Source organism: Schistocerca cancellata, chromosome 2 (genome assembly GCF_023864275.1).
Source record: "Schistocerca cancellata isolate TAMUIC-IGC-003103 chromosome 2, iqSchCanc2.1, whole genome shotgun sequence".
Taxonomy (NCBI): Eukaryota; Metazoa; Arthropoda; class Insecta; order Orthoptera; family Acrididae; genus Schistocerca; species Schistocerca cancellata.
Genome location: NC_064627.1, coordinates 177,195,559 through 177,267,647, shown reverse-complemented (window position 1 = coordinate 177,267,647; position 72,089 = coordinate 177,195,559).

Sequence of the window (72,089 nt, the reverse complement as noted above, 5' to 3'; positions counted from 1 at the left end):
ACCGACCACGTAATAAAATTCGCCGACACGGAAGTTCTGGCTGTAGAGAAGCACTATCACACGCGCTTGTTCAGAGAAGCTGTAGAAATCCAAAAACACGCGAACAGTTTCAACAAGAAAGAGGAAATCCTTAAGGTAAACGGATCCTGGCTTCCCGTACTGCAGCGAACGACCGTCGCAGGTAGCAAGAGGAGAACCGCACCGGAAATGACCGCGGAGAAGCCCTCGGACGTTGGCGCGCCAGGTACATATAGTCTGCGGCCGCGAGCTCGCCTCCAGTTCACCACCGGCAATGGAGGGTGAAGCTTTGACAATGCCAGCCACTCGTGCTGGCGAAACGTCAGAAAAATCATTAGATGAACGTCGGCCGGAGAACCCGAGACAGAAGCCAATAGGCAGTTTGTCAACAAGTGGCCACGAAAGCCTTAACAATTTTGTATTATGTTGACTACTCGAACACGTCTTCATAAAGTTGTACGGGCGAATCAGCAAGGTTTAACTGCTGTCAGGCGTCGTGACGCGATCTGTGGACGTCATATGTGGTTTCTGCAAGGTGCTGTGGGTCCACACTTCGTACTGATGGACGATAAATGGAAATGGAAATGCCGTGTGGCTAGGGCCTCCCGTCGGGTAGACCGTCCGCCTGGGGCAAGTCTTTCAAGTTGACGCCACTTCGGCTACTTGCGTGTCGATGGGGATGAAATGATGATGATAAGGACAACACAACACTCAGTCCCTGAGAGGAGAAAATGCCCGACCCAGCCGGGAATCGAAACCGGGCCGTTAGGTATAACATTCCGTCGCGCTGACCACTCAGCTACCAGGGGCGGACTGATGGACGATAATGCTTCACCTATTAGAGCAAAGGTGGTTGATGTTTTCTTGGAAACGGAAGATATGCACGCGTGATGTGGCTCGCTCGCTCTCCCGATTTGAATCCCACAGAGCACGACTGGGATGCACTAGGGAGACTAGTTGCGTCACGCCAGCATCCACCGACCGCTCTCCGAGATCTGTGAACAGCGCTGCAGAAAGAATTGGCGCTTTTGCCACAACATGAGATTGATGACATTATTCACAGCATGCTCCGTTGTTGTTAGGCCTGTATTGTTGCCAGAGGTCGTCACACCCCATACTGAGCACATTAACCAGTTGTCTGAATGTGTGTGCAAATCCGTTAAGTTGGAAAAAATGAAGAACATTCTTGTCGAGCGTGATGTATGTTGCAGTTGTTTGCGTTCTGTATTCATTACATTGTGTCTACTTTATGATCACCTGTTTACAATGTTTTATGGTAAAATAAACGTAATCTTGCAGAATTTCCGTTTATTGCTTTAACTTTGGATACCAATGTATATACACCCCATGGTCCGTTTTGATTTTCTCCAACTTACAAAGTTATCTCGTTACGTGCTAACACTAGACAGATATGAAACATAGACGTCCCAGCTTCAGTGACATGCGTGTTCCATCAACCACGAAAGGATTAACTTTGCCGTCCGTCAGACATTTTATACCACAGAGTAAGTTATCAAAACTTATGGAGGCAGCATTGAGCAGCCATTTCACTGTTAAAGATTAACTTGATTTGGATAAATGAATGTCATTTGTTTCTTCTGGTATTGTTATTTGTACATCTTTGTTCCTTTTGAACTGTAGTGAGCCATTTGCAGCACACTTCATGAGGGAATAAATATACTGTGAATCAGTAGGCAAAATGTTCAACCACCACATATTATTCTTACAGATCATTTCTGAGCAATAAAGACTTTCTTTATTAAAGACGAGCCACCACAGAAAATTACTCCATATGATATTACTGAATGAAATTGTGTAAAAAACGTTAACTTATTAAGTTGTTTTGGGAAGTACAAATGTGTTTTTCCAGTTTAAATTCTCAACAATACGAACATCTAAAAATTTTCGACGTTTCCACGATACTTATTATTTCCTGCTCATGTGTTTTACTTACCATTCTGGCAGTACTTCTAGATATACAGAACTGAACATTTAGTTCTTTCTCGAACGTCTTGCTCTCGCTATGTTGCTTGTTTTGAAAATACAGGCAGAGTCTTGTCAACCAAGAATGGCTGCTGTCGATAACACTGCCCCCCTACCACATCAGTCTGTCAATCAAAAAGTTACTTTATTCGAAGTATAGCAACGAACGATGTTTCAAGCAAAGAGTGGTCTTTATTAACCTCACGTATCCCTGTAGTATGTGAATGCTTTTGAGTCTGCCGGCCACAGTAGCCGAGCGGTTCTAGGCGCTTCAGTCCGGAACCACGCAGCTGCTACGGTCGCAGGTTCGAATCCTGCCTCGGGCATGGATGAGTGTGCTGTCCTTAGGTTAGTTAGGTTTAAGTAGTTCTAAGTCTGGGGGACTGATGACCTACGATGTTAAGTCCCATAGAGCTTAGAGCCATTTGAACTATTTTTTTGCTGTTGAGTCTGGAGGAGGATTGCTTTCTAGGTAACATATCGTTGTTTGGAGTGAAACTAACGGCCATCAAACATATTGCTGCAGTCGGATGAAACTACTGCTAAGCAAAGATATCCTTAATTTCATTTCTGAAGAAAAACACATTCATACAAATATGTCGCCCTGAAGGTACTGCAGATTCGAGCAGCTGCTATAAACAACTGAGGGAATCGTTCACGAGGAAGATTCTCATAGATTTCCAGTTTTTCTGGCAGGAGAAACCTCTCCGCGGCATTAATTTCAAGTGGGCGCCTTTTTATACCCACTGCAAAACGCATTGCAATAATATTGAAATCCAATTGAAAATTATTAAAGTCACTAAATGTATTGACAAATGTTTCTCTGAGCATCTTTAACACAGTCACAAATCCATGGAAATGTTCTTTCAGTGTCTGCTTTCCTACTTTTTTTCTGCCTACAATTAGAAGAACATTTTGAAACTGCACACACCAATTTGCTGAATGTTGATTTACCCACAACAGTAATTTTCTCATGAAATCTAAAACTGTGTAAAATACTTCATTAACTACTTTGTTTGCCCTGCAACCTGTGCTAGAGACATTATTCAGGTGCTTGGTCAAACAAATTACAACTCTGTCCAGCTTCAGATATATAACAATAATATTAGTTTCAACGACCTTAGAATACTAAAGATGTTACTTACAAACGCTATATAGGATATTTGGGAACAGTAAATTATGTCTTTGCTAGAGTGATTAAATTAATTCCATCACTCAAGCAAAAACATAACTTACTCTACGAACAGAGAAGCAAAATTATATGGAAGGAATTCTAATACGGCACTCTACTGAACTGCTAAAATTAAAAACAACTGTTATATATGAACTATCAGAGGTTTATGGGTGAGACCTATCTAGCACATCTGATGTCTGTTACATTGTGATCAGGTAAAGTATTTGTACATTGAACAGTCGTAGCACTAAGCATGAGCATTAGATGTCCTACACCGTGTAAAGTCTAGAACATAAAATATGTTTTTCTTCTTTTGTATCACAGTGATAAAACTGGGTAAAAACATCGAATGTAAAGTTACCTTCTGTATTATAAGTAGTATTATGATTTTTTTTTGATTAGCTAGTTATAATGTCAGAGAGAAATATTGATCTCCAACAAAATTTTATATATGTAACCCAATGGCATGCATACTGTCTGCTTACAAATTCATCTATAGAGGAGGGGGAGTTGTCAAGCAGAAATGATTTTAATTTCTTTTAAAAATTTTTAATTCACAAGGAAGTTGGCCAAATTTTTATGGCTCCGTACCTTGCTCGTTTCTGTGCAAGAGTAAGGTCAAGATGTGTATAGTCGACGGTATTTTTGTTCCTGATGTTATGTTCATAATGCTACTATTATTTTCAAACATCATACTGGAGTAAACATATTGCGGGGCTATTGTTAGTATGACTAACGTTGTAACAGTTGCTATCATGAAATCGATACCAGATATTATCCCTATAGCATGTTTATGTGCAGTGAATGATTTGTGTCTTCGTGTACAACTGCTCCAGGAAATTTTTCCATTTAAAATCAATGAATGGAAGTATGCAAAGTAAGCTCTTTTTTATGATATCATCAGAATCATCAGTTACGCATAGATCAAATGTTACTTAACTTAGGCGTTTGCGATCATTTATAATATAAGATTTCTAATTCAAGATTTGATCAATATGCAGATCTAGAAATTGTGAACAATCAGTTTTAAACATTTCTGTTCCCTTACACTGTATTGTTATTAATGATCGTACAGGACGTTATGAGTATAATTGCAGATATTTTTATTGATGACTGAGGATATTGTACTGAACAACATTACAACAGTATTTACTCCATTTACAATTATTGCTGTTAGGAGTAGTATGTTGTTAGGTGGGCTAGTACCTCCAAGTACAAGTTTCATGAGCAAGCCATTAACGCTTATTTTCCCCTGGGTAGCAGGTCAAGTGTTGAAGTGTAGACACGTGGCCCCAAAACTGTTGGTCTGTATTAACAGGCGTAGTCCACTTATGGTGCAGTTACGACTGTAAAGAAAACATAAGGTAGTAAATTATAGTAAATTTTGTGACTGTTAGATGCAGAGAAAAACAACTAACGTAATCAAGTGGGTACATATTAAGTAACAATGATTACAAATCTGCACTTATACCCCTAATATTCTCTATATCTTCCCTTGCACAGAACTGAATAAGCAGTGTTTTCTCTAGTTTAAGTGAAAGACCATTTACCGAGAATCAGTCAATAATACTTTTCAACATTTCACTTATTACTCGTTCTGTTGATGTAGATCTGTTGTGCTTGATTATGATACTTGCAACGTCAGCAAAGAACACAATTTCTGTTTTATCATTGTAGACAGAAGGTCGATTACATGGGTCGTTTAAAGTACCGACAGCAGTGGAAATCCTAGAACTGAATGATGTTGAACGTCTGTAGTAATTTGTCTCCAATTAGACAATTGAACATAAGATTTCATAAGCTGCGTAGCACGAACGTCAGCTTTCTATCAGATAAGTAAAAAGTGAAACACTTAGCCGTTATACCACAAAAGTCAAAAACTTTAAACTTATCCAATACAATGTTGTGATTTGGACGGTTAGTTGTCTTAGACAGATAAAAGAAATCCTAGTAGGAAATATTGCCATTCAGATGTTTGGAAAGGCGAAAGAAGGAAGTTGACAGATCACACGCCCGAACTTAATAAGTATTGTGTGTGGAAATAGCGACGGACTCTTAGAAAGAACTAGCCTTCAACTGAAGGGATCTAGCAACACCGCGGAATGTGTCAAGCTTATTCGTCTGATAGTGGTTTGAATCCGGTTCCCGAGTGTGACTCAGTGCTTCAGCAATGCGTCATCTTGCTAAGCGGAGAAAATTGGCCCACATTACAAGTTTCCACTAGTCAATGTGCAGGTGTGTATCTCTTACATTTACCTATTTTATAAGAGAGCCAAACATGTCGAAGCTACTCCATCACATATGTAAGATACATCGGACAAGTTAAATGCTGGCAGACTTAAATACTAATGTAATAATCCCTATTCCAAAGAAGGTAGGTGCTTATAGGCGTGAATACCCCGAACTATCCGTTTAGTAAGTCATGTTTGAAAAATACTCACACGAACTATTTGCACAAAAATGGAAAAACTTGGTTAAGCTGACCTCAGGGAAGTTCAATTTGGGTCCTGGAGACATGTAGTAACACGTGAGATAATGCTGCCCTACTATGTATCTTAGAAGACAGATTCAAAATAGACAAACCTACGTTAATAGCATTTGAAATTTAGAGAAAGCTTTTGACAGTGGTGATTGGACTATACTCTTTGAAATTCTAAAGGTGTCACGAATAAAATACAGGAAGCGAAAGGTTATTTACGTCTTTTACAGAAACCAGATCGTAGTTACAAGAGCCAGGAAAAGAAAGCAGTGCTTGAGAAGGGAATGAGGCAGGGTCGTAAGCTATCTCCGATGTTATTCAGTCTGCACACTTACCAAGTAATACAGAAAATCAAGGAGAAATTTCGAAAGCGAGATGAAATATAAACTTTGATGTTTACTGATGATAACGTACTTCTGTAAGAGACAGCAAGGGACTCGGAAGAGCAGTTGAAAGAATGGTTAGTCTCTTGGAAAGTTCACCAAAAATAAAACAACGGTAATGCACTAGTCACATTAAATCAGACATGCTGCGGGAATGAGATTACGTAATCGGACACTAATAATAGATGTGTTTTGTTATTTGAGCAGCTAAATACATGACTATGGCCGAAGTAGAGGGGATATAAAATGTAGACTGGCAATAGCAAGTAAAGTATTTCTGATGAATTATTAACTTCGTATGTAAATGTGAATATTGGAAAGTCCTTTTTGAAGGTATTTGTTTGGAATGTAGCCTTCTGCAGAAGTGAAACGAGGCCGATAAATAGTTGGGTCAAGAAGTGTAGCGCTATATAAGAATGCTGAAGATTGGATGGGGCCGGCCGGTGGTGGCCGAGCGGTTCTAGGCGCTACAGTCTGGAACCGCGCGACCACTGCGGTCGCAGGTTCGAATCCTGCCTCGGGCATGGATGTGTGTGATGTCCTTAGGTTAGTTAGGTTTAAGTAGTTGTAAGTTCTAGGGGACTGATGACCACAACAGTTAAGTCCCATAGTGCTCAGAGCCATTTGAACCATTTGATTGGATGGATAGGTCGAGCAACTAATGAAGAGGTACTGAAAAAAATTGGGGAAAAGAGAAATGTATGGCACAATTTGGCTAGAAGAAGTGATCAGTTGATAGAACACATCCTAAGGCATAAAGGATTCATCTGTTTGGACATGAAGGGTTAAAAAGTTTAGAGGGAGACCAGGGCTTGAATACAGTTAGCAGGTTCAAATGGATGTAGGCTGCAGTAGTTATTCGGAGACAAAGAGGCTGGCATAGAGATCTGCATCAGACTTGTCTTCGGGCTGACGACCACAACTATAACAAAAAGAGGTTTGATCGTAGCAGCTCTGTAATCAATATTTCTGCTGATGACCACAACAATAACAAAAAGAGGTTTGGTCGTAGCAGCTCTGTAATCAATCTTTCTTCGTACTGTTCCCATTGCACTGTTTAGTTTGAAGTTGTGTTCTTGACAGTCACTTTTGGTCGGAAGTCTCTCCTTTAGACAGCACACTATACTCGCTTTCTGGAGGACGACGGTTCAAACACGCGTATGGCCATGCTGATTTAGGTTTTCTGTGATTTCTCTAACAATCAGTCATACTAATAGATCATAATACATTCGCTGACTTTTTACTGTAGGAGGCGCTCTAAAAGTCTCCTTTCGAAGGCCGTACAATACAGAATTGGTACGCCAATCAGGCAAAATCACCGCGAGCACTGAGACAATACCACCGCCGCACCATGTTGAAGGTACTCGTTTCGTAAAATACCGTTTCCTGCTGCCTGAAGAAGTCCGTAACTGAATGCTGCATATTCTCTCCGCGCGGTAGCAGCGCCTTGCCACGGTTCGCGCGGCTCCCCCCCCCCCCCCCCCCCCCTCCGTCGGAGGTTCGAGTCCTCTCTCGGGCATGGGTGTGTGTGTTGTCCTTAGCGTAAATTAGTTTAAGTTATGTTAAGTAGTGTGTAAGCCTAGGGACCGATGACCTCAGCAGTTTGGTCCCATAGGAACTTGCCACTAATTTCCAATTCCACATCCTCATCTACAGGAATTGTTGACCCTTCAAGACTTCTTTAACCCTCCGTTACTCGCGCGAAAATTCGTGACATGGTCACACGCGCGGATGACAGGTGTCATCCACAAAGCAAGCGGTCTATTTGTATACTCTGAACGGTCTTCGTGGCTGATTTTATGGTTTTTTATTAAATCTAAATATAATACATTTAATATTCGTACACAGTATAATATATTCTAACGTTTGAAACAGTTCGACCATTCGAAGAACAATATCTTCAGCTGGATTACTGGCATTACATGGTCCCCCTGGTTGCTTATCGACGTACGGTTCTAAATTCAAAGTGTAAGATGGTTTTACATCAACCTAAGCAAACTATTTTAACCCATACTTTGCTGGTTTGCTAGGGATATATTGCCTGAATGGAATGGGCAGTTTCCTCTAAATTCCAAAAGCTGTTTGTCAACAATAAGACATTCGCTAGGTGAAAAATATTTTTGTCAGTTGTTCGTGAATAGTTCAAGTACCTCTCTGATAGGAGCCAACTTGTCAGTCTCTCTGAGAACACCTCTATCACGGATATTATCAAACCTAAGACATCTCAACAGAAACCTGAATCGGTTTTTATTTATGCATAAATAACAAAATTCAAGTCCGTTTCCCTTTGAGTTATCCCACAATTTCGATGTACTCTTCCTAGAACATCTCAAAGATCCACACAGATACAACAAACCAATGAAAGCTCTGAACTCTATCGCATCTGTTTCTTTAACGTCCCTTTCCCTAGAGAAGTTACCATGAACTTCGTTGATGGATATATTGCTTATTATGTTTTCATCCAAGAACAAATTCAGCATTTCTATTTCTGTCTTTTTGCTCCAGGCAAATGCGTAATAGTATTACAACATCTACTTCTGACAATCGTAGGATATTTATTTTTCCTCCGTTTAGTTATTCCATCTTTCCCTAAAAGAAATCCATCCTCTTGAGTTACTTCTTCCTGTGACTCATGTTCATCATTCTCTGGCACTTCTTGTTCTGTTCCTGAATCATGACCGCTTTCATGAATACAGTGCTCAGTCTCCGAGTCAGCGCTATCACTGTGAGGATCTTCATCACTCAGCTCATTGAACCATTCCATCCATACATTAGGATCTCTACTAAACTCTGTCCCACGTTTTTTTGCTTTTGACATTTCTTCCACAATCTAAAAATAAAGAGAATACTAGGTAACACGGAAGGTAACTGCAGTCAGTTTCAGTAATTCCAAATTTACGCACATGAAAGATCGATTGAATCTAGGAAAGCAATAAAGTAATGCAGACTTACTTTGTTTCAGATTGTGGCAACAGAGATCGCGCGGATGACTGGTGTCCTCCAGACTGTAATAATGTTTCATAAACTATGTATCTTTCGTAACTGAAAGCCAACAATGATTGGACCTAACTGCTGGAGAGTTAACAGGAAGGTACTGAAAATGGCGCGATCTCAGTCCTGCCCTGTCAGACAAAACTGAGCGAGAAAGTCATGGGGATGACGAGTGTCATCCGCGCGAGCGACGGAGGGTTAAGGGACCGAAGGCGTAGTAACCACATGGGAGAGATCAGGAATATTTGTGGGATGCTCGAGTGTCTCCCACTTGGCGTAATTTCTGCGTTTCGACATTTCCGATAGGAGGGCGTGCGTTTCCATGAAGCAGCACCACCTCTAGTCGCACCATTCCACAACTATGGTTTTCAGCAGATACGCTATCATATACAGTTCTTCATTCTCTGATGGATGTCTACCGGTGTTTGTCGTTTGGCAGCCAAGAAAAGAATAATAGCGCGTTGGTCCTGTTTCGACGCATTTGGTCATAACCTCGCCAGAGTCCACGTTTCCACATTTACCACACGGATGTCGGAAAGACAGGAACGCCAGTCTAATCCCTTGCCTACATGTCGGTGCTTATATACCCGCATCGGAGTCGCGGTGCTTTGCATATACGATGCAGCAAGGTCCTCAAACGGAAATCTTTTGATCGACCCTTAGTGAAAGATGAAAACAAAAGACAGCCACATTGCGTTGTATGTAATTCGGAAAACAAGCTTCGTAACTACATTGTCATATCTGTCTACTAATTGACAGCGGCATAATATTCCAAGGAATCAAAGGAACGTAGAAAGTAGACGCTTATAATACGCTAAAAGAAGAGGGAAGTAAAAAAACCATTACCATAGGTGTATTTTGCTTCTAATTCTAAATCAAGTGGTTGACAGCTACATTTAGTGCTAAATTTCAGATTTCTCACGCGTATCCTTCTCGTAGTGACCGCGAACCTATCGTAAGAGTTATGGCAGCTGTTGTTGTGGTCTTCAGTCCTGAGACTGGTTTGATGCAGCTCTCCATGCTACTCTATCCTGTGCAAGCTTCTTTATCTCCCAGTACCTACTGCAACCTACATCCTTCTGAATCTGCTTAGTGTATTCATCTCTTGGTCTCCCCCTACGATTTTTACCCTCCACGCTGCCCTCCAATACTAAATTGGTGATTCCTTGATGCCTCAGAACATGTCCTACCAGCCGATCCCTTCTTCTGGTCAAGTTGTACCACAAACTTCTCTTCTCCGCAATCGTATTCAATACTTCCTCATTAGTTATGTGATCTACCCACCTAATCTTCAGCATTCTTCTGTAGCACCACATTTCGAAAGCTTCTATTCTCTTCTTGTCCAAACTATTTACCGCCCATGTTTCACTTCCATACATGGCTACACTCCACACAAATACTTTCAGAAATGACTTCCTGACACTTAAATCTATACTCGATGTTAACAAATTTCTCTTCTTCAGAAACGCTTTCCTTGCCATTGCCAGTCTACATTTTATATCCTCTCTACTTCGACCATCATCAGTTATTTTGCTCCCCAAATAGCAAAACTCCTTTACTACTTTAAGTGTCTCATTTCCTAATCTAATACCCTCAACATCACCCGACTTAATTCGACTACATTCCATTATCCTCGTTTTGCTTTTGTTGATGTTCATCTTATATCCTCCCTTCAAGACACCATCCATTCCGTTCAACTGCTCTTCCAAGTCCTTTGCTGTCTCTGAGAGAATTACAATGTCATCGGCGAACCTTAAAGTTTTTATTTCTTCTCCATGGATTTTAATACCTACTCCGAATTTTTCTTTTGTTTCCTTTACTGCTTGCTCAATATACAGATTGAATAACATCGGGGAGAGGCTACAACCCTGTCGCACTCCCTTCCGAACCACTGCTTCCCTTTCATGTCCCTCGACTCTTATAACTGCCATCTGGTTTCTGTACAAATTGTAAATAGCCTTTCGCTCCCTGTATTTTACCCCTGCCACCTTCAGAATTTGAAAGAGAGTATTCCAGTCAACATTGTCAAAAGCTTTCTCTAAGTCTACAAAAGCTAGAAACGTAGGTTTGCCTTTCCTTAATCTTTCTTCTAAGATAAGTCGTAAGGTCAGTATTGCCTCACGTGTTCCAGTATTTCTACGGAATCCAAACTGATCTTCCCCGAGGTCGGCTTCTACTAGTTTTTCCATTCGTCTGTAAAGAATACGTGTTAGTATTTTGCAGCTGTGGCTTATTAAACTGATTGTTCGGTAATTTTCACATCTGTCAACACCTGCTTTCTTTGGGATTTGAATTATTATATTCTTCTTGAAGTCTGAGGGTATTTCGCCTGTTTCATACATTTTGCTCACCAGATGGTAGAGTTTTTTATGGCAGCTAGCTAGCGCAGATATAAAAGCCGTCACAGTCCATCCATAAATGCGACGCTAAGAAATATGAATCAGTAAAAGGACCCCCTACCATTTCCGTTTTAGTAATTTGCCAAATGTTTTTTATCCCAGTCTGTGATCACAATATGAATTCTTTAGACGATGACCGGTTTCAGTCCGTAATGACCATCCTCAGATCTTTCTTACACCATGTTCTAAAGTGATAAGGCCCTAATGGCATCGTCAAAATATATAAATATAATCAGCATAGCATCGTCATATAGATCTAAAATAAGGTGTAGAATAGGCCGCATCGTCCACACAGTCATTACTGCAACTGGCTACTTTGCGTTGATCTACATGTTACATTCAGAAATAACAGCATACCGACAGAGATAAGCTGTGAAACGTATGTGAGCCAGTCTTTTACTCCCCCTACATTTACAGCATTCCTATCTTCACCTAATTGAAAATGTTATTGTCTCTCTTATATTTATTATCTATCGTTGTTTCTCTTACTGAAATTAATTGTTTCCCTCTCTTATTTCCAGGTAAGGCGACAACATCGCTGATTTCATGCCGAGGCTGTTATGCTGTACGGTAAGCTACAACTACACGATGCCGAAACGACTTTCCTACACAATTTGTTTCTCTCCGACAAACACACTCGTGGACACGCTAATGATTGGTCTGAGAGGGGCTACGAAAAATTCTCAACTGATCTAAGGCAAAATCTAAAATGTACATAAAAATGATACTGTTGAATAATTAATACTGAAGTAACTAGCATTTTATTTTTGAATATGAGAGTTACAAGAGGAACTCAGTTTTATTCGATACATTTACTCAGATAAATTTTGAAACATAACAAATGCTGTTAGTTATAATAATATCATTGATATTCAGTGCATAATGTTAGATCGTACGTAAAATCTACATTTGGAATTAATTAAAATTTCTGGCAGTTTTCTTTGGTGATGCACAACCTACAATAGAATTGTAAAATTAAAAATGTAGATAAATTTTGGAGAACATAGTGACAGAAAACGATAATTATGCCAAGATATCTTAATACCTTTCAGAAAATGTAAACTGTAAACATCGCTTTAAAAAAATTTACTTATAACTGTGCTCTTCGTGCATTGGGTTGTAGGACGCACCGTCTGGGATTTTATACCTCCTTCAACGGTGCAATCCTTCGCCAATGTAGCTGATCAGTCGTGCATTGCCATTTGGTGGATCAGGGTGATGTACAGTGGTAACTAGGTCTACATGAATGAAATGTATTTTACTCTTCTAACTTCATTAAAAACTATGCCATGTACTACATAGGAGGGAGGGCTAAAACACTCACATTACTTCACCCCCCTCCCCCTTTTACTTATGAGCATCTCAGAAGATAACCCAATTTTAATTCGTTGTCAGTATATTTCCAGTTTTGAAATGTACGAATTTCGATAGTTTTTAACTTGAGAGCAAAGATATCATCAAGTGACGATATTTCTCCAGCCGTTCGGAATGTCATCAATTTAATTCACTTAATTCGTGTCATCAAGTACTGCGTGGCCATGTGGAGCAATACTCGGCCATGGAATGAACAACTGCATAAGTAACAAAAATCTGTTAAAAATATTGAAAAAGTAAAGACGACAGTACAAGACGCGGCCAAAAAGTTTCCGTTTGACTGTGTTGCAGCAGCTTATATGCAACCTGGTGCGAATTCGATGCGGGTATATATCTAACATTATACACTACTGGCCATTGAAACTGTTACACCACGAAGATGACGTGCTACAGACGCGAAATTTAACCGACAGGAAGTAGATGCTGTGATTTGCAAATGATTAGCTTTTCAGAGCATTTACACAAGGTTGGCGCCGGTGGCAACAACTACAACGTGCTGACGTGAGGAAAGTTTCCAACCGATTTCTCATACACAAACAGCAGTTGACCGGCGTTGCCTGGTGAAACGTTGATGTGATACCTCGTATAAGGAGGAGAAATGCGTACCATCACATTTCCGACTTTGATAAAGGTCGGATTGTAGCCTATCGAGATTGCGGTTTATCGTATAGTGACATTGCTGCTCGCGTTGGTCGAGATCCAATGACTGTTAACAGAACATGGAATCGGTGGGTTCAGGAGGGTAATACGGAACGCCGTGCTGGATCCCAACGGCCTCGTATCACCAGCAGTCGAGATGACAGGCATCTTATCCGCATGGCTGTAACGGATCGTGCAGCAACGTCTCGATCCCTGAGTCAACAGATGGGGACGTTTGCAAGACAACAACCATCTACACGAACAGTTCGACGACGTTTGCAGCAGCATCGACTATCAGCTCGGAAACCATGGCTGCGACTACCCTTGACGCTGCATCACAGACAGAAGCGCCTGCGATGGTGTACTCAACAACGAACCTGGGCGCACGAATAGCAAAACGTCATTTTTTCGGATGAATCCAGGTTCTGTTTACAGCATTATGATGGTCGCATCCGTGTTTGGCGACATCGCGATGAACGTACATTGGAAGCGTGTATTCGTCATCGCCATACTGGCGTATCACCCGGCGTGATGGTATGGGGTGCCATTGGTTACATGTCTCAGTCACCTCTTGTTCGCATTGACGGCAGTTTGAACAGTGGACGTTACATTTCAGATGTGTTACGACCCGTGGCTCTACCCTTCATTTTCCCGGCGGGGTCAGGGATTTTCTCTGCCTCGTGATGACTGGGTGTTGTGTGTTGTCCTTAGGTTAGTTAGGTTTAAGTAGTTCTAAGTTCTAGGGGACTGATGACCATAGCTGTTAAGTCCCATAGTGCTCAGAGCCATTTGAACCATCTACACTTCATTCGATCCCTGCGAAACCCTACATTTCAGCAGGATAATGCACGACCGCATGTTGCAGGTCCTGTACGGGCCTTTCTGGATATAGAAAATGTTCGACTGCTGCCCTGGCCAGCACATTCTCCAGATCTCTCACCAACTGAAAACGTGTGGTCAATGGTGGCCGAGCAACTGGCTCGTCACAATACGCCAGTCTCTACTCTTGATGAACTGTGGTATCGCGTTGAAGCTGCATGGGCAGCTGTACCTGTACACGCCATCCAAGCTTGACTCAATGCCCAGGCGTATCAAGGCCGTTATTAAGGCCAGAGGTGATTGTTCTGGTTACTGATTTCTCAGGATCTATGCCCCCAAATTGCGTGAAAATGTAATCACATGTCAGTTCAAGTATAATACATTTGTCCAACGAATACCCGTTTATCATCTGCATTTCTTCTTGGTGTAGCAATTTTAATGGCCAGTAGTGTATTTACGCCTAGCTAACAGTTACGTGAGGCTGAGCTTACCATGGGCGCCTGTCATTACACAGGGAAATATCAACGTTTCTGCACGCTGAGTAAGCATACTCAGCTCATAAAGTCCCGTGAATCATCCTTAGCCTCAATGGCGTCTCGTTCGTTTCTCTGTCCTCAAGTTCCTTTTTCATCTCCACATAAGTTCTTCGATGACGAATAAGGAGAGAACGTAAGGTAACACAGCGATTTCTGTTTAGGGAGATTTGACTACGGTTATTGAGTATGTAGACTGAGCAAGCACTGAATGAAACGAAGGAAATTTTTGGACTTGAATTGCAATTCAGGGGAAAGAAGCAGTTTTGGCGCTTGCCGATGTATTGTAGTTCTGTCAGAGACAGCGAAGGAATTGAAACAGCAGTTGGACGTAATGGATATTGTCTTGAAAAGGGGTTATAACATGAGCATAAACAAAAGTAAAACAAGGGTAATAGAATGTAGTCGAATTAAATCAGTGATGAATTAAATTAGCAAATGATACACTGTAGTAGTAGATGAGTTTTGCTATTTGGGCAGCAAAATAACTAATCATAGAGGAAGTAGAGAGAATTTAAAACACAGAATAGCAATATCAAGGAAATCACTTATGAAAACGAAAAAAAACCGTCGATATCCATAAATTTAAATGTTTTTTGAAGGTACTTGTATGGAGAGCAGCCTTGGAGGGAAGTCAAATGTGGTCGATAAGAAGTTCAGGCAAAAAGAAAATAGAGGCTTTGCAAATGTGGTACTATCGTAGAATATTGAAAATTAGAGGGGTAGATTTAATGAATAATGAGGAAGTACTGAATCTAACTGGCGTGAAAAGAAATTTACAGCACTACTTGATTAACAGAAGGTATCAATAGATTGGACACGTCCAGAGGCATCAAGGAATCATGAATTTGTTAATGCAGGATGTGTGGTTGGATAAAAATTTTAGAGGAAGACCAGTTCTTGAATACAGTAATCAGGTTCAAACAGATGTAGGCTGCGGTGACAATGAAGATCTGAAGAGGGTTGCACAGGACAGACTACCATGGAGAGCTGCACCAAACCAGTCTTCGGACTGAAGACCAAAACAACAACAAGTGCTACGAGGCTTGACATATATCGTATCAAGCAAATATTCAGCTTTTTGGCAGTCAACAGCTTATGTATGACACTTGTGAACATGCTAGTCATATTATTGTTTCCGTAGTGTTTTGATCCATTAACCTTCATTCATCGATTGTATTCAAATGTAGAGATTTACGAATAAATGACCTTGGTGGGTGATAAAACAGACATATCGCATTACTTTAAAATCATTTTTATAATGCTTTTTGCGTTTGAGCTGGTGTATTTCTGAGTTCTTGGCTTAGTTCTAATGGTTTCTATAACAACAAGGTAACTTCGCGATACGACGCATTGTTTGTCTGCACTGAACAGTCTCTCAAACAAACATATTTTAACACTTCAGAATGAGATATTCACTCTGCAGCGGAGTGTGCGCTGATATGAAACTTCCTGGCAGATTAAAACTGTGTGCCGGACCGAGATTTGAACTCGGGACCTTTGCCTTGGATGGTAGAGCACTTTCCCGCGAAAGTAAAGGTCCCGAGTTCGAGTCTCGGTCCGGCACACAGTTTTAATCTGCCAGGAAGTTTCATATTTTAACTCTGTTCCTCTCACAATTCCTTCACAGTTTTCAGTTTACTACCGTGTCGTACTTGGCCATTATGGTATATCCAAATAATTAAGGTCTGTTCACACTGGACAACGAGGGAATGCCGCCATCATTTAGCAATGTAGTGTCACGACAACGTCACGTCACTTGGATCCGTTCTGAACAGCAAAAATGATGTCCCGAGATACTGTCCATGATACAAAAAAAAGGGTTTACGAGTACGGAGATAATAGAGCTGAATGAATCGTCATGAGTATTACTTAAGGAGCTAGCAAAAAACATTGCACATGCTCTTGATAAAGATACTATGGCAAAATTTTTACAGTGCTAATACATAATAGAATAGGAAAAACTTTCCAAAACAGCAAGATTTATTTGCTCGATAAAACAGATACATAGAGCTTCCGCAAGATAACGTGGCTTCGGCGTAGAACCTGATTGTCATCTTGAGTTCTTCTTAGTCAGGCATGTGCGATTTATATGCAGTACCATTTACTTTTTGACGAAAGAAGCAAACGAGGAAGCAAAAATCACATTAAAAATTTTAGTTGAGAGGGTGCAGGAACCACTCGCTTAATGAATAGAATAAACCACGGTTATAAGTATTTCTCAAAGCTTTACTGATTTGAAAAGATGGAGAAGAAATAGCAGATGATTTTGTTTTTGCAGAGTATCGTCAAACAGAGGACTGACACAGAATTTACGCGTGACAAATGTTCTTTATTTTATACTAGCTGTTACCCACAGCTGCGCTAGCACATCAGCAGTTTTGTGATGATGTGTGAGTAAGCTAGTAATTTATAAATATCTGGGCATAAATTGGTATAGACATGGTATAGACATACAGCCTCACTAGAAGCGTCCCACATTCCACGTTTAATACTTTGCGTACAGTATTCAAATGACGCCGTTGTTTTGACGGACTTGAGAGTGTTCTAATGCCTCTGTAGCTCTTAAGGTCACATGACTATCTGCATCTAACTTCAGGTATATCTGATACTGGCCGAGGTTTGTTGGGTTCGAATAAATTCTGCAGCTCGAGCTCTCTTAGAACTGTGCGCTAAATCAGACTTAAATTTGCAGGACACATCGTAAAATAAATAATATTAATAATCGGTCCATGTTGAAAAGGCTTTCCGAAGGTAATAGTTTCAAATACGCTCCTCGGGCTTACTGTAGGATTTTATTCTTATCTCTCCATAATTTTTCGCTGTAAAAACTGCCAGCTTCGCCAGGTGGTGTAACAGTTGTTTCTAAAATTTAAGAAACTGCGCACGCGAGTAAACGTTTGGTACGCACCGTGACGCAATAATCTAAGAACACCCAGAGTCGTCGACCTCCGCGCAAGCGTCATCTGGACACCGCTCACATATATTATACTTAGAAATATTGACAACACTCAGAAAAATACAACTTCCTAAAGTAGCCATGTTCTTCCTAGCGGTTCAAGCTATTTCCATACCAATATCATCAATATCATCATCAGCGGCTTAGCCATGAAAATGTAATACACACAGTTAAATTCGCATTTATAATGCTAGTATGGGTGGAAGTATCGACTAAACTGGTTAAGAATTATAGAAGCATTGTATTCATAACATTCAATCGTATTATGCAGTTATATCAACCAATAAAATCATTTTTACAAATATGATAAAAGCTCAAAAGTCAAAGAGTAAATAGCTTTTAAAAGAGAAATTATTTTCCTCTAATACGCGTAATATTCTTAAAATCAATCAATATCTTGTACTACACGCGCTCTTAAGTATCCTGTGCTCTTCCTCCGGGTTCAAGCTCTCCCAGTACCAAATTTCAGCGAAATCGGTTCAGCGTTACTTTCGCATTTATAATATTAACATGAATTATCAGCATCATCGCAGTCTAATAAATACGGTCACGACGGTTTCTGATGCGAAAGTTGTTACCGTTTGACAGCTAGAGCGACTCTAGCGCTCCAAGCGGTGAGAAAGCAGTTAGTCACATTCGTCGTACTGCAAATGTTTGTTTTTAATTCTTTTTTACTTAAGTAACGAAACGGTTGTATTTTTGCGTTCCAAGCGTTAGTAAGTTCCCAAGAGACGGGAATTATCGTGAAATACATGTAAAACAGTCGAATCACACCGAGTCAATGACATAAGCTACAACTCATTCATGAAGAAATACTTTCGAATATGTCTATAACTGCAGCTTATTCCTGTGAAAGCAAGAGAATATAAACACATTTCATGAATGAGAAGCATGTGTTTCTGTTGTTGTCTGTTGTTATTACCACAGGCGCTTCCCTTGATACTTAATTTTTTTTATGGACTTGTTATAATCATAGGCACTTTCGTTGATAATCAAAAAAATTTTATGGGGTCTAACACACGAATGTTTTTGTAAATGTAATTGCTTTTGCTTCAGAAGTAAATGTGTTGAGACTCTTGCGGTTTATGGCTCAGATTTAGCTACAATTATGGAACTGGTTTCTCCTGTGTTGGGGAAACAGTTTCATTGCTTTTGACGATTTACTGTCACGTCTGTGTGGTTTTCCCTTAAGCTACAGTTGCGGTGGCTTATTTGGTATGTTAAATAATGTAGGTATTACGTCCCATACAGGTTTCCCACGTTCCGCATTCACTGATTTGGCTGAAAGTGTAGCGAACAAAATTCTCCTTAGTTAGATATACGGAGTCTTTCCGTAAGAAGTAAAGTCTTCCGTTGTTTACCAGCAATTTTTTGTTATTGAGGGAAAACGATCTCACTGAAAAAAATGTCTGTACGTTGCTAGAGGATCGTAAATAAACTGTCCTCTAGTGCGCCGTTTCGTATCTCCCAGGGTCATTAGGACACTAAATAATTACAAATGAAGGTGTAATTTTTTAGTTGATGCTGACTTCTGTGACACTACGTACAGTACACTCCCTGATGTACGAATGATGCTATAGTATTAGCACACATCTAATGTATTCAGAAGGGTCGCTTGCTGTCCGCTTGGAGCGCTGCTACCGCTGGGGCTAACAAAAACGAGACGGAGTGTCGCAACTGTTACGTTAGACTGAGGTATCATAGTGAGTAAGTTCATTTCTTTTTTGGTACTTTAGTGAAAAGCTATTGATTTTGAATATTGGCTATACTGACATTACGTGCTAATACATTAATCTGCAGACTCACTAACTATAGTTTGCGAAATATGTGCCGACTTCAGCAGTTGAGCTGCGCCTCTCATACAGCGCGTTGGACGGTCAAAACGGAGCGCCGACCACTGCCCTTGTCCCCTGTGCCACCACGTAGGTAAGGGCCAAGTTGTTTAATGTGCGTAGTCTACAGTCACACCAAGCAATATGTAGAATGTGATACCAGAACCAAATAACGCCTTAAGCAACAGTATTTGTCTTCTTCAGTAGAGCCAACTTTTTCATTTGTAAATAAGACTTGCTTCAGTGAAATTGTTTCACCAGTTTACGTACAGTACTGGACGTTCTTCTGCCCAGGTATTGTTAAAGCTCAATCAAGTTTCGATTTCTTGTGTTAGGTGTACAGGAAAGTAGCTTTTTTACATTAAAAACAAACAAACAAATAAATTGTTAACAAGTTTTTATTTTTTTATCAGTTATGTAATCATCCTCGTTATCAACAACCATTTTCCATCTAGGGTGCAAATTTTCATTATTGGATTGATAATAATCAATTGGTTTTTGAGCAAAATATCTAGAGATGCTATTTTAGACATCACTCACATTTCTACATATCTTTTTTTATGCGACTCATAAAATGTTGTAGCGATCGGAATAAATGGAAATCCGCTGGCGCAATTCATTAATGTTTTTCCAGGGTTGGTCTTGCACAATGTGGTCTGCACTGCAGTATCGTGTTTCACAATAACGCGTTTTTTATTGACAATAGCTGGACACCTTCCAATTAAAGACTGATTTACTCGATCCACTTAAATGCCTGCATTCCGAGTTTGTTCAGGTTGCAGCACTTCAAAACGTATGACCCCACAAATACTCCACCGAACACACAAAAGCAGCTTTCCATGGTGTAAACCTGACTTAGCTGTAGTTCGTCGTGATTCATTCGGAGAGAGCTACTGCCTTTTGTATTCTGAATTATCATAGAGGACACATTTTTCATCTCCAGCTATCAAGCAATCAAAACACAAAAGAAAACGCTTCTGTATCGCGCCGCCGAAGCAATGAGTTGCATGTGGTGGATCGGTTAGCTTTGTTTCTTTGCTTGTCTTTGCTAGTCTTCAGACGTTCTCGGATGATCGACTGAGGTTGATTAAGAGCGTTTCACATATCCTGTATTGTCTGACGTGGATTTTCTTCCAATTCCGTTCTTAACGTGTCGTTTTCTAAAGCTGTTGGTCTTCCAGGTCGATGGGAGACAGAAAAATCAAAATTACCATATTTGAACTTAGAAAATCGTCTTTGTCATTTACGACTATTTAATTCACTTGGATAAACATCTCAAATGTTTTTGCTAACAAGTTTTGTATGACTACTTTTACACAACCGCTGTTTTCCAATACTCTCCAGTAAGTATATAAAATCAGAATATACACTGATCAGCCAGGATATTAAGGCCACGGACCTACTATCGATATAAATCCGACCACGAGGAATGACTGCTACTCAAACACACGCACGGTGCATGTGGTATCAGTGAGCGTGCTGTCCGTATCGGATGTCGTAGGCTGAGCATGGTAAAACAGAACAGGTGCCGAAATAGGGCGGAACTAAAATCAGACCTTAATGCTGGGCGGAATACAGTTGTGCATGAACACACAGTGCGCCGAACACTGGTAACAACGGACCTCCGCAGCCGACGACCCATGCATGTGCCAATGATAAGACCACGACATCGGCAACTACGACTGAAATGGGCACGTGACCATCGGAACAGGACGCTGACGCAGTGGCAGAGGGTTGTGTGGTCTGATGAATCCCGAGACCTACTTCATCATGCCGATGGGACGGTGCGAATGCGTCGTCTTCCAGCGAAACAGCTCCTTGACATCTGTACTGTGGTATGGAAACAAGCTGGCGGCGGCTCCAGTATGCTCTGGGAAACATTCACTTGAGCATCCGTGGATGCGCTGGAGATAGTTTAAGCCATTATGGCTGCCAAGGAGTATCATACACTGGTTGCAGGCCACGTACACCAATTCATGACTATCATGTTGTCCTACGGCAGTGGCGTTTTTCAACAAGAAAATGCGCCGTATCACAAGGCCAGTAGTGTGAGGGAGTGGTTCGAGGAGCACAGTGGCGAGTTCCAGTTGATGTACTGGCCCCCCACCTCGCCAGATCTGAACGCGATCGAATATATCTGGGATAAGATGGAACGTGACGTCAGACCTCGTCGCTGCTCCCTCCCCCTCGGAATTTACGGGTATTAGATGACTTGTGTATGCAGATGTGGTGCTAACTCCATCCAGCGACCTACCTGGGCCTCATTTCTTCCATGCCACGATGCGTCGTCACTGCTATCCATGCCAAAGGTGTACATAGCGGAAAATGGGAATGGAAATTTGTGTTAAGTCCTATGGGACCAAATTGCTAAGGTCATCGGTCCCTAAGCTTACACACTACTTAATCTAACTAAAACTAACTTATGCTAAGAACAACACACACACCCATTCCCCGAGAGAGGACTCGGACCTCCGGCGGAAGGGGCCGCGCAGTCCGAGACATGATGACGCCTCAAGCCTCGCGGCGGGCATAAGTCAGTGCCAGTCAGTTGATCGGACTTTCCTTTGAGATGTCACAGCTGGACGCTCGGTGCCCCACAGGCAACATACCTATGGTCTCCAGAGGCGAACGGCTTTCACCAGTGACTGATTGTATGACTCGAAGGTGGAAAAAAGAGAAATTCTGTTTCTAGGAAAGTCGCGGAAGGCATTATTGTGACCAAAACGCAGAAAGCTATGTTTCTTTGGAACACACCATATGCCATAGATAACATCTAGAAACATAACATCTGTGATATCTTTATAAGTGTGAGATGCCACCAAACGTTGAGACCACAAAAACTACGTGTTTACCCAATATAAGAACTGTCAGGATTGGCTAATGTACACCACTGACCATTAAAATTGCTGCAGCACGAGGATGACGTGCTACAGACGCGAAATTTAACCGACAGGAAGAAAATGCTGTGATATGCAAATGATTACTTTTTCAGAGCATTCACACAAGGTTGGCGCCGGTGGCGATACCTACAACGTGCCGACATGAGGAAAGTTTCCAATCGATTTCTCATACACAAACAGCAGTTGACCGGCGTTGCCTGGTGAAACGTTGTTCTGATGGCTCGTGTAAGGAGGAGAAATGCTTACCATCACGTTCCCGACTTTGATAAATGTCGGATTGTAGCCTATCACCATTGCGGTTTATCGTATCGCGACATTGCTGCTCGCGTTGGTCGAGATCCTATGACTATCAGCAGAAAATGGAATCAGTGGGTTCTGGAGGGTAATACGGAACGCCGTGCTGGATCCCAACTGCCTCGTATCACTAGCAGTCGACATGACATGCATCTTATCCGCATGGCTGTAACGGAACGTGCAGCCACGTCTCGATCCCTGAGTCAACAGATGGGGACGTTTGCAAGACAACAACCATCTGCACGAACAGTTCGACGACGTTTGCAGCAGCATCGACTATCAGCTCGGAGACCATGGCTGCGGTTACCCTTGACGCTGCATCACAGACAGGAGCGCCTGCGGTGGTCTATTCAACGACGAACGTCGTTGCACGAATGGCAAAACGTCATTTTTTTCGTATGAATCCAGGTTTTGTTTACAGCATCATGATGATCGCATCCGTGTTTGGCGACATCGCGGTGAACGCACATTGGAAGCGTCTATTCGTCATCGCCATACTGGCGTATCACCCGGCATGATGGTATGGGGTGCCATTGGTTACACGTCTCGGTCACCTCTTGTTCGCATTGACGGCAATTTGAACAGCGGACGTTACATTTCAGATGTGTTACGACCCGTGGCTCTACCCATCATTCGATCCCTGCGAAAGCCTACATTTCAGCAGAATAATGCACGACTGCATGTTGCAGGTCCTGTACGGGCCTTTCTGGATACAAAAAATGTTCGACTGCTGCCCTGGTCAGCACATTCTCCAGATCTCTCACCAATTGAAAACGTGTGGTCAATGGTGGCCGAACAACTGGTTCGTCACAATACGCCAGTCACTACTCTTGATGAACTGTGGTATCGTGTGTAAGTTGCATGGGCAGCTGTACCTGTACACGCCATCTAAGGTCTGTTTGTCTCAATGCCCAGGCGTATCAAGGCCGTTATTACGTCCAGATTCAAATGGTTGAAATGGCTCTGAGCACTATGGGCCTTAACATCTGAGGTCATCAGTCCCCTAGAACTTAGAACTACTTAAACCTAACTAACTTAAGGACAACACACACATCCATGCCCGAGGCAGGATTCGAGCCTGCGACCGTAGCGGTCACGCGGTTCCAGACTGAAGCGCCTAGAACCGCTTGGCCACCACGGCCGGCCTTACTTCCAGAGGTGGTTGTTGTGGGTACTGATTCCTCAGGATCTATGCACCCAAATTGCGTGAAAATGTAATCACATGTCAGTTCTAGTATAATATATTGTCCAATGATACCCGTTTATCATCTGCATTTCTTCTTGGTGTTGCAATTTTAATGGCCAGTAATGTAAATAAACTGGAACACAGACAGACTCGAGTGTGCTGCCGAGGTCACACCTGCTGGCCACAGAAAGAGATAGCGAGTGAAATGCCCTTTTTCAGCACGAAATGGCAGGAAGCGCATTACTGATTAACCACCTGATGCATAACCCCGGGAGTGGGATTATCATGTTGTAAGGAAACTTTTTTGCAGGTTGGCATTCGGAATATCTGCAACCCAGCCAAACGGAACAATGTGGAGAACCCAAAAAGCATATATGCGAGCCTTCTGGTTTGGGATTAAGTCAGTACAAAATCACTTCACTTGTGGAAGTCTTCACTGGGAGGGAGTCTTCACTGGGAGACTTCACCGTCAGATTTCTCCTCCTCCGGCATTCGTCGGTGCCAGGGTCCATCTCCAAGCAGGCGAACTGATGGGCTGACTTGAACCAAATAGTAGGCACGGGCTATTGGTGCGCTGTCAGTGACGGATTCTGCAGCCTCTTCAGGCTCCACCTACAAATAGATACAGTCAGACGAGCCGCAACAGTGAGATGACCTGTAGGAATAATAATGTCATTTTTATAGAATTTCAGTAACTTCAAGCTTCATTGTGAAGACTTGCTTTCAGATTCGTATGACCAATATGCTTTCAGCTCCGACCACAGATACAACGGATTCCCTTCTCTAGCACTGTCTGTCTTTTATATTAACATCACGACAATCACGGTACGACTTCACGAATGTGTTCCATTCTGATATGTTACTATTAGAATCTTACCACAGACTCTTTAGTCAGGTGTGCCAAGGTTGTACTATAGAACTGCTATTTCTTGTCAGATGATTTATGAATCATTTTAATGACTAAAGAGTCTGTGCTAAGATTGTAATACCAACATATCAGAATGGAACAGTTACGTTCGTGAAGTTGTACCATGATTGTCGTTATGTTAATATAAAAAGACAGATTGTTTCATTTAGTAGTCATTCAATTCCTAATCCATTATTCTGGACACCAGATAAGAGGGTCAATTAGCATACATTTAGAGTACAAAACCTACGTTGACTTACACAACCTCTTTTAGTACTTAGCTGGCCATTTCACAGTAAATTTCACAAAAAAGGTTAGATTTTTAATTATTGTCCGCCCCCGGTAGCTGAGTGGTCAGCGCGACAGAATGTCAATCCAAAGGGCCCGGGTTCGATTCCCGGCTGGGTCGGAGATTTTCTCCGCTCAGGGACTGGGTGTTGTGTTGTCCTAATCATCGTCATTTCATCCCCATCGACGCGCAAGTCGCCGAAGTGGCGTCAAATCGAAAGACTTGCACCAGGCGAACGGTCTACCCGACGGGAGGCCCTCATCACACGACATTTATTTATTTAATTATTTACGAATAAACAAGTCATTGTAATCTTAAAATGTCTTTGGAATGACTTTGAAGTACACAATAAGCTGCTAAATGACAAACAAATATCGATATGCTCAGAAGTGACATTAATTTCCGGTCCCCTTAATATTTGGCCTCTTTAATCGAAAAATACTCGTTGGAAAATAGAGCCAGATTCTCGAGTAAATTTCACAGTGAGCCAGAAAACAAACCAAACAATAAAATAAAGATTAAGAAGACCTAAAACCCTCTCGTATGAAATGAGTGAGCACAGAGAGAATGTTAGTGACGATGCGACTGTTCCCTCACAAACATCATCGTCTAAGCGTGTGTGTGTTTGTGTTTAGGACAAAACACTTCCTCGGGAGGACTCGAACCTCCGGCGGGAGGGTCAAAACTTTTTTGAAGTTCCGATCTATTGAGGGGCAGTGTGAACGCCGCCACTGAAAATGCACTGTGAAGTTTTTTGACGTTTCATTTCTTTACGTTCAGGGTAAAACAACATTTACGCTACCTGACCAAGCGTCCAAACCTGTCAAAACTTTCATCGTCATTATGCCTGAAGTTACCTCCTATAACCTCTCAACAAACACAGTTGGTTTTCGATTCTGGGAAAGGACTGCCATAGGAATGGTAGCGTAAGCCGCAATCATCCATCAGATCCGTTCCTAAATGGTCCTACTTACAATGGAGAGGTCACCAGAGTTTGTTCGTAAGTAATAGGAGAGGAAAAAATCAATGACGGAAAAAGTTTGAGACGTGCCAAAATGAGTTGTCAGATGGCCTGACAATTAAGTGCTGATGTATGCGTTCCTTAAAGCGCAACAAAGCTTCCGCAAAGGGCCCCGTGTGGTGAGACGCGCCACGAAGCACACAGAGAGAAGCAGTCGGATCCTTGAGTGAGTGCGAAAGGGAAATCAACAGTTCTCGCTTTCTCCGCCGCCGCTGCGTTCTATTTTGTGGCAGTGAACATCTACGTCTACATAAACATGGATACTCTGCAAATTACACTTAAGTGCCTGGCAAAGGTTTAATTGAACCATCTTCACAATAATTCTATATTATTCATTCTCAAACAGCGAATGGAAAAAGGAACACCTATGTCTTTCCGTGTGAGCTTTGATTTCTACTATTTTCTTATGTTGATCGTTTCTCCTTATGTAAAACGGAGTCAACAAAATATTTTTGCATTCGAAGAGACAGTTGGTAATTGAAATCCTGTCGCAAGTAAAAACGCCTTTGTTTTAATGATGCCCACCCCAAATCCTCTTTCCCTTATTTCTCGATACAAAATGTACTGTTCTTCTTTGAACTTTCTAGATGTAATCCGTTAATCTTATGTGGTAAGGATCCCACACCAGTATCCTACAACAGGACGGACAAGTGTAGTGTAGGCAGTCTCTTGAGTAGATCTGTTGCATCCTCTAAGTGTTCTGCCAATAAATCGCAGTCCTTGGTTCGCCTTCTCCATAACATTTTCTATGTGTTCTTTCAAATTTAAGTTGTTCGTAAATGTAATTCATAGGTATTTAGTTGAATTTACGGCCTTTAGACTTGAATGATTTATCGTGTAACCGAAGTTCAACGGATTCCTTTTAGCACTCATGTGGATGACCTCACACTTTTCATTATTTAGGGTCAATTGACAATTTTTGCACCATACAGGTATCTTTTTTAAATCGTTTTACAACTGTTTTTGATCTTCTGATGACTTTATTAGACGATAAACGATAGCATCATCTGCAAACAACCTAAGGCGGCTGCTCAGATTGTCTCCTAAATCGTTCATATAGATAAGGATCAGCACACGGCCTATAGCACTACCTTGAGGAAGGCCAGAAATCACTTCTGTTTTACTCGATGACTTTCCGTCAGTTACTATGACCTGTGATCTTTCTGCCAGGAAATCACGAATCCAATTGCATTACTGCGACAATATTCCATAAGCACGCAATTTGATTACAAGCCGCATGTGAGGTACACGAAAAGAATGATGTTATAGGTGCAAAAATGGATGAGCAGACGTGCGGAGAGAAGAATCTTGACACTTGTTCGAAATAACATATTTTAGAGCACGAATACTGGTTTCGAAATTAATTGAGGATGACCAAATGTAATTATCGATCCTAGACAGGATTTGTTGAATGGAATGAACTATCTAATGATAACAAAATGTGGACTGAGAGTAAACCGGAAATGAGAACAGCGAGAATCTTAACATCAAATGTTGTGACCACCAAGACGACGACTCTAAGGAATTCTGCTAATTCGTAGGCAAAATAACCCATGACGGGCAAATTAAGGAGAACGTAAGAAACGGACTAGCACTGGGAGAGAGGCATTCCTGGCCACGAGAAGTCTGCTGCTGCTACGAAATATAAACTTCACTCGTAATTTCCGGAAGAATTTTTGCAGAGAGTGTACGTTTAGAGCACAGCATTGTATGGTAGTGAATCACTGATACGGGGCAACCGGAACGGACGAGAATCGAAACGTTCCAGATGTGGTGCTACAGAAGAATGTTGAAATATCACGTGGGCTGATACGACAGGGAAGGAGGTGGTTCTCCGCAAAACCGGTTAAGAAAGACACATGTGGAAAACGCTGCAGGAAGAAGGGACAAGATGGTATGACATCTGTTAAGACATCAGGGAAGAACCTCCATGGTACTAGAGGGACCTAGGGTAAAAACTGTAGGGGAAGACAGAGACTGGAATACATCCAGCAAATAATTGAGAAGGTAGGGTGCAAATGCCACTCTGAGATGAAAATGTTGGCACAGGAGAGATATTCGTGGCGGGCCGCATCAAACAAAACGAAAAGAAAGAAAATAGACGTTGTACAACAGAAATTAGTGAAAATGCACATTATAATGAGAAGAGCAATTGCTTTTTCCGAGAAGTTATCGGCTACGCGTAAGGTTCCGTTCCTCTGGTGAATAAAAGTCTGTGAAAAAACTAAGCTTTCGACACGTAACTATTCACACTTCTAGCATCATTTCACTTCGAGGTCTCAATAATATGTTTTTCTCGGCAGTACTGTGAACGCAGAGTTTTTATTATCTTTTTAATTTCCTTCCCTGTTGTCTGCGGCTTGCATTCTTTTAACCGGGCAGTGTAGAGATTGAGTCAGGAGAAAAGGTACAGACTTTGAGGGGTGATAGTACTGGTGGTTCTGAACAAAAAACGTCATACGGGCATACTGTGTATTCCGGACTATATCCGAGATACAACGCCTTTAATATCAGTTGTAACGTTCTTTTAAATTTATATAATTATTTGGTTCTGTTATGGGATATACAATGTGTAATGTTTGTCTTACGTAAATTTACTGTGTAATGTGTTGTTGAGCAAATGGTGTGCGTAATCAGTTTTACTGAAATCCAAAAATATTTAAACAACTTAATCTGGAAAACCAGTATGTAATGCCTATAAGGAAATCAATCCCTCTGAAATTTACTCAGTCTCGTGAGCACCGAGTTCTATGGCCCTCTGCAATGACCTCATAAAATTCCCTAGGCAAATAAACAATGAAATACATTTTGCTTAGCTCTTGAGTCGCTACGGATGTAATCTTGGTATTCTGTTCTCTCCACAGTAGGCATACAAAATATTCAATTTTGGCTCCGAGAAGTGCAATGCCGGCCGTAAAATAGCTTCATACAAAGAGTGTCAGCAGATTAGTTGATAAACGAATAACCTTGCAAATGTTCAGTGATAATTTTGGATATTGGCTCAGCGCTGTGCAATACTGTACGCATTGAAACTGTTACAAGCATTAATACTTTACTGATTCTGCCACATTAATATTTTTCTGATTATGATTGAAAAATCATTTCTTTAAAAAAATACTCATTGGATTTAAACAAACACGACATGGAGGAGGATGAGGTCCTGATAACGGGATATGCTAATACCTAACGCTTCAGTTTGAAAATTGTATTCAAAGTACAGTTTCTCCTTCACAACATCTGATATGAAACATTTTACAGTAACTTAAAAATCAGTGAATTTCACAGCTGTTCTACAATTCTCACTTGCTGACATAATTAACAATACTTGGATTTTTACGTGACAAAAGGTCTGACCTTCGTTTGACAGAATAGATTCCAAAGTTTAACTTCTCTGCATCAGGATAACAAAACACACAAAAGATTACAAAACGGGTATACCTAATCAACCTATACATTAAATCTGATGGCAAATACTTGGTTCTTACATTCAAGAGTCAGTACTGTAAAATTAGCAAGATCCACGTTGCATTGCTCCATACTTCTAATTAAATACACAAAATTTCATTACCTTACAAAGCTGTATTATGCTGCGTCCATAGGCTAACAACTAAATTCTCACAGTTAGCCACTAGCTTAGTCTTACATCCTACCTATATCAGAGTGCAACGGAAACTGCTACTGCGCTCCGCGCGGCCCTGCTTACAATCGCTTCTGCCACTCAGGCAACATCTTTGGTTCAGTGGTGTCAAAGATACAATCTCTTCTACAGGTGATAACCATTTCATGTCATTCTTCATGAAATATACTACAAAATCGGGCTCCACGTACAAGTGGACCCCTCACACAGTATTTTACATTTTTCTTTGAATAAAGCGAAACCACAGCCTCTAGTGAAAACGCCGGCCGCTGTGGCCGAGCGGTTCTAGGCGCTTCAGTCCGGAACCGCGCTGCTGCTACGGTCGCAGGTTCGAATCCTGCCTCGGGCATGGATGTGTGTGGTGTCCTTAGGTTAGTTAGGTTTAAGTAGTTATAAATGTGGGGGACTGATGACCTTAGATGTGAAGTCCCATAGTGCTTAGATCCATTTGAACCATCTAGTGAAAACTTATCACACTACAAAAATAAACGATGTTAAATTTCCTACAAAAAAAGGACCTTTTCATTTCTTCTCCAGACGTTTTCAAACTTACCAACCCAGCAGTCGCCCTAAGTACTTTAGAGAAAACGAGGAAGAGCTCTAACTGGGTGCCTGTGAGATTATTCCAGCGTCAGTTCTAATACAGGGTTATTACAAATGATTGAAGCGATTTTACAGCTCTACAATAACTTTATTATTTGAGATATTTTCACAATGCTTTGCACACACATACAAAAACTCAAAAAGTTTTTTTAGGCATTCACAAATGTCGATATGTGCCCCTTTAGTGATTCGGCAGACATCAAGCCGATAATCAAGTTCCTCCCACACTCGGCGCAGCACGTCCTCATCAATGAGTTCGAAAGCATCGTTGATGCCAGCTCGCAGTTCTGGCACGTTTCTTGGTAGAGGAGGTTTAAACACTGAATCTTTCACATAACCCCACAGAAAGAAATCGCATGGGGTTAAGTCGGGAGAGCGTGGAGGCCATGACATTAATTGCTGATCATGATCTCCACCACGACCGATCCATCGGTTTTCCAATCTCCTGTTTAAGAAATGCCTTACATCATGATGGAAGTGCGGTGGAGCACCATCCTGTTGAAAGATGAAGTCGGCGCTGTCAGTCTCCAGTTGTGGCATCAGCCAATTTTCCAGCATGTCCAGATACACGTGTCCTGTAACGTTTTTTTTCGCACAAGAAAAAGGGGCCGTAAACTTTAAACCGTGAGATTGCACAAAACACGTTAACTTTTGGTGAATTGCGAATTTTCTGCACGAATGCGTGAGGATTCTCTACCGCCCAGATTCGCACATTGTGTCTGTTCACTTCACCATTAAGAAAAAATGTTGCTTCATCACTGAAAACAAGTTTCGCATTGAACGCATCCTCTTCCATGAGCTGTTGCAACCACGCCGAAAATCCAAAGCGTTTGACTTTGTCATCGGGTGTCAGGGCTTGTAGCAATTGTAAACGGTAAGGCTTCTGCTTTAGCCTTTTCCGTAAGATTTTCCAAACCGTCGGCTGTGGTACGTTTAGCTCCCTGCTTGCTTTATTCGTCGACTTCCGCGGGCAACGCGTGAAACTTGCCCGCACGCGTTCAACCGTTTCTTCGCTCACTGCAGGCCGACCCGTTGATTTCCCCTTAGAGGCATCCAGAAGCTTTAAACTGCGCATACCATCGCCGAATGGAGTTAGCAGTTGGTGGATCTTTGTTGAACTTCGTCCTGAAGTGTCGTTGCACTGTTATGACTGACTGATGTGAATGCATTTCAAGCACGAAATACGCTTTCTCGGCTCCTGTCGCCATTTTGTCTCACTGCGCTCTCGAGCGCTCTGGCGGCAGAAACCTGAAGTACGGCTTCAGCCGAACAAAACTTTATGAGTTTTTCTACGTATCTGTAGTGTGTCGTGACCATATGTCAATGAATGGAGCTACAGTGAATTTATGAAATCGCTTCAATCATTTGTAATAGCCCTGTAGATTCGAACGAGATACCTTAGCCATAGCGTCATGGCTTTCACTGACATAAGCACTGTTCTGCTTTACGAATGTATGTGCCATACAGGATTCGAACCCGGCCTTCCTGCTTGTCGTAAGCAGTGCACGACGCGACGACAGCAATAGAATATTGATAATCTCGCGCGACGCGCATGCGCTGTAGCTTGTATATCTTTTGTAGGCTAATCTGAGGTAGTTTCCCAGCTAGAGAGACCGCCAAGTGTCCCGTACCAAATCGTTCGCCTCGAATTCCTCCACACTACTGTGGTACGTTGTAAACAGTGACAATGTACTGAAAATACACAAAATAAATAACAATGTACATTAAATGTGTTTTATCGCAGAAACCATTTGGAATGGGACACATGTGAATATGAAGTTATATGAAGTTTTTTTGTTCAGAATCACTAACACTGACACTCCTCAAAGCATGTATCTTTCGTCCTGGCTCTCCCTGTATCTCGTTTAATGGTGTGTCACGTTTGTCCCTGTTAAGTAACTTTTTCTTCTGATATCAGAAAGACACGCCTTCAGTGCCTTCAGTCCGTACTGCCAATTAAAACTCGTGTTATTTGTACCAAATTGCCACATTCCACCTTCTTTCTGCTCGAAATCGCTTCTGTCAGCGCGCCGTGCGAGTTGTGAAGAGCACAGTTGCAGGCTTTTTCAGCGCTCCCGTGCGCACGCTTCGGCTTTTGTCGGCAGCATTCGTGTACCGCCGTTACGACCGTTCAGAGCAACAGTCGGTACTGAGATCCATTGTGGTTAAAAAAAGAAGGGAGCTGCGATTACGTTACGAACTCGAACAGACGTCAGCTATCTTGCACAGCCCAAAGAATTAGATTCACCGAATTCAATCATGTGTGGTTCGCCGCGGTCGAACTTACCCCTGACGCCACTCTGACGAGCCGGTGTCCAGTTTCGACCGTTGGGGATATCTATGTATCCCGAATAGCATATGTTGCTTTGATTGTTTGGAGACGTTGTTTTATAAAAAATCCCAGCTTGCGTCGTTTACGGGTGTACTAATCGATCCATCGCAATCTAAAGTTAAAAAAAAATGGTTCAAATGGCTCTGAGCACTATGGGACTTAACATCTGTGGTCATCAGTCCCCTAGAACTTAGAACTACTTAAACCTAACTAACTTAAGGACATCACACACATCCATGCCCGATGCAGGATTCGAACCTGCGACCGTAGCGGTCACGCGGTTCCAAACTGAAGCGCCTAGAACCGCACGGCCACACCGGTTTAAAGTTTAAAACAATCACGTTTCAGTCATAAGTGGAGCGGTTCGAGCAGTGCTTTCTTTTGTATATGTGTATTATGCTTGCGCTGTTTATTTTTATTGTAGTAGTTTCTTTACCCTGTAAATTGCTGTTATTGCTCACACATTGAATGAAGCATCGTAGATAATATTTTAACGTGAGGACATGGGTAAACAACAGTGAGAGTAGTGCACTGACAATCTAATAAAACAAGAACTGTATTCTGCATGGAGGCATACCTCTGTGCAGTTCTGTTTCTTTGACATTTCAGTAAACGTTCACTTTGTTGGCATGCATAAGATATACGATAGCATGTCTTGCTGCTGTCCTCATTGCATACGTTTATTGACTAACAAAGATGATGCAGGTTATGTTTTTTGCACAAGTGATCCTTAAAAATGTCGTGCATACCCGTTGAAAGCTAAAAATGTAACGAACAAGATGCGGCACCAGTAAACAAACAAGTACTGATTTCGGAGTTCCAGTTTCATTTGTTATCGACACAAACACAGTAAAAGTGAAATTATATGGATTAGGAAAGCGTCCTTTTCTCATCACGTCGTACTCTTATTGATTATTCGAAATATATCAACAAAAAGAAGTTAGATTAACGAGGCCAAATGTTTCATATTGCTAGAGCAAATACGCATTCAAGAACAGAAATACGTTCGAAATTGCCTTTGTGACACTATGTAAGCACTGTAATTTTTAGGCGGCCGGGGTGGCCGAGCGGTTCTAGGCCTTACAGTCTGGAACCGCGCGACCGCTACGGTCGCAGGTTCGAGTCCTGCCTCGGGCATGGATGTGTTGATGTCCTTAGGTTAGTTAGGTTTAAGTAGTTCTAAGTTCTAGGGGACTGATGACCTCAGAAGTTAATTCCCGTAGTGCTCAGAGCCATTTTGTAATGTTTAGTATTTGATACAGCTGTTGCGTGCACACGACAGAAATAGTGAATAAGAAGCAGTCGTAAACAGTAGTCTGCTCATGTTTTAGGCTATTTAAGATGGCAGCAAGCCCAGCCCACTCTAGCTTCAAAACAACGTACAGTGTAAGTCTGTAGTGCCACTCCCTTCTTTTTTTACCTCCCTGCTGATATCGTGGTATGTGACAGTAGGAGTTTGTGACATGCGTTTTCTTTTATAGTGGTGGTCACTGGCAGTGACAGTTATTTTATACAAAATTATTGTAACTAAATTGAGTTTGTTGTACTGCTTTTATGTGTGGTTCGGAAATGAAACCACTGCAGCAATATGTAGTTTTGATACAAAGTTTATTAAATTTTAGGTCCATTTTTCCTTGTTATTTAGAACTGTATTTTGTTTTTGGCACTACGTCTGAATTCTTGGAAGTTTCGAGATATCGGATTGTGTCGAGGAAAAATGCAAATTTGCTTTCAGATGTATCACATGAAATGGTGGGTGGAAACTGTACGTCCTTGTGGTTACATAGTGAAACCACCTCCTCAAAACGGTTGTTTACTTGCTGCCAGTTTCTTCTTGTCTGCGTTGCTTACTATGGTAACAAAAATACACTTCCTGAAAAATTTTGAATTTATTCTTTTCTATTTGTTGGGACTCGAAGGGATAAGGAACGTGTAAATGGACATTAGTGTGCACTGCTCACGACAAACTGGAAGTCCGGCTTCAAGTCCCCGTCTGGTGCATACATTCATTACTAGGGTGTTTCTGTCAGAGGAGGAGGTGACATTGTGGTTAAGGTATCTGGCTGAGTCTCTGGCAACTGGCGCTGAAATCGCCACACAGACAGAGGTTTTCCGTGTTTCCTTAAGGGGCCACACCCTGCCTGTCTAACCCGTGTTAATTTAAGCAAGAATTTGACCCATTTCTGGAAAAAAACTATGTGATGCAGGACCTTAATATTTTTACTGTATGTTATATGATGCTAATAGAATCAACTGTACTAAAGTCTACTTTATTTCATTTTATAGTTTTTAAGAAATACTTTTTTAAATTTGTTAACAAAAAATATCAAGTTTTTTCTGCAGAAAATATTTTTGGTGAACTTCCTAATGGGGAGATATTGATGAATGTAGTACCAGAGGTAGCTTTTTTGTTATGCATAGTCTCTGAAAATTTCATTCATTTATCTATGATAGTTTCTGATATAATGGGGCATATGTACTGAAAATTTTAGTTTGTGTGAAATTGACTTTAAAGAAAAGAAAAAACTTTTGAAATTTATTACTTACAGTGAATTAAAACTGTCCTGCTGCATATGATGACCCTTCTTTGGCCTCTAGCAGGTCTTCCAGCTCCTTTTTCACCTTCCTGGATGTTTGTCTTGCTTTCTTGGCCATATTAGATGCAGACCTATCTGCATCGGCTATCCTCATTTTATCGCAATGTTGCAGCCCAGTGATCATATTTTCACCAGCATTAATTCCCAGCTTCTTCAGTACCCAACACTTTCCAATATTACCACAATTGAATGTAATAACAGCATCATGAACTCCTATTTTCATTGTATGCACGCCTAAAAATACAGTTTTAGGAAGGCGGTTCCAAATTATGCTGTTGAAACATTCATTTGGGTTCTGTGTCTGCCCATGCAGACACTTCCTTGGAGGGCCAGTATGAACCAAGTCTCTGAAAATAGGTTTAATTGCTGTAATAACAGCAGCAGGAAGAGAATGCTGGTGAGAATAGATTCTCCAGTTGCCTGAGTCCTATTGTATTTGCACCACGAATTTTCTCCTGATGGACACAATCCATGACATGGCTAATCATCAGTAGAGGACTTATGGAAGAATATGGCCCAAACATCTCTCTTCATTGCCTCCAGATTTTCTTTACTTCTCCTAATTACCTGCCCATAGTATACCTGCAAGTTTTCTATTTCAGTTTTAGTTAACCGACACTGTCCGGTCAACAATTTTCCGTCTTCTAATTTTTTTCCTCTCATATCAACAGTTAGTTTTCTCAGCCTTGTTCCCAAACGTTTTTGAACATGGCCTACACATTCTATTTTACTAATAATGACATCTTCATATGGCTTAGAGTTCACCACATTGTTGTATGCCTTACTGTCACCATCGCCCAAATATTTGGTGTACCGTACGCCTCTTGTTTCTACGGAGCGTTGAAATATTTGTTGTACTCCATGAACTTCCATACCACCGCTTGTTCCTGTATATTTAGCCACACAGTTGTGTTCTTTAAGTTCACTGACTTTACAACATTTGCAATATTTAGACATTATCTCCACATCTAACACTTCACCGGTGTCTACACTCGTGGCAGTCACTACTCCATTCAGAGAAGTATGTCCTCTTTTCTGCCAACTTCCATCAAGTGCAACTGCAATATCCGAACATCCATCATTTTCTTCCACTGCTTCCCTAGCAGCCAGTTTCATGCTTTCCTCACTGACCTCACATACAGCTTTCTCTAATATTGTAGTCAGTTTTTCAAATTTATTTGGTGGTTGATGTAAGTTCATCACTGAGCAAAATGTACTCCCTGCAGCCATGCCCTTGCCAATAGATCGTAGGGCATAAACTAATCTAGTATTGATTTCATAAGGGCCACTTGCATCTGGTTTTGAAGATTGCATAAATGAAATCACAGCTGAGCATTTAGTGCAAACTAAATGCAAAGCAATTGCTAGGCCCTTTCTCCCATTGGCAATCTCACAAATTTTCACACTCTGTGACTCACCACACTGTCTACATTGTACAAATTTAGAAATTACATCTGATAATATTCTCAAATTTATAATAATGTTACTGCACCCCTTGTCACTTACAGTAAATTCGTTGTAACTCTCTTGAAATGGTGAGAACTTCATTGATGATGCACTTGTTGAAGAATTACAATTATAAATACGTTGCCACGCGACATAACCTCTTGTACAGAAAGTTTTCTAAACTTGTTTCCTCTAAATTGTCGTTTCTTGAAAATGCTTTTACTTTTAGTCATCTTCAATAAACACAACAAAACACACGTAAACAAGCACTGCAAACGTAAGTATAAGAACTACTCGCAATCACACTTGAACAAAACTAACCGCTTGTTTGAAAGCATGTTATTTACAAACAGATGATAAAAAAGAAGAAAAATGTTCAAATGTATGTGAAATCTTATTGGACTTAACTGCTAAGGTCATCAGTCCCTAAGCTTACACACTACTTAACCTAAATTATCCTACGGACAAACACACACACCCATGCCCGAGGGAGGACTCGAACCTCCGCCGGGACCAGCCGCACAGTCCATGACTGCAGCGCCTGAGACCACTCGGCAATCCCGCGCGGCAGAAACAAAAGAATACCAACCGTTGCATTCCAAGGATAGCCAGCACACTCGGGAGTAAAAAAAAAATCCCTGACGTGCAATGTAGGGGATATAAAGATCTAAAATATATGCAGAAAAGTGGGTGACAGAAACGTGGGTGTGGCACATAGCACACGTGATGGGAAAATGCTCTTTAAATGATCGAAAAATATTTTTTTTCAGCAAAAACCTTTTCAGAGTACTTAAATAAAACCTTAATCTATCGAAATATGATGAAAACTGAAAATCGATTTTTTTCGACCTGAACCACGGTTTGGTCCCCTGAAACCACTTTAAAGTGAAGGCTGGGTTGGTATCTGTGAAAATGACGCTGCAAATTTTCTCCTCCTTCCTTATCCGTCCATACTTACGATCCGTTCCAAATGACCTCGCGGTACACAGAATTTTAAACCCTAATACGCTAAATGTATTGGCAGTTGCGTATGTGGACAGCCTTCGGCTTTATAATAAAAAGACAATGAAAATCTGCGCCGGACCAGGAGTCGAACACAGATTTCCCGCGAGCGGTCGCCTTACCATTAGTCTACCCGACCATGACTCACGGCCAGGCCCAAACTTCAACAAGCCGTCAATTAAAGTGTCTCCCCCGTACGGGAATACACATAATGGATGTTCGAGTACAGGTTGCAGACACAAGGCTGACGACATGTACAAGTTTGGTTCTGGCTGAGAGTTCTGCTCGGATGTCCTAACAGTAAGGCGACCGCTGGCGATGAGCTGGAAATCCGGGTTCGAGTCCCAGCCCAGCACAAATTTTCACTATCGTCAGTCAATTATACAGCTGATGGCTGCTCATATTCTCAACTGTGAATATATTTCGGATATTTCGTAACGGCTGCAGTTGCCGCAGTGACTGTTCCTTCTGATATGCGTGTATGACCGAAGGGGGCCATGAATCGTAGTTCGGAATAACACAGGCACAGCAATGTCGTATTAAACTCTGATATTCCTTCAGATAGTCATACCTCTTCCACCCATTCATTTCATCGCATTAAAAATTACGGCGAGTGCTGCGACTGTTCAAAGTGAATACGTTACACGCTGTATTGACAGGGCGCTTTTCATCTTTCTACAGTTGTGTGAGATATGAAACGCTCTCGACAAATGTCATAGTTCAGCCTTTACGTGACCTTTGTCGGTGAAGCAAACAGTATGCAAATTACACAGCGCTAAGGTGTTTGTCGCCACTGAAAACCCAGTCGATGATCTAGAGCAGACGATAGACGCAACATCCTGCTACTCGACACAAAAACATTACTCACGACGATGATGCGCTGCAATATTAAATCGTGCTGCTAATTCAATTATCGCTGCTGCTGTTGAAATGCTAGTTCCTTTCCAACGACCATCGCTCAGCGGACAGTTTTACTTTTTTTCGCTGCAGCGAGAGAAAACACTCCTTGAAACGTAAGTGCCAGCATAGTATACAGCTGTTAAGAAATCTCTAAAGGAGTAATCTAGTGGCTTCAGTTAATGAACGACAGCAAGCTCAAACCAAAAGTTCTTCTGAGCTTCCTCTAGTAAACGAAGAAGACAGAGTCCTCGAAACTGTTCCCTGAATACAGAATCATACTAGTCATGTTTACACATTTATATTTGATACTGCGCTTCCAGAGGAATTCTTGCGGTTCTTCGTATACCACGGTACCACGGATGTATGACATAATAGATAAAAATGCCGATACCATCAATTTGGGATACAACAAAGTGGGAAGTACAGAAATGAAGGAAGAAAATAATATCAGAACTTTGAGGCCTTAGTTGCTCCACCGACTGTCAAAGTGAACGCAGACGCCATCATCAGAAAAAAAAAAAAAAAAAAAGGCTCGAGAGAAAGATGGAATTACAGTTGAACTACTTAAAAAGGGATGTGACAAAATTGTGAAGCAGATACACAGACTCGTGACCAACATTTGAAAAAACGCCAGCTGAGTGGAAAGAAGCGGTTACAGTATCAATCCATAAAAAGGACGTTAAGCAAGAACGCAGAAATTATAGAGGCGACTCCTTAATTAGCACCGCCTACATAGTTTTCTCTAAGATTATGCAGAAAAGATTGGAACCATATTTAAAAGAGGTAATAAATGAGAAACAAGCAGTTTTTATGAAGAATCGACCCACCACCGGTCAGACATTTGTACTGAAAGAAGCCATATCGAAATATTGGGAGTGTAACAAAAGTGTGGCAATATTGTTTGTTGATTTTAAGAAATTCTGCGATAGCATAAACAGAGAAAAGTTATTGGAAAAAAGGCAGGAGTTTGGAACACAAAAGAAGATCACAACTCTTGTAAAAGTTCCACTGGAAGGAAAGTGAAAATGAATGGAGAATAGTCTATGGTTTTTGATCTAAAAAACAGGAGTGAAGTAAGGAGATGGAATGTCGTCACTCTTATTCAACATAATAAAACAGGAAACACTGGATGCAAAGAGTGGATCAGAAGAGGAATTTAGCTTAGGAATAAAAATAAATGTACTGACCTTTGTAGGTGATGTGGCATTAATCGCCGAAAGTCTATATGACCTGAAAATATTGGCGAGAAACCTGTTACGAAAAGCAAAGGAAGTTGGATTAGAGTTAAATGACGAGAAAATATTCATGATTTTAGAAAGAAATTAAAAGACAAAAAGGCGGGAACCATTGAGATTGGTAAACACGTGTTTCAAGAAGCAGAAGAGTTAAGGTATCTAGGGGTTGTAGTAATAACAGAAACTATGGGACACAAGCAATAGAAACGAGGATAAAAGCGGCATCCAGAGCGTCGTATGTACTGAAAAAATTACTCTCACCCAATTTTTTTCAGAAGGTACTAATGTATTGGGTCGTCTTGAAAAAATTTTGGATGACCAATATTACTACATTCCATACAGGGTGAAAATATGGATAATATATGAGAATACAGAGAGAATGATGGAGGCTGAGTAATATATGACCTTGCGTAATATATAGGGTGGACCACTGATCGTGACCAGCCCAAATATCTCACGAAATAAGCGTCAAACGAAAAAACTTAAAAGAACGCAACTTGTCTAGCTTGAAGGGGGAAACCAGATGGCACTATGATTGGCCCGCTAGATGGCGCTGCCATAGATCAAGCGGATATCAACTACATTTTTTAAAAAATAAGAACCCCTATTTCTTATTATATATTCGTGTAGTACGTAAAGAAATATGAATGTTTCTGTTGGACTACTTTTTTCGCTTTGTGATAGATGGCGCTGTAATAGTCACAAACACATGGCTCAGCATTTTAGGCGAACAGTTGGTAACAGGTAGGTTTTTTTAATTTAAATGCAGAACGTAGGTACGTTTCAACATTTTGTTTCGGTTGTTCCAATGTGATACATGTACCTTTGAAAACTTATCATTTCTGAGAACGCATGCTGTTACAGCTTGATTACCTGTATATACCACATTAATGCAATAAATGCTCAAAATGATGTCCGTCAACCTCAATGCATTTGGCAATACGTGTAACGACATTCCTCTTAACAGCGAGTAGTTCGCCTTCCGTAACGTTCGCACATGCATTGACAATGCGCTGACGCATGTTGTCAGGCGTGGTCGGTGGATCACGATAGCAAATATCCTTCAACTTTCCCCACGGAAAGAAATCCGGGGACGTCAGATCCGGTGAACGTGCGGACCATGGTGTGGTGCTTCGACGACCAGTCCACCTGGCATGAACTACGCTATTCAATACCGCTTCAACCGCACGCGAGCTATGTGCCAGACATCCATCATGCTGGAAGTACATCGCCATTCTGTCATGCAGTGAAACATCTTGTAGTAACATCGGTAGAACATTACGTAGGAAATAAGCATACATTGCAACATTTAGATTGCCATCGATAAAATGGGGGCCAATTATCCTTCCTCCCATAATTCCGCACCATACATTAACCCGCGAAGGTCGCTGATGTTCCACTTGTCGTAGGCATCGTGGATTTTCCGTTGCCCAATAGTGCATATTATGCCGGTTTACGTTACCGCTGTTGGTGAATGACGCTTCGTCGCTAAATAGAATGCGTGCAAAAAATCTGTAATCGTCCCGTAACTTCTCTTGCGCCCAGTGGCAGAACTGTACACGACGTTCAAAGTCACCGCCAAGTAAATCCTGGTGCATGAAAATATGGTACGCGTGCAATCGATGTTGATGTAGCATTCTCATCACCGACGATTTTGAGCTTCCCGATTCTCGCGCAATTTGTCTGCTACTGATGTGCGGATTAGCCGCGACAGCAGCTAAAACACCTACTTAGGCATCATCATTTGTTGCAGGTCGCGGTTGATGTTTCACATGTGGCTGAACACTTCCTGTTTCCCTAAATAACGTAACTACCTGGCGAACGGTCCGGACACTTGGATGATATCGTCCAGGATACCGAACAGCATACACAGCACACGCCCGTTGGGCATTTTGATCACAATAGCCATACATCAACACGATATCGACCTTTTCCGCAATTGGTAAACGGTCCATTTTAACACGGGTAATGTATCACGAAGCAAATACCGTCCGCACTGGCGGAATGTTACGTGATACCATGTACTTATACGTTTGTGACTATTACAGCGCCATCTATCACAAAGCGAAAAAAGTGGTCCAACTAAAACATTCATATTTCTTTACGTACTACACGAATATGTAATAAAAAAATGGAGGTTCCAATTTTAAAAAAAACGCAGTTGATATCCGTTTGACCTATGGCAGCGCCATCTAGCGGGCCAACCATAGTGCCATCTGCTTTCCCCCTTCAAGCTAGACGAGTTTCGTTCTTTGTAGTTTTTTCGTTTGATGCTTATTTCGTGAGATATTTGGCCCGGTCACTACCAATGGACCACCCTGCATATGCACCAATCTGTGAGCGACGATAATGGCGAAGGAGAACAGCTCAGGGAGATATACAGAGTGGTTATAATTAAACTGTCGCACCCTGAGCCAGTGTAGACGGAAAACTCTTCACCTTGTGGGTACGCAACCTCATATGTATGATTTTCTGATTGAGTGCTGCGGGATTTGCGTTTTAGAAGTGTTAGTGTCATGACCTGCCGTTAGGCGTCGGTACTGATACGGTGAAGCAGTTGTGAAACACATGTATCAGAGTGCTTTACAGTTGCACACACTCAGTATGGTCTGGGCAAGGTGAGTAGGGCTTTACACGTAAGGTGTTCTATTAATGTTGCTGCTCTTAGCGAGTATCGACACAGTAATGGAATAGAAAGGTCCTCTTTCCGCACCAGAGTTGAAGAACGTGATCCTGAAGTTCGAATTAAATAGCGATTTGGGAACTGCTCCTGGGAGAGGCCGACGGCCAATTGCGCCACAAATTGTTGAAGAAGTCGCTATTGGCATGGCTGAGAAGGCCGGACTCAGTGTGCAATCTTCACGTGTCACGACAGCTGAACATTCCATGGTCCACCGTTGTTTCGGGCAGTAGTAGCGCAGTCTGGTTCCAGGCCATTATGGATGCGGGTGGTCGTCACACTGAAGAACGTTTGCAACCTGGTACTAGGTAAGCAATTAATAAATGTTGCCATCTCATGTGGAAATTACAATGTGCTTCTGTCAATGGTTTATTTGTTATCTCTCTTCAGGACTCCTTACAAATGTTACCACGAAGTTTCGTTGTCCTACAATCACTCGTTTGCAGAGAAAGTTTAATTATAACTTACCTGTACATTTACATCCATACTCCCCAAACCACTGTGAAATTCTTAGCAGTATGGCAAAGGACAATACCATTCAAAGCAGAAATACGTAGTCATTCCGTGACAAGATGTAATAAAGATGAATATTACTTATATCAAAAGCTGCTAACATGGAGTCCTCCGGTAAATGCGAGAAAGTACGGAAAATGTATGTAAGCAAAAATAAAGTAGAATGACAGCAATATACACTGAAGTGCCAAAGAAACCTGTATAGACATGCGTATTCAACTACAGAGATAGTAAATAGGCAGAATACGGTGCAACGGTCGGCAACGCCTATATCAGACTACAAGTGTCTGCCGCAGTTGTTAGATCCGTTACTGCTGCTACAATGGCAGGTTATCAAGATTTATGTGTGTTTGAACACGGTGTTGTAGTTGGCGCAGAAGCGGTGGGACTCAGCATCTCCTAGGTATCGATGAAGTGGGGATTTTCCCGTACGACCATTTCACAAGTGTACCGTGAATATCAGTAATCCAGTAAAACATCAGATCTCCGACATCGCTGCGGTCGGAAAAAGATCCTGACCAACGACGACTGAAGAGAATCATTCAACGTGACAGAAATGCACCTTTCCGGAAATTGCTGCAGGTTTCAATGCTGGGCCGTCAAGAACTGTCAGCGTACGAACCATTCAACAAAACATCATCCATATGGGCTTTCGGAGCCGAAGGCCCACTCGTGTACCCTTGATGAGTGCACTACACAAAGCTTCACGCCTCGCTTGGGTCCGTCAACACCGACAATGGACTGTTGATGACTGGAAACATGTTGCCTGGTCGGACGAGTCTCGTTTTATATTCTGTCGAAGGGTGGACATGAACGGGTAGGGATACAACCTCATAAATCCATGGACCTTGCATGTCAGCAGGGGACTGTTCAAGCTAATGGAGGCTCTGTAATGGTGTGGGGCGTGTGCAGTCGGAGTGATATGGGACCCTGATACGTCTGGATACAACTCTGACAGGTGACACGTACGTAAGCATCCTGTCTGATCACCTGCCTCTATTCATTGTGCATTCCAACGGATTTGGGCAATTGCACAGGACAATGCAACACCCCACACGTCCAGAATTGCTACACAGTGGCTCCAGGAACACACTTCTCAGTTTAAACACTTACACTGGACACACAACCCCCTAGACATAAACATTATCGAGCGTATCTGGAATATCTTGCAACGTGCTGTTCAGAAGAGATACCCACCCCATCGTACTCTTAAGAATTTATCATCAGCCCTACATGATTCATGGTGCCAATGCCCCCCACCACTACTTCAGACATTAATCGAGCCCGTGCCACGTCGTGTCGCGGCACTTCAGCGTGCTCACGGGGGCCCTACACGGCATTAGGCAGGTGTACCAGTTTCTTTGGCTTTTCAGTGTACTTACAATGCATTTAGATCGAACAGGTCACAAACAGATTCATGAGCGTAACAGAGACAAAAGAGATACCTCCTGACATCGTTTCGGACCTCTTTTAGCTCAGCGTACTGCAGCAACTTGGCGTGGGATAGATTCAACAAGTAGTTGAAAGTCTCCTGCAGAAATAATGAGCCACGCTGCCTCTAAAACCGTCAAAATTGTGAAAGATTTGTAGGTCTAAGATTTTGTGCACGAACTGACGTCTCGATTATGTCCCATAAGTGTTCGATGACATTCATGTCAGGCGATTTGGGTGGCCAGTTCATCCTCTCGAATTGTGCAGAATGTTCTTCAAACCATTGTGAACAATTGTGGACAGATGATATGGCGCATTGTCATCCATAAAAATTCCATCGTTGATTGGGAACATGATGTTCCACGAATAGCTACAAATGGTCTCAAAGTAGCCGAACGTAACCATTTCCAGTCAATGATCTGTTCAGCTGGACCAGAGGACTCAGTCCATTTCACGTAAACGCAGCCCACATTATTACGAAGCCATCGCCAGCTTGCACATTGCCTTGTTGACAGCATGGGTCCATGGCTTCGTGGGATCTGCGCCACACTTGAACCGTAGCATCAGCTCTTACCAACTGAAATCGGGACTCATTTGACCAGGGTCCAAATGATGTGGGCATGAGCCGAGGAGAGGCGCTGCAGGCGATGTTAGCAAAGGCACTCGCGACGGTCGTCTGATGACATAGCCCATTAACGCCAAATTTCGTCGCACTGCCCTGACGGATAAGTTCGTCTTACGTCCCACGTTGATTTCTACGGTTTTATTACAGAGTTACTTGTCTGTTATCACTGACAACTGTACGCAAACGGCGCTGCTCTCGGTCGTTAAGTGAAGGCCATCGGCCATGTTGATGGGCAATGCCTGAAAGTTTCTACTCGTGGCACACTCTTGACACTGTGGATCTCGCAATACTGAATTGCCTAAGGATTTTCGAAATGGAATGTCCCATGTGTCTAGCTCCAACTAACATTCATCGTTCAAAGTCTGTTAATTCCCGTCGTGCAGCTATAATCACGTCGGAAAACTTTTCACATGAATCACCTGGGTACATATGACAGGTCCGCGAATATACTGCTCTTTAATAACTACCGCCGTTTATATAGGTGCATATCACTATCCCATCTTGTTACGTAAGTGTGTATTCGTACTTAAGTCCACAGAACACCATGCGACCAACCAGATTCTGTTTCATATGAAAAAAAAAAACAAATATAGAATCATTTACTCTGCCCAATATTACGGATGCGAGCAGAAATCACGCAACAGATTTATAATGAAATTCGAAGAGTGGAATACACACAGGAATGTGTAATCAGAAAGACGATGCGATGAAACCAGCTTCGGTTGTGAACGAAACCAAAACGAATATGGAAGACTATAAATTATCCAATAAGAAACCAATATGATGGAGTGATAAACTTTCACACCACAAGTGTCCTTGCAATGAACCAAGTTTTATACTACAGGAAGTCGCTATATGAGTTTCACCCCTAGAGTGTAAATATCTATAGAGTGAGCATCGGGACGCGCAGAACGAGAATTCTGTCTGCAACATCTACAGTTCAAGTCACGTGGTTTTGGGACGGCGCATTTTAGACCGTATAGATCGTAGGGTATGTTGACTGTCATCACTTCGTTGCTACAGGTAGATCAACTTCAGAAGTACCGTGAATCTTTTTCATATGCTTTTTAGAAATATATTAACAATTTTATACCAGGAACTTAAGTTGGCTTAAAGACGTGAAGACCAATGGTATTGTGCTTTCTCGCTACAGTGTCGCAGCTCATATTCGCTTTATTTACGTTTTTTTTCGGTAACGGTGTGAGAAGTGACAACGAAAATTTTTTTTTACGTTATTCGTATTGTCGAGTCTCTATTATAATGAATTACGTCACAATGACACTGTAGACGGCGACGAAGTGTCACGATAAAACAACGCATTTTATCTATGAAACTGTTACAGTACATACGGTAAGCGATTTGCACCATCTGCTTATCTATTACAGGTTTCAGTTTTTCTTTATTTACCTTTCTGCCTTTTACAGACAAGTAAAATAACTATAACATTTTTTCGCTATCTCATCAGGAAAGTAAAACTATACACTATACAAAAGATAAAATGCTCGAATTTTGGAGTAATAAAAGAACTGACAGCCAACAATTGTTTAAGGTTTTCTGTTGCGCTGGTTAATATTGTCGAAACTGTTTTAATTAATTACGTTACAATGACAGTGTATACGAAACTGTCTCATACAGAAATACTTAGATACACATAATGGTTTAAGAACCTGCATAAATTGAGGGGAGTTAATCAGACTGTCATGTATAAATTATTTCTACATATGAACATAGCACTAATATGTATACACACTTGCAGATTCATCTTACTCTTGTCTCGTAAACACATGGCCATAAAATCGCAGAAATTATCTCTAAAATACAGGACTTTATAACACTACGTTTCGATAGTTTTTAACATCAGTATCGTCGTATCAATATGGCATTTACAATCATACAATTGTCGTGCATACGTATGAAAAGTAACTGGTACTCCTTTCACATACTTATCTTTACTTTCGTAGCAACGACAGTGCTGTTAATAAAACTCAAACGTGCATAAATACATATAAAACGGAGTTGATACGTGTAATATTCAAATTACGCTTTTACCGCAAATTGTAGATAAACATGACGTGACTAGCGGGGTTTGATGCTGAGAACATGTGGAGTAGGCTGTGCTCACTCCGCATACGTACTTACTATATGCTTTCACACCGGTGAAGTACAGCAAGGAGGCTCAAGTTCAGGAACGAATGAGCGCGCGGCAGGATTCGCCGTTGAGAACGGAACAGCTGTTGTGTCAGTAGTGCGTGGCGCTGCCGCTTGGTGGCGCTGGCGCGCACCACGCCCCCTGACGGTCGCCTCGGCCGGGACGCGCGCGCCAGTCTGCCGTGGAGCGTCGCGGCGTGAGGAGTTGTACTTGTTGTGCGTGTGTGAGAGGTGGCCGTGTGTTTCGCGACGCCGCGAGTGATCTCGTACGCATACAGTGAGAAGTGCACAGTTTGTTCTGCCCGGAGCTGGCTCCATGTTACGCGGGGAGCGGGAGCACTTCCAGCGGCGGCTGCTGGGGCAGGAGCCAGCCGCCTGGCGCCATAGCTGGCACTTCGGAGGGTCGCCGGGGGTGGACCAGGAGCACGCGGCCGGGGGCGGCGCGGCCGGAGGCGGCAACCCGGGCCCCGGCAGCGGGGGCGGGGGCGCGCTCTGCTGCAGGCGGTCGCCCTCGCTCAATGGCAGCCACGCCGCCCTGCATAAGCACGTCCTGCACTCCAAGTGAGTCCCACGTAAACACGACTCCACTTCCACACCGCGGCGACGCGTTTGTGTCTCGGGCAATACGTTTGAGGTTAAGTTACGCAGTATACATATAGTTACCTCATATTGATCGCGTATAAATACAGGTAACTGCAATGGGTCACTTACGAAAATAACACATCTATTTAATGTCCTACAGTATATGTTATGTAATTAGCCAGTCTTAGTCTGTGATGCCATCATAACATACCAAGTTAACCCTCCAGCAGTCGCGCCGTTGTAGTTCATACAACACCTGGTTTATTTCAACTGCCCGTCACTTGAGATCAGCTTCTCGGAATACTGGCGCCAACTAATCCTCCTGTCGATATTCTTCTTGGTGCCTGCCCCTTCCAGTCCTTTGTTGCAGCTACTTTGCTGCCCATAAACCATTTAGTCCAGGGGTGTCCAACCTGCGGAACGCGGGCCGCATGCGGCCCGAAGCAAGTATCTATGCTGCCCAAGAAATGAGCGTCTATCACAAGACCTGTTAAAAAAATTTCGCGTATGTTAAGTTACGTTAAACTGTATATTTTCAATCTGAAACTCCCACCAAACGATAGTATTCGGTCATTGTTTCATCCCTTTTTTTCCACTCAGCGGTTATTGTTAGTAGTATTATGTATATTATGTGCAATCCTAAAGTACTCGTCTTCTGGCCCAGATAAGATGAAAGGTTGGGCACCCCTGATTCAGTCATTACGTGGATTGCTGTTATATTAAATACAACGCGCAACTGCTCTCGTTCCGATTGTTTTCGGTCACGTCTATTCTTCAGTAAGCTGTTGTTTACATAATGTTAGGACAGTTCTTTTTGTTTTCTTATTTTTAATGTTTGTGTTTAGAGTATTATATGATCGGAATGATTTCATTTGATGGAAATTAAGTAGATGAAAATCAGTCATCTCCAAAGCTTGAGGAAAGCGATTCCAATTTGACTGAGAAAGAAATAACAAATGCTGACGACGACTCTGAAACTGAAGGTAAGGACAGTCATGCAGAGGACAAAGATAAAGCAAGGGGTGAAGATTTTTTTATGTTGTGAAGGATAGTGTTAAGACATGGTGCTAATCAAGTTTATTGACATCTTCAAGAATTAAAAAAGAAAAAGAGCAAAGATTTCGCCAGGACCAAGAAAAATAGTAAAAGATTCTGTAAATCCAATCGATGTATTTTCGAAACTTTTCGATGTGATCTTGATTGATGAAATTCTAATTCACACTGATTCAAAAATCGAAAAATTGCGCCAAATTTGTGGGCAACACTGAGACTGCACTGATCTACCTAGTGAAGAACTATGGCCCAATATCGCTATCGTTATTCAAATCGGCTTGAAAAAGGTACGAATGGTAAATATAGAAGAGTTATGGGCAAAGGTTGACCATGAGTACCCGCAGGTTATACTAATTTTGAGGAGCATTCCGTCTGATGATAGCACAATCCTGCAGAAAAGAAGGAAGCCTGATAAACATAGTGCCATAAGATACGTAAAATTCTATTGGTTTGTTTTTTAAATAATAAAATGTAACACAATTATTGAACCAAAACACATTCTATTTTGAACATAAAATAATTAAAATATGTGATTAATAAAATTCATATAAAATAAGACCAATAATTGTAGCAAACCAACGTGTACATTTAGCAACGCGAGATCAACCATGTGACATATTGGCGCCAACTGTGAGTGGTAAAATATTCTGTGTAAGGCTGTGAATTTTATGAAAACAAAGATTGTAAACTAGGAGCATTAAACAAGTCTCTTTATTGACTGTGAGAAATGACGGTTATTAACTTTGGATATCATGATTCAGCACATCACTGACGGCCAGTTGAGACACTCTGGCTGCACTTAGTTTAAAAGCTTTTTTGTCACAAAACTTATAGCCTCATGTATTTATCTCTATACCTGAAGACCTAACCATCAAAATCCGGGTAGTTAAATAATAGTTCTTGTAGAGTATTTCGCAAGTATCTTACGGTTTTTCATTCCTAATGTATGAAGTATTTTATCATAAATTAACAGAACAATCAGTTAACGCAATTTTTTTGTTTCCATTAACCAATTTCAGACTTTTTTTCAAGCTCATAATTAAGTTGACCCATTTCGAACTGACATACTCATGTTTGTAACGTGATGTTTGGTGCCGGGCGTTGCTTCGCCATAACAAGGAGATAGCGACTACTTTGACGTATCGCCTTGTGTTTTAGTTACATGGCAAAGTGCGAAGACACCTACGGAGTAAACCGCTTTGATATGTGAAAAAAATTCGGTTGGTGTTACTCCTTCCGCGAGTAGGAAGCAGGTCGCAGCGACGGCAACCGCATCGCAGTACTTTCGCGTCAGTAAATACGTTTGCTCCGCAGTATTGAGTAAAGTGATAAAACTATCTTGCAACGACTCACCTTGAGAATGGCCGAAAGGTTGTCAGCCGAGATATCGGAACAATAATTAATAATATCCCAGGTGCATACCCAAAGAATGATGGCGTATTCGATCCCTCCGAAAACCCTCGAGAAACACAACACGAGATGCGTTTTATGTTTCACCCTCAGTAACTCATGACCAGTGCACATAGCACTTAATGAGCTGTGAACATATAGTAAGTCACACATAGGAGCTAGCCCAGATTTCTTCAAAATAAATTCGTAGGGCTGATGTTCAAAGCTAGGTCACGAACTGGAAACGAGCCACACATGTGTGTAAATAACAAATTATAACCCAGTAGCGTGCGCAAAAAGCTGTCTCCCTGCTTGCTGTTAAAGCTCTGGAACCAGAATTAGCATGTGGTCACTCTTTTTCCGCGTACTGACTGCAAATGGATCCGTTGATTTGGTTTATCATTAATTATTAGGATCGTTTTCCTGTATACAGCAATAATCGTGGAGCTTTATTGGCACTTTTTGCAGTATTCCGGCTTGTTATACGTATGTTGACTTCTGATTAACCCTCTGCCGCTGGATGGCTCGGAAATGTAACGTGTAACATGGAATGTGCAACGTAACTATGTCAGTGCGTGAGAAACAGCGTGCTGTGATCGAGTTTCGGACCGGAGAAAACGTACCTACAACTGAAATCAATAGAAGAATGAAAGCTGTGCACGGTAATGATTGTATCGCCATTAATAATGATGTTTGACGATGGGTTGTCCGTGCTCCTAACGAAAGAAGCGTCATATGCTAACCCCTATGTGTGTGACAGAGCTCGGATTATTTCCAAAACTTGAGAACAACTTCGAGGGCTTCACCCTGAAGCGGTGCAAACAGAGGTTAGATTGTAGCTCCGTCAACAAAGTGGACAGTCTACAGAGACCTGGTCTCTTTTTGGAAGAAATGTGTTCGCCTGAGTGATTTGTGTTCGAAAATAAATACGTAAATATGAAGAATAAAGACATAGGAAGCTAATAGAGTTTGACTTATTTAAAAAGCGTAAAGAGTTTTCACATAATAAATTGGGAGGCATTACTTCTCAGCGCGCCCCGTATTGCTACGTACCTCCGATGAATCACTTCAGCGGAAAATTACTGCACGTTGAGGTCGGATTTTCCTGCTACGTGCCATGGTACCGTGCATTGTAGCGCAGACGATAAATACTTTTTCCAGATTTGGAAACTCCGACCTTTCAACAAAGCAGGAGATATAGCGGAGAACTGTTTTTGCTGTGATATTGGGGAATAATCTGGATTATACTGTGTATGAAACAACGATTTTGTTTGTGTTTAAAACTTGTGGCCAAGATAATATTTATAGTCTTCGTTTCAAGACAGAAGCCAGCCGAGTCATCGTCATTTTGATGCTGAGACGTGATCCTAGTACCACAAACAGGAATATATGTAGAGCAAGACTCGTTCAGGCACTGAACCAAAGAAGAACGGGTTTCGCATGTTATCATTGGAGGTCCGTGTGTCAGCTTCGTTTCTTCATAGCTTGTGATGCAGTTTGAACAATTCATATGTCTTTAGAACTTTGTAAGTCGTTACTTATTCTACGAATAAAAGACGATCAACTAAATTACATTTGGTTATTTGTTCACCTACACGTATTTCAGTTTGAAAGCCACATCTTCAGCGTTAATTAATATCGGTAGAGGCCTGGTGAAATCACAACCGAGATTCGCGAAAATCTATTTCGTAGTTAGTCCATGACAAAATTCCTCTAAGAGTATTTTAACACGTAACATACATATCGTCCACTGCCTTTCTATGGCAGTCGCAGACATTATGTGTGGTGTCACCGCCAGACACCACACTTGCTAGATGGTAGCCTTTAAATCGGCCGCGGTCCGTTAGTATACGTCGGACCCGCGTGTCGCCACTGTCAGTGATTGCAGACCGAGCGCCACCACTCGGCAGGTCTAGAGACAGATCCTAGCACTCGCCCCAGTTGTACAGCCGACTTGCTAGCGAAGCTACATTGACAAATACGCTCTCATTTGCCGAGACGATAGTTAGCATAGTCTTCAGCTACGTCATTTGCTACGACCTAGCAAGGCGCCATAGCATTTGATAATTAATATTGTGAAGCCTGTACAGTAACGAGAGATGTACAACAATTATGGATTAAAGTTAAGTATTCCAGCAACTACGTTCTTTTCTTACTAGACTCAACTACTTTACTGTTCCAGACCTCACGCCAGTCTACGTGAGCGTAACGCGTGCTTTTCGGCACCCTCGCATAGTGACTTGGCTGTCTTGCCAAGTCACAACATTATGGAATCGTTAAATTTTTATGAAATATTTCATTAATAATTCAGAAACGAAGTAATGGGCTGGTACATACGTTCGTAGCGTTTTCCCATAAGATACACATAACAGAGAGATTGGTCATCGATAATATATTCTCCTTCCCTATGTATAACAGTCTATCAACGCTGGAGTAACTTTACGATTCCGCGACTGTATATATCGTGATTTTGAGGCGAACAACTCGTCGAGCCATGATCGGAGCGCGTTTTTCATCCGGAAAGGAAGTTCCTTGAAGATTCTTTGATAGAGAGGGAGGAAAACTGAAAAATCTGAGGCCGCAAGATCAGGTAAATAAGGTGGGTGCAGAACGACTTCCCTGTGTAGTGTTTTTTGTCTGTCTAGCAGAATGCGGGCGGGCGTTTTCGTGGGGTAGTGTCACGTCATGCAATCTTCCTGGTCGTTTTTCTTGGCCTGCGTCTGCCAGACGTCTCACTTGTTGACAATAAACACCATCATTGATGGTTACACATCGGGGAAGCAATTCATAGTACAACACACCGTCGCTGTTCGAGATACATAACATTATCGTTCCTGGCTGCGTACATTTTTTTGTACGGTTAGTTGCTACTTTGCACGGTTAGTTGCTACTTTGTACGGTTAGTTGCTACTTTGTTTGGGCTTAGCCGTTCGTTTCTTTTCTTTATGTTAGCATAAAGACGCCATTCCTCGTCCCCAGTAACGATACAGGATAGGAATTATAGGTGTTGATGTGGAGCAAGCAGAGATACACCCTCTGATTTTTGTGATGTAGGCTTAGAGCATGCGGTACCCATGACAAGATTTTTGAACCTTCTCCACTGCACGCAAATGTCGCACTATGGTGAAACGATCACAGTTCATCATATTTGCCAGTCCTCGCGGTCACTCTGATAAATCATTGTGGATTAATGTGTTAAAACGATCGTCATCGAACCCTGAAGTTCTTTCTGAACATGGAAAGTCACTAATGTCAAAACCATACTCCTTAAATGGAGGAAACCATTTTCTTGCCGTGCTATATCCAATGGTATTATCCCCATACACGGCGCAAATGCTTCTGGCTGTCTCCGCTGCTGTCACCCCGCCGCCCGGAGTGGCCGAGCGGTTCTAGGCACTACAGTCTGGAACCGAGCGACCGCTACGGTCGCAGGTTCGAATCCTGCCTCGGGCATGGATGTGTGTTACGTCCTTAGGTTAGTTAGGTTTAAGTAGTTCTAAGTTCTAGGGGACTGATGACCTCAGAAGTTAAGTCCCATAGTGCTCAGTGCCATTTGAACCATTTTGCTGTCACCCCTCTGGTGAACTCAAATAGAAGTATATGTCGGAAATGTTCCGATTATACTTGGCATTCCATTTTCTAGCGACCACAGCTCCACTTGCTGTTTCCAAATGACAAAACGACAATATATAAATTCAAATAGCAACAGGGAACAAAAAATAAAAAAAAATGAGAATCGATAAATAAACCCATAGCAACTGTAATACCGACGTGCAAAACAAAAACGCTACGAAGTTACGCACCAAACCTAATCTTTTCCAACACACATTTATGGGGACGGTTTTTGCTCCATATTTTTATGTGAGTTTTTCTTACTCATAATGGCGCCAAAGATTATCAGTGTAATAGCTCGTAGGATTGTTCATATCCTTGCAGTCATTATACGCGCCATTCTTAAATGGACGAAATCTAAAGGGGTAAGCGTATTCTCGAGAATATCTCAGGACAGTGGTATAGCGCCGCTACTGTTTAGAGTACTCAGTATATACATAATCCAGTGGATAATGTTAAAAACATCTTGAGACTGCTCATATACAATGCTGTTGTCTATAGGAAGAGCTCAACGCCAAAGACCCGAGCATAATGCCTGATGACCTCCGAGGGGTCGCTGATTGGTGCAGGGACTGGCCGTTCACATTGAACGTAGATAAATGTAACGTACAGCGCATAAATGAGAGAAGAAATCCATTGCTTTCGATTACGGTATGGTGATGTGACACTGGAAACAGTCATTACCGTAAAATACGTCAGTGAGCCAAAACATGATGACCACTGACCACCGAAAGACTGAATGCCACCTAGTGGCGTTGCCGACGGATGACACGGTAAGGAAGCAACGTAAGCGGTGCATAGGCGAATGGGGAATCTTTCTAGCGATGAGTCGGGGTGCAGATGGGAAAATAAGCAGGTATTCAAGCTACTTTCGTAAAAGTCAGGTTGTTATGGAGCGGTGCTTGGCTCGGATACGGCGAAGCTGTTCGCGAGCACCTGTAGAACTGGTTTGAAGGATGGTGAAACCACGATTTGGCGACGAGGTGACATCCACATATCATCACAGTGTGTGTCGGAGGCTTGCCCGCTGTGGAGTCCTGGATAGACGGCTATCTGTTGCAAATTTGACAAGAGAGTACACTACTGGTCCGGGCACAAGTATTCGGGAGCACACTGAGATGAGATGATCGTATGGCATTGTTGGCCCGGCGGCCCCATGCGGGGAAGTTGCAAGTTCTTTTGAGTTGACGCCACTTCGGCGACTTTGCGCGTCAATGATGATGAAGAACGCACGACACCCAGTCATCACGAGTTAGAGAAAATCGCGGACCCTGCCGGGAATCGAACCCGGTATCCCGTGTGCAGGAAGCGAGAACGCTACCGCAAGGCCACGAGCTGCGGACCGGAGCACACTTTTCAGTAGACATTGTTGAACGTGGTGCTTCGCGGTATACGGCTCCTGTGTGTTCCCACATTGACCAAACGACATTGCCTGTTCCGATTACAGTGGGCACGGGATCATCGACGCTGGATCGTGGGTCAGTGAAAACATGTTATCTCGTCGGATAACCGGATTTCTTTTTACAGGTCGACGGTGGTCTTGTGCGTCGTTATCTAGGCGAACGGCTGCTCGAAACATGCACTGCTTCCAAGTTACCTGTAGTAGTAATCAAAGGCACCATGACAGCCGTGAATAGCTCAACATTATTGCATATCACTTGTATTTACTTGATATATTCCCGAACAGCGACGTCACCTTCCAGCCGTATAGCACTACCTGTCACAAGGTCAGAATGGTGCTACAGTTGTTTTGATAACCATGATAGTGAACCCATGTTCATGAATTTGCCACCAACTTCGCCTAATATGAATCCGATGGAACACATTTGGGATACTGCTGGGCGACAGTTCAGAGTCATAAAACACCGGCCCATAATTTATGGGAATTGTGTGACCTAACGTGTGGTTTCACATATAAGGACGGGAACTCAGACAATAATCGAGCACCCGCCGCAACGGGACCATGGAATGGTTCCATTCAAAAGTAATCACCACACGTGTTAAGACATTTATCCCACTGCGAGACGAGACGATCATTTCCACGCGGCCGGCCGCTTACGGATCCCTCAACCGCATCCACTCTCGCACTTCCTCGCCCGACTGAAACCGACGCCCACGCACGTCCTCTTTCAGGTCGCCAAAGATGCGAAAATCCGGGATGTACAGAGGATGTTCCAGTGTTTCCCAACAAATTCGCTGACGGTAACCTTCGTCCGATCGGCAGTGTGGGAGCGGGCTTTATTGTGCAACAGGATGATTCCGTCCGGCAGCATCCCGACAGAACGAAGGCAAACGGCAAAGCCAACAGTGCGAACGTCCTTCATCTCCGCCGCCAAAGAAATCCAAAACTGGTCATACAAGTTCCGGTAAGATCATGACGACCTCCTTCATCGACTGGAGATACGTAAAATTCTATTGGTTTGTTTTTTAAATAATAAAATGTAACACAATTATTGAACCAAAACACATTCTATTTTGAACATAAAATGGTTAAAATATGTGATTAATAAAATTCTTATAAAATAAGACCAATAATTGTAACAAAACAACGTGTACATTTAGCAACGCGAGATCAACCATATGACATATTGGCGCCAACTGTGAGTGGTAAAATATTGTGTGTAAGGCTGTGAATTTTATGAAAACAAAGATTGTAAACTAGGAGCATTAAACAAGTCTCTTAACTGACTGTCAGAGATGACAGTTATTAACTTTCGATATCATGATTCAGCACATCACTGACGGCCAGTTGAGACACTCTGGCTGCACTTAGTTTAAAATCTTTTTTGTCACAAAACTTATAGCCTCACGTATTTATCTCTATACCTGAAGACCTAACCACCAAAAGCCGGGTAGTTAAATAATAGTTCTTGTAGAGTATTTCGCAAGTATCTTACGGTTTTTCGTTCCTAATGTATGAGGTATTTTATCATAAATTAACAGAACAATCAGTTAACGCAATTTTTTGTTTCCATTAACCAATTTCAGACTTTTTTTCAAGCTCATAATTAAGTTGAGCCATTCCGAACTGACATAATCATGTTTGTAATGTGATGTAACGTCGAGTTTATCGAGCCTCGAAGACACTTCGCAGAAACTGCGATGCGGTATAAAGTTAAAAGTCCAGGAATGCCGTCGGATGGAATCATCCTGTTGCGCAATAATGCCCGCCCTCAAACTGCCAATCGACGAAAGCTACGCTTCAGCGATCTGATTGAGGTAAATTGCAACATCGAGTGTGCAGCCCGGATCTGTCACCGTACGATTTTCACATCTTTGGCGACCTGTAGAAAGACGAGCGTAGACGTCGGTTTCAGTCGGACGATGTTCAATATGTCCACCATCATTCCTCAACAATAGCTATAGTCGAGGAATAATGATGTGAACAGCACAGTAAAGCATTCCGGAGTTATGGTGAGGCATTGGCGTCGGATGTTGTCTTTCAGCATCCCTAGAGAAGTCGGTCGATCACGATTAACTTGCGTCGTCAGGTAACCCCAAAGCCAATAATCGCACGGACTGAGGTCTGGGGACCTGGGAGGCCAAGCATGACGAAAGTGGCGGCTGAGCACACGATCATCACCAAACGACGCGCGCAAGAGATCTTTCGCGCGTCTAACAATATGGGGTGGAGCGCCATCCTGCATAAACGTCGTACGTTGAAACGTCCCCTTAGAACATTTATACACGACTGTGCTTAAACTGACACACAATATTTTTAGCGCAACGCAATCTGACTATCAAAGATCCCTGCAAAAGAATGGCCCTGAGTAACATTAACCTGTACCTTTCACAAATCACTTACCTCACAAAAATCTTCGTTACTCGAACTACTGCAATACAGCGAGCGCCACTACTGCCAGCTAAATAAAAGATTCAAACTACGGAAGTCACTAACTACTGATAGGGATAGTTAGCAAATGAAAGATTTTAATAGAGAACAAACGCTGTATTTACCTTAATAATCATAATATATATAGCAGTTCAGTTTCAAAACTTCCGCCATCTCTCTCCCCACATCCACCACTGCTGGCGGCTCACCTCCGAAAGATTTTAATAGAGAACAAACGCTGTATTTACCTTAATAATCATAATATATATATATATAGCAGTTCAGTTTCAAAACTTCCGCCATCTCTCTCCCCACATCCACCACTGCTGGCGGCTCACCTCCAACTGCGCAACGCTACGCGCGGTTCACATCCAGCTGCCGCTGCCCAACACTACAATGGCAGACAACAATGCAAACTAGCCACAGACTGCACACAGCACAGCCAGTGATTTTCATATTGAGCGCTACGTAACGTTCCCAATAAGAAAACATGAACAGCCTACTTACAACGTTCCAGCAGGTGTTTATCAGCCAGGCTGGGGATGATGTGAATCTGTAACACATCGGCGTACCTCTCACCCGTCACGGTAGCAGTTACTGACGTTTTGCTGTCCAGCGCCATCTGTCGGACTTTTGTGAACTTTTTTTGGTTCTAATAAAACCCCATGCCATTCCTAGCATGTGTGACAATTTTTACCCCTCTATCTCCATTATTCCGTGGTTTATTAAGTTTTCAAATTTATACTGTCTTTTTGATCACCCTGTATATCTAGGAGTAACCATACAGAGCGACGTAAAGCGAAAAGCCGACTTACAACTAATAGTAGGTAAAGCAGATGTGAGGCTGAGATTGAGAGGAAAAATCTTAAGAAAAGGTAGCTCATACACGAAAGAAGAGGCTCACAAAATACTTGTAAGACCGGTTTTTGAGTATTGCTCATCAGTTTATGATGCCTACCAGACTGAATTAATAGAATGGATAGAGAAGATAGATGGAAGAGCGGCACGTTTTGTTACGAGATTGTTCAGTAAGCGTGAGGGCGTTGCGGAGATTTCAGCACACACTAGTGGCAGGCGCTACAAGAGAGGGATTGCGATCACTATTATAATTTCTAGAAAGATCGTTCCAAGCAGTGTCGGGCAACATATTAATTTCTCCCGCGCTCACATGTCGCAAAATAACAAGTTGAGAGAATCAGAGAAATTAAGGCTTCTGTGGAGGTTTATCGACACTCGTTTCCACGCACCATTTGCGCTTGGAGGAGGGAAGGTGGTACCCTCCGCCAAACACCGTAAAGTGGCTGGGTGGCATATCGAGTACAGGTGTTACAGGCTCATAAAGATGATTTCTGTTTTTACGGGCAGTATACACCCATGCTCATGACATACGATTTTCTTACGATAGTTACGACGTTCGTCCGTTTGCCAGAAACACCCGACTTCTGATTCCTTAAAGAATCTAACAGCTTCAAATTCTGATTACAACTGAGATAACGTATTAAACATTTGACGTTACGCATGTAAAATCTTTATCGTTGTTGATGCAAAACCCATATTAGTTTGAATTATTCATCCGTAGACGAACGAAGAGTAAAAACCGAGACTGGTAGACCAGTAAAGTGGTACATAATGTAAATTTCATGTAAAACCTTTTCGGCGGTGGTGAACAGTGAACTGTTTATTTTAGACTTGATCATAGCAAAAGTAAGTTACAAAAGCAAAGTCATTGAAGTGTAATGTAACAAAGTAATTTCGTGCAAATTTTACGGTATTAATTTTGTAAGTTACACGCTGGGTATATTACAGAATACAAGTGCATTTAATTGGAAGTCGCCAAGTGCGCTTATTACCAGACAGTGATAGGGAGTAGTCTGGATAATTTGCGTTTCGTTTTGAGGAAACAAATTTCAGTGTTTATGATATATCTCCTGAACTGTGTATCGTACAGTGATGTAACTTTACCAGCACATTCAGTGTTGTATGCGGACAAAATCTGTTGCTAATAATTAGTCGTAAAGAAGTAATAAATTAAAACGCCGCGGCTGATGAAGTCTTACAGCGTGAATCGTGAAAATGTAGTAAGCTATAACCGTTCATTCAGTGAGGAAAAAATTCTAAAATGTTTGGAATTAGGTGTAAAGTGAATTGGAAGCCGCGAAGTACTCTCATTCCCAATTACTGAATGAATATAGTCTGGGTAATTTGCGCGCCATGAGTTCATCTGTTGGCGGAGCGGTTCTAGGCGCTTCAGTCCGGAACCACGCTGCTGCTACGGTCGCAGGTTCGAATCCTGCCTCGGGCATAAATGTGTGTGATGTCTTTAGGTTAGTTAGGTTTAAGTAGTTCTAAGTTCTAGGGGACTGATGACCTCAGATGTTAAGTCCCATAGTGCTTAGAGCCATTTGAACCATTTAATTCAGCTGTCTCAAGAGATATACACCAATATTTTCGTTGCCCCTAGCAACTGTTAGACGGGCAACCAGCAACTGGAACCATGTGATCAGGTCACGGTTTTACCCTTTTAATAATATACACTGACAGAAAAACATCGCAATACCAAGAAAATAATTAATGTGGAGTAATGAAATTTCGGGAATACATTTCTCTAGGTAACATTTTAAAGTGATTAATATTGCAAGATACCAGGTTAATGTAAGCTCGGGAAATGTGTGAAAAGCTGGCACATTAATATCCATGTAACCGCTAGATTGTTGAAAGCAGGCATGCGATCGTGCATGCATTGTGCTGTACAGCTGCCTGATGTCAGTTTGTGGGGTGGAGCTCCATGCCTGTTGCATTTACTCGGTCAATACAGGGACGGTTAATGATGATGATAATAATGATGATGGTGGTGGTGATTGGTTTGTGGGCCGCTCAACTGCGCGGTTATCAACACCCGTACAAATTCCCAACTTTGCTCAGTCCAGTCTCGCTATTTTCATGAATGATGATGAAATGATGAGGACAATACAAACACCCAGTAATCTCGAGGCAGGTGAAAATCCCTGACCCCGCCGGGAATCGAACCCGGGACCGCGTGCTCGGGAAGCGAGGACGCGACCGCGAGACCACGAGCAGCGGACAGGGACGGTTAATGCTGTTTGGGGATGGCACTGGAGTTATCGTCCGATGATGTGTCCCATATGTGCTTGATTTGAGACGAATCTGACGATCGAACATGCCAAGGTAACATGTCGACACCACGTAGAGCAAGTTGAGTTACAGAAGCGGTATGTGAGGTAGCATTGCCCTGTTGGGAAACTCCTTCTTGAATGTTGTTCATGAATGGCAGCACAACAGGTCGGATCACCCGACTGACGTACAAATTTGCAGAGTGTGTGGGATAACCACGAGAGTACACCTGCTGGCCGGCCTGTGTGGCCGAGCGGTTCTAGGCGCTTCAGTCTGTAACCGCGTGCCCGCTACGGTCGCAGGTTCGAATCCTGCCTCGGGCATGGATGTGTGTGATGTTCTTAGGTTAGTTAGGTTTAAGTAGTTCTAAGTTGTAGGGGACTGATGACCTCAGATGTTAAGTTCCATAGTGCTCAGCAGGCCGCGGTGGCCGTGCGGTTCTGGCGCTGCAGTCCGGAACCGCCGGACTGCTACGGTCGCAGGTTCAAATCCTGCCTCGGGCATGGGTGTTTGTGATGTCCTTAGTTTAGTTAGGTTTAAGTAGTTCTAAGTTCTAGGGGACTAACGACCTAAGATGTTGAGTCCCATAGTGCTCAGAGCCATTTGAACCATTTTTGAACCATAGTGCTCAGAGCCAGTACTCCTGCTGTCATACGAAATTGCACGATTATAGCTCCAGGTGTAGATCCAGTGTGTCTCGCACGCAGACAGGTCGGTTTCAGACCCTCAGCTCTAATCAACACGCGGTCATCATTGTCACCGAGGCAGAAACTGCTTTCATCAGAAAACACAACAGATTTCCAGTCTGCTCTCCAATGGGCTCTGGCTTAACGCCACTGATGTCGAAAATGGCGGTGGTTCGGGATCAGTGGAATGCACGCTACAGGGCGTCTGGCTTGGAGCTGTCTACATCTACATCCATATTCCGCAAGCAACTTGACGGTGTGTGGCGGAGCGTACTTTGAGTACTTCCATCTGTTCTCCCTTCTATTCCAGTCTCGTATTGTTCGTGGAAAGAAGGATTGTTGGTATGCCTCTGTGTGGGCTCTAATCCCTCTGATTTTATCATCATGGTCTCTTCGCGAGATATACGTAGGAGGGAGCAATATACTGCTTGACTCCTCCGTGAAGGCATGTTCTCGAAACTTCAAGAAAAGCCCGTACCGACCTACTGAGCGTCTCTCCTGCAAAATCTTCCACTGGAGTTTATCAACCATCTCCGTAACGCTTTCGCGGTTACTAAATGATCCTGTAACGAAGCGCGCTGCTCTCCGTTGGATCTTCTCTCTTCTATCAACCCTATCTGGTACGGATCCCACACCAGTGAGTAGTGTACAAGCAGTGGGCGAACAAGTGTACTGTAACCTACTTCCTTTGTTTTCGGGTTGCATTTCCTTAGGATTCTTCCAATGAATCTGTCTGGCGTCTGCTTTACCGACGCGATCAACTTTATATGATCGTTCCATTTTAAATCACTCCTAATGCCTACTCCCAGATAATTTATGGAATTAACTGCTCCCACTTGCTGACCTGCTATATTGTAGCTAAATGATAAAGGATCTTTCTTTCTATGTATTCACAGCATATTACACTTGTCTACATTGAGATTAAATTGGCATTCCCTGCACCATGCGTCAATTCGTTGCAGATCCTCCTGCATTACAGTACAATTTTCCATTGTTACAACCTCTCGATATACTACATCATCATCCGCAAAAAACCTCAGTGAACTTCCGACGATATCCACAAGGTCATTTATGTATATTGCGAATAGCAACGGTCCTATGACACTTCCCTGCGGCACACCTGAAATCACTCTGACTTCGGAAGACCTCTCCATTGAGAATGACATGCTGCGTTTTGTTATCTAGGAACGCTTCAATCCAATCACACAACTGGTCTGATAGTCCATATGCTCTTACTTTGTTCATTAAACCACTGTGGGGAACTGTATCAAACGCATTGCGGAAGTCAAGAAATACGGCATCTACCTGTGAACCCGTGTCTATAGCCCTCTGAGTCTCTTGGACGAATAGCGCGAGCTGGGTTTCACACGATCGTCTTTTTCGAAACCCATGCTGACTCCTACAGAGTAGATTTCTAGTCTCCAGAAAAGTCATTATACTCGAACATAATACGTGTTTCAAAATTCTGCAACTGATCGACGTTAGAGATATAGGTCTATAGTTCTGCACATCTGTTCGACGTCCCTTGTTGAAAACGGGGATGACCAGTGCCCTTTTCCAATCCTTTGGAAAGCTGCGCTCTTCTAGAGACCTACGGTACACCTCTGCAAGAAGGGGGGCAAGTTGAAGTAACCGATTTGTGACAGTTCGTTGTGTCACTGTGGTGCCAACTGGTGGTCAGATTGCTGCTACAGATGCAGTACGATGCGCCACAGCCATACGCCGAACACGATGGTTTTCCTTCTCGATAGTGCCATGTGGCCATCTGTAGCCGGTCTTCTTGCGACCGTACATTCTCGAGACCACCAGTGCCAGCAGTCATGTTCAGTGGGAACATTCCTGCCTAGTCTCTGTGCAGTATCGCAGAAGAAACATCCAGCTTCTCAAAGGCTTTGTTACACACCTCGTACAAAGTCAGTGAGGTATTGACAATGGCGTCTTTGTCGGCTTAAAGACATTCTTGACTAACATCAACTCACCACATCCAGTCTCAAACATAACTAACGCTCACGACTGTTACAGCTTATATTTAAGGCAGACTTCCTCATAATGCCAATCTAGAGCCACTCTTATCCAACTGGCGCGAAAATTGAACAGACATCGTCTTTCAGATATTGAAAAAAGCCTACCATCTTACATTTACATCACACAATTCCTTCTTGGTGTTGCGATTTTTTTAATACATATGTTACTGTACACGTGCTAAAAATTGCGTAATGGTCAGTGTGTCTACCTAATACACCGATGACCTCAGCCCAAAACCCAATCGGCTCTGCCACTGCAAATGCAAAAGGGAGAAAAAGGAAGGTGTATGCGTGTTTACTTTACGTCGCCACTGTTTATGTTGGCTGGCGTCCACGTTTGCTGAGAGCGCGCGAGCACGCACGCACACACACACACACACACACACACACATACGGCCGAAGCGGGGTGTGAAGCGGCTGGCCTGCCTTTTGTTCGCGGCGCGAGTGTAAATCAGCCCCGAGCCGTTCCGGGAACAGCCGCCTCAAAAGCTGACCTCGCATTTTTTCACATCAAAGCCGCTTCTTCTACTTCTTCCCGCCCTAACGTGGGAAGCTGGAATGTCGTAATGGCGCACAGCTTGGGATGCTGAGCCGTCTGACGAGGTGGCAGTCATAAGCTGTTCCGTTGTACACCGATTGGTAGCGAATTAGTCATTTCTTGGCTACTGGTTTCCTACGTTGCTTTTATTGTTTTCGAAAATGAAGGAGTGCGTAGTATTTAAACTGTTTCATAGTTCCAAACTTGTTAACCAAAAAAACACGCCTAACTCTTTTTTTTTATAGGATGTCCCCCATAAAGTCCCTCTATCATTTCAAAAAAAATTTCTTGTTCGTTAAGTCGGGTCGATCAGCTGGCAGCGGAGGCACATACACATGATTCTTAATGAACCCCCAAACGTAAAATCCGCATGGTGTTAGAAGGGGTGAACGTGCGAAACAGGCCTCTTGCGGCCCATCCAGCGGTAGGGTACAACTCGAATAACCAGTCGCATTCTGAGCCATGCCAATGAGGCAACGCACCAATTTGTTGACGGATAAAGTTGTGTGGTTCAGCTTCTTCCAATTGAGGAAAGAGTCACAGCTCTAGCTCATCAAGAAGAAACACCAGTTACAGTTGCTTCACCGAAAACGAAAGGACCGTAAACTTTCCGCCGGGATATGGCACAAAAAACATTCAGTCTAGGGGAGTCTCTTTGCTACTGCACCATGTCATGAGGATTGGCTAAAAGCCAGATGTATACGTAGTGTGTGTGCACGTTTTCACTTAGGTGAAATGTCGATTTATCACTGAAGACGGTACCACCCAGAAAATATTCATCGTCATGAAGCAACATTCCGTTTGCAGAGTTGACTCGTAAACCGTAATCTGTAGGGTTTAGAGATTCTAACAACTGCAGACGATAAGGACTTAGTCGTATGTCTTTGTTTATCTTTGTGATTTGAATGTAGCCGGCCGAAGTGGCCGTGCGGTTCTAGGCGCTACAGTCTGGAACCGCGCGACCGCTACGGTCGCAGGTTCGAATCCTGCCTCGGGCATGGATGTGTGTGATGTCGTTATGTTAGTTAGGTTTAATTAGTTCTAAGTTCTAGGCGACTGATGGCCTCAGAAGTTAAGTCGCATAGTGCTCAGAGCCATTTGAACCATTTTTTGATTTGAATGTAATAAATGCTAGAACGCCTGAAACCCCGATATTCACTCTGAAACACCCGGTATGTAAGGTAGCTAGATAACCAGCATCGTTACCCGTTTCGAACCGACCCTGGCAACCACAGGAAAAAAATACTTTGATCGGATCTAACAATGGCCCAAAGCAAAATTAACTAGTACGTTAGGTAAGAACTGAGTTAGTTCTGTACAACGTACATGGAGACACCCGCCGGCCGCGGTGGTCTAGCGGTTCTGGCGCTGCAGTCCGGAACCGCGGGGCTGCTACGGTCGCAGGTTCGAATCCTGCCTCGGGCATGGGTGTGTGTGATGTCCTTAGGTTAGTTAGGTTTAAGTAGTTCTAAGTTCTAGGGGACTGATGACCTCAGAAGTTAAGTCCCATAGTGCTTAGAGCCATTTGAACCATTTTTTTTTGAGACACCTGCATTGTTTTATAACGCTGTTGAGTCTTTTTGAAGAACAACATGCTGGGGGGGTTAAAGTTATAGTACAACTACTTACAGAGGTTCAGCATGCGCTGTAATTATTGACAGATATTCTAATGAGTTAATGCCGACCGATTTACGATGGAAAAATTTCGTTCCAACAAAAACAAAAAACAAAAAATAAAAATAAAAATGGTTCAAATGGCTCTGAACACTATGGGAAATTAACTTCTGAGGTCATCAGTCCCCTAGAACTTAGAACTACTTAAACCTAACTAGCACCTAAGGACATCACACACATCCATGCCCGAGGCAGGATTTGAACCTGCGACCGTAGCGGTCACGCGGTTCCAGACTGTAGCGCCTAGAACCGCTCGGCTACCCCGACCGGCTTTAGTTCCACTTTTGGCCACTAGGTACTAGTCTGGCGCGGTGAATCCAAGAAATTCGTATACAAATGTTTCCTTATGTAATGGGTTAGGAATGGGACGTGGGCAGAAAAGATTAAACAAGTGAGAAGCTCATAACATTAACCACCGCTTACACAATTTGTTCAGTATGAGACGTCGACGAGATTCTATAGTGCCAGGTTTACGCCTGATGGCCAAAACTGGAACTAATTTTTTTCCCAGAGTAAATCGGTTCTGCAGTAACACATTATCACATCGACCAAATTTCGCTGCTATATGATGTTTACAGCCCGCACTGGGTTTCCGTCAGTAGCTATGTTTACTTATAACCACCCGGTATTTCTGCGGGACGCCAACGAATGTTCAGTAACTTTGGGACTATTAAGAGGACGACAGTGTGGAGTTCTACACACAAACACCTAAATATTTCGGGCAGGGAGAAGCTGGTTTCACTCGAAGCTTACTGAGAAGTGGCGGTAAAATGGGTGACATACAAAGACAATGGTGCGCAAAGACAAAAACAGTGGTGACGTGTAATCTGTTCTTTAGCTGTCCTCATTTACTGCCACGAGTTTGTGTGAGGGCGTTGTGAGGAAGTGAACCGTCTAGAGCGTGGCCAAGACCGATAAGGCAGGACCGCTCCCACGATAAAGAGCAGGAACCGTGAACTCAACTTCTGCGTACCTCTTGCTCGACACTGGCGTACGCGATATGGCGAAGCTGCTTGTGAAACCAGTTGCAGTTATGCCGTCAGTAAATTAGACCGACAAGTTTCTGCCGTAAACTGACGGTGGAACTAGTTACGCACGCATACTCATCGAGTTATGCCAGTCTTTGCCGTTGTCTAGTGAGCACCAGAAATGGAAGTAACTTCCAGAACGAACTGTGCTTCGAGCCAATTAAGGTGGTCTCACGTAGCCTGTACTACGTGAAAGAATATTCCACAATTAAGGCATAACAACAGGCGGATGCCAGGCAGTCCGCCAAGCTTGGTGACAGTTTCTTACCACGTCTTCATTTGCTATTTAGTGTCGTATCAGTAACCCCCCTCCCTTTATTCTTCAAAGAATCGAACACTCGTGTATAAAAAAGCTTCAAAGGTCTGATTACCTTACAAATGAGATAGTATGTTACGTATTTGTCACGAACAAGGGGATCGCGTGTAAGTGTCATCACCAATTTCGTCCAAATTAGACTTGGCCACTGTTTTTATGTTTCGATACAGTGTATCGATACGTGGAACTGTTTCAGTGTTTCGGAACGGCTACGGTTTCTCTGTTTCGAAACAGTGGTGTTTCATTCCGCCCCTGTCTCGGATAACTGGGCCAGATTCGGTCTCGAGCCAGACACAGAAACTGTATCGTTGTTTCAAAATAAGGCTGTTTCAGTCCACCCGTGCTTGGAACGGTGTATCGAAACAGTGATGTTTCATTCCCCTCTGTGTCGGACGAGATTCGGTCTCGGCACAGGTACTGAAACACATTTAACATACCACTTCATGAAACACTTTCAAGAGTGTCGAAATCTTTATGACAAGCAATAGCATGAAGCGTAAGAGAACCGAAAATAAAGCTTCGTTTCTAGCTGACTGTCATATTCCGAAATGGCGTTAGCATCTACTTTATAAACACAAACCAAACAATAAAACAACGCATACTATTCACATTCAAAATAATAAACTTGTGAAAATCATTCAGTTAAATTATACTTTTTGATAACATACGCTTCTCTGTTCATGTACAGTAATCATATTAAGAAACGTAAGTAAGCCTACAACATTTTGAATAAAAAAAGGCGTAGAGTGACAGTTATTAGACATATACACAAATTTTATGTAGGTATAATTGCAAGCAATCTGTTTGACTTATCACTGATAGTGTAATGGTGAACGGAAGCATGGTGAATTTATAGTAACGGTTCGAAATACCTTGAAAGACAAAATTTTTTCTGTTTTTTTTTTTTTTTGTTATTTATTCGAATTATTTGGCGTTATTTGTGAGTCTATAGTCACTGTGCCTATTATCCTCAATGATTCCCTTTGTGTGCACGGAAATTAGCAGGATGAGTATATTACCCATACTAACGGAATGTGGGAATCCCAGTAGCATATCCGTTGTTTCTGCAGTTTGCTCCCACCTCCCGTTCGTGGTGGCTCTTCTGTCTTCAGCTATGGCTGTCCTCAGCCAATTCAAAAGTATGAAAGTCACACGACACGAAAGCAGCGCATTTGCTGCAGAAATACTAAACTGCCAAGACGCCGAGGTGATAATTTCATACTTTCTGCGATATGATTAGCACTCTCGCATCACATTTGTTTATGTGGACATACTTATACAGTAGACAGTCAAGATGCTAAAATGTGTAGATTTATTAGATTACAAAACACACACTGTTTCACAGCGTATCGAAACATTACATTGTACTGTTTCATTTGTTTCGGAACAATTACGTGTTTCAGTTTGCCCATCTCTAGTCCAAATTTGTAGTATGTACAGGTCTTCGTCCGAAATGAAAGTGCCATTAGCGGGAGGTCCAGATGACCAACCGGTTTATGAAAAAATTAAAAACATATTGGCGAGGGCTGAGCGAACCATGAGCCATTTATATGAGAATGCTTTCCAGACGGCAGCTGGCGCAGCGGAAGGACTGCGGAACGATAATCCGAGTGTCGAATCCATATGCAGAAACTTTTTTTTTTTATTTTCAATGTTTACGTTACTTATACTGCAAATAAACCGAAATAATGCTCAGTATAGGGTAAGGTCGGGTAAGTGCACTATTATTTAGTAACTCCATGAAATATTTCGTACAGAGCTGCCATCGCGTGGTAATATAGTGAACTACACTCCTGGAAATGGAAAAAAGAACACATTGACACCGGTGTGTCAGACCCACCATACTTGCTCCGGACACTGCGAGAGGGCTGTACAAGCAATGATCACACGCACGGCACAGCGGACACACCAGGAACCGCGGTGTTGGCCGTCGAATGGCGCTAGCTGCGCAGCATTTGTGCACCGCCGCCGTCAGTGTCAGCCAGTTTGCCGTGGCACACGGAGCTCCATCGCAGTCTTTAACACTGGTAGCATGCCGCGACAGCGTGGACGTGAACCGTATGTGCAGTTGACGGACTTTGAGCGAGGGCGTATAGTGGGCATGCGGGAGGCCGGGTGGACGTACCGCCGAATTGCTCAACACGTGGGGCGTGAGGTCTCCACAGTACATCGATGTTGTCGCCAGTGGTCGGCGGAAGGTGCACGTGCCCGTCGACCTGGGACCGGACCGCAGCGACGCACGGATGCACGCCAAGACCGTAGGATCCTACGCAGTGCCGTAGGGGACCGCACCGCCACTTCCCAGCAAATTAGGAACACTGTTGCTCCTGGAGTATCGGCGAGGACCATTCGCAACCGTCTCCATGAAGCTGGGCTACGGTCCCGCACACAGTTAGGCCGTCTTCCGCTCACGCCCCAACATCGTGCAGCCCACCTCCAGTGGTGTCGCGACAGGCGTGAATGGAGGGACGAATGGAGACGTGTCGTCTTCAGCGATGAGAGTCGCTTCTGCCTTGGTGCCAATGATGGTCGTATGCGTGTTTGGCGCCGTGCAGGTGAGCGCCACAATCAGGACTGCATACGACCGAGGCACACAGAGCCAACACCCGGCATCATGGTGTGGGGAGCGATCTCCTACACTGGCCGTACACCACCGGTGATCGTCGAGGGGACACTGAATAGTGCACGGTACATCCAAACCGTCATCGAACCCATCGTTCTACCATTCCTAGACCGGCAAGGGAACTTGCTGTTCCAACAGGACAATGCACGTCCGCATGTATCCCGTGCCACCGTGCCACCGTGCTCTAGAAGGTGTAAGTCAACTACCCTGGCCAGCAAGATCTCCGGATCTGTCCCCCATTGAGCATGTTTGGGACTGGATGAAGCATCGTCTCAGGCGGTCTGCACGTCCAGCACGAACGCTGGTCCAACTGAGGCGCCAGGTGGAAATGGCATGGCAAGCCGTTCCACAGGACTACATCCAGCATCTCTACATCGTCTCCATGGGAGAATAGCAGCCTGCATTGCTGCGAAAGGTGGATATACACTGTACTAGTGCCGACATTGTGCATGCTCTGTTGCCTGTGTGTATGTGCCTGTGGTTCTGTCAGTGTGATCATGTGATGTATCTGACCCCAGGAATGTGTCAATAAAGTTTCCCCTTCCTGGGACAATGAATTCACGGTGTTCTTATTTCAATTTCCAGGAGTGTATTTGTGTTTCATGAAACTTTCTATTTGGGTTTCGTTCTGTTGAAGATAGAGTGCTCTGGTGACAGGCGTAGCGTTTCCAGTAGCATTCTACGCATGCATTCCATTACAGTGGCTGAGTTATAGTGCGTTTCTCTAATTCATCGTCATCACGGGATTGTTTGCAGTCTTTTTTTTCAGTTTTGAGAGTGTAAGTCGTCAGTCACGTTCTTTGGGTTGAAGACTAGGCCTTGCTGTTTACTTGCCCACAAAATTCAATGGTGGAACAAGTGCACTCTTTCAACTTTCAACGTTTTTAATTAAGGATATTCTGTGGCAGGATTATTCTGTGTTGTGGAATGGTGAGAAACTAGGTAAGGAAAGCGGAGAGAGGAAAACAGTATGCAGCAAGAGATCCAGCAGCTGTTGTGGAGGAAGCGCAATCTGGCCGGATGAATACATATCGCGCTTCTAACATATACAGTGTACCATATTTTATATTAAGGGGTCATGTCAGAAGTAAAAGAGGGTCCAAATCATCCTTTCAGGGTCGTTGAACCACTTTTTCGCCTGTCGTGGAAAAGAGGAGGCAGCCGAGCTGAGACTGTCAAGAGGGGACCTTTCGTCGGTGGTAGGCGAGTAAACTGAAAACGCCATTCACAAATGACAAATCAAGCTGTGATTTGGTCTATGTGTTTATGAAACGCAATAATTTATCTATTAAATAACCTCAGATCATTGAAATGTGTAGAAAAAACTGTGTGGATCCATTCATTATTGATATCTGTGTCAATCTCCTGATAAAAGCTCTTGGCCTTGAAAATACACCGAAGTACGATTATTAATTTAGACGAGACAGAATTTGCTACAGATCCTTCAAAAATTAAAGTTGTGGGAGTTACGAGATTACCTTCTTCAAGAGCAACATGTTCTCAATGACGGGATAATATTTCTGTGTTGTTTGTTGTACGTGCACTCGAGAACAGACTCCCTCCATTAGTAATATTGAAAGGGAAGTTCTTGTGGAGTGATTGGCAAGCTTCTGAAGAATAAACTTTTCCTGGACTTACTTATGCAGCCACTCTCAATGGCTGGATGAAAGCTGATGTGTTTGAGAATTTCTTCGAGAAATCGTCTATAACGTCGCTGGGAGGAAGTAGACCTGCTTTTCTTATATTTGACGGCCATAAAACACATGTATCTTTGAAGTTGATAGAAATGGCAAGGCAAGAAAACATCACAGTTTTAATTTTACCTCTTGATTCATGCCGCCTCCTCCCGTCAGTGGACTTCTATTGGAAAAAAATCATATTGGTCAGGAGCTACCAAAAAAAAAATATATATTAAGTTCTTAAGTCGTGTGTGGGCGAATTTAAACCCATCCATTATCCAGGCAGGATTTCGAAAAGGAGGTATTTACCCACTCAGAAAGGGTGTGATTTCGGAGGACATGTTCCCTACTAAACGGTGGAAAGTTTGAAAGCAGAGCACCCAAAACGAATTCACTAGTATCATCCACTTTCTCTATTCACGATCCAACTTCAGTCCTCTACTGTTCTTTCTTTTAGCAGTCAACCGGACCAAAGTCAGTCTATTAGCTCAGGGCAAAGAAAAACATTTCAGGACTTAGTTTCAGAAATAATTCACAGCCATATTATGACCAATATATAAAAGACGACGAGTAGCGAAAGGATCAGAGGTAA